Here is a 72089-nt window from a genome sequence, read left to right on the forward strand (position 1 = left end):
ATTGACAGGCGTTACTCCTCATTGACAAGGGCACAGCTCATTGAGAGTGGGCATTCCTCATTGACAGGGGGTTCTCCTCATTGACAGGGGCCACTCCTCATTGACAGGGGGATCTCCTCATTGACAGGGGGTACTCCTCATTGGCGAGGGCACTCTTCATTGACAGAGGGCACTGCTCATTGACCGGGGGCTTTCGTCATTGACGGGGGGCACTCCTCATTGACAGCGGGCAAACGTCATTGACATGGGTCACTCATCTATGACAAGGGTCACTCCTCATTTACAGGGTGACGCCTCATTTCCAGGGTTACTCCTCATTGACGGGGGGCACTTCTCATTGACGGGGCACTCCTCATTGACATAGGGCCCTCCCCATTGACAGGGGGCAAATCCCATTGACAGGGTGCACTCCTCATTGACAGGGGGCAGTCCACATTGACAGCGGGCACTCATAGTTGATAGCGGTCACTCCACATTGACAGGGGGCCCTCCGCAGAGACAGAGGGCAATACCCATTGACACGGGGCACTCCACATTGACAGGGGGCACTCCACATTGACAGGGGGCACTCCTTATTGATAGGGGGCACTCCTCATTGAAAGCGGGCACTCCTCATTGAAAGGGGGCACTCCTCATCGACAGGGGGCACTCCTCATTGACAGGGGGTACTCCTCATTGACGGGGCACTGTTCATTGACAGCGGGCACTCCACATTGACAGCGGGCACGTCTCATTGACAGGGGGCACTCCACATTGACGGGAGTGTGTGCATTCCTTATTGACCGGTTGCATTTCTCATTGACAGGGGGCACTCCTCATTGACAGGGGGTACTCCTCATTGACAGGGGCCACTCCTCATTGACAGGGGGATCTCCTCATTGACAGGGGGCACTCCTCATTGACAGGGGGTACTCCTCATTGGCGTTGGCACTCTGCATTGACAGGGTGCACACCTCATTAACAGGGGGCACTCCTCATTGACAGCAGGCACTCCTCATGGACAGGGCAAACTCACTGAAAAGGGGCACTTCCTATTGACAGGGGGTACTCTTCATAGAAGGGGGGGGGTCACTTCTCATTGACAGAGGGCACTACCCATTGACGGGGGGGCATTCCTTATTGACGGGGGGGGCACTCCTCATTGACAGGGGGCACTCCTCATTGACAGTGGGCACTCCTAGTTGTCAGCGGGCGCTCCTCATTGACAGGGGGCACTCCTCATTGACGGGGGTACCCCTCATTGACAGGGAGCACTCCTCATTGACAGGGGTCACTCCTCATTGACCGGGGGCACTCCTCATTGACAGAGGGCACTCCTCATTGACAGCGGCACTCCTCATTGACGGAGTGCGCTCCTCATTGACAGCGGGCAAACGTCATTGACATGGGTCACTCATCTTTGACAAGGGTCACTCCTCATTTACAGGGTGACGCCTCATTTCCAGGGTTACTCCTCATTGACGGGGGGCACTTCTCATTGACGGGGTACTCCTCATTGACATAGGGCCCTCCCCATTGACAGGGGCAAATCCCATTGACAGGGTGCACTCCTCATTGACAGGGGCCACTCCTCATTGATAGGGGGGTCTCCTCATTGACAGGGGGCACTCCTCATTGACAGCAGGCACTCCTCATGGACAGGGCAAACTCACTGAAAAGGGGCACTTCTCATTGACAGGGGGTACTCTTCATAGAAGGCGGGGTCACTTCTCATTGACAGAGGGCACTACTCATTGACGGGTGGGGCACTCCTCATTGACGGGGGGCACTCCTCATTGACAGGGGGTACACTTTATAGACGGGGGGGCGCTCATCATTGACAGGGGACAGTCCTCATTGACAGGGGTCATTCGTCATTGAAGGGGGGACTGCTCAATGATGGGGGGGACACTAATTTACAGCGGTCACTCCTCATTGACTGTGGGGCACTCCTCATTTACACGGTTACTCCTCATTGACAGGGGGCTCTCATCATTGACGGGGGCACTCCTCACTGACGGAGGCACTCCTCATTGACAGGGGGCAATCCTCATTGACAGGGGGTGCTCCTCATTGACAGGGGGCTCTCCTTATTGACAGGGGGCACTCCTCATTGACAGGGGGCAATCCTGATTGACGGGGGGGACTCCTCATTGACAGCGGGCACATCTCATTGACAGAGGGCACTCCTCATTGAAAGGGGGTTCTCCTCATTGACACGGGGTACTCCTTATTGACAGGGCCACTCCCCATTGACAGGGGGGTCTCCTCATTGACAGAGGGCACTCCTCATTGACAGGGGGTACACCTCATTGGCGTGGGCACTCTGCATTGACAGGGTGCACTCCTCATTGACAGGGGGCAGTCCACATTTACATGGGGCACTCATAGTTGAAAGCGGTCACTCCACATTGATAGGGGGCTCTCCGCATTGACAGCGGGCAATGCCAATTGACACGGGGCACTCCTCATTGACAGGGGGCACTCATTGAGAGGGGGCACTCCTCATAGACAGCGGGCACTCCTCATTGGCGTGGGCACTCTGCATTGACAGCGGGCACTGCTCATTGACCGGGGGCTTTCGTCATTGACAGGGGGCACTCCTCATTGACAGGGGGGTCTCCTCATTGACAGAGGGCACTCCTAATTGACAGGGGGTACTCCTCATTGACAGGGTGACTCCTCATTGACAGGGGGCACTCCTCATTGACAGAGGGCACTCCTCATTGACAGGGGGTATTCCCCATTGACAGGGGGCACTCCTCATTGACAGGGGGCACTCCTCATTGACAGGGGCACTCCCCATTGACAGGGGGCAAAACCCATTGACAGCGGGCACTCCTCATTGACAGGGGGCACTCCTCATTGACTGGGGGCATTCCTCATTGAAAGGGTGCACTCCTCATTGACGGAGGGGGCACTCCTTTGTGACGGGGGGCACTCCTCATTGACAGGGGGCACTCCTCATTGACAGTGGGCACTCCTAGTTGTCAGCGGGCGCCCCTCATTGACAAGGAGCACTCCACATTGACAGGGGGTACCCCTCATTGAAAGGGAGCACTCCTCATTGACAGGGGGCACCCCTCATTGACCGGGGGGACTCCTCATTGACACCGGGCACTTCTCATTGACAGGGCGCACTCCTCATTGAGGGGGGGATGTGCATTCCTTATTGACCGGGGGCACATCTGATTTACAGGGGGCACTCCTCATTGACAAGGGGTACTCCTCATTGACAGGGCCACTCCTCATTGACAGGGGGTCTCCTCATTTACAGGGGGCACTCCTCATTGACACGGGGTACTCCTCATTGACAGGGCCACTCCTCATTGACAGGGGGGTCTCCTCAGTGACAGAGGGCACTTCTCATTGACTGAGGGCACTCCTCATTGACGGGTGGGGGCACTCCTCATTGACGGGGGGAACTCCTCATTGACAGGGGGTACACTTTATAGACGGGGGGCGCTCGTCATTGACAGGGGACAGTCCTCATTGACAGGGGTCATTCGTTATTGACGGGGGGGACTGCTAAATGATAGGGGGACTCCTAATTTACAGCGGTCACTCCTCATTGCCTGTGGGGCACTCCTCATTTACAGGGTTAATCCTCTTTGACAGGGGTCGCTCATCATTGACAGGGGGCACTCCTCACTGACGGAGGCACTCCTCATTGACAGAGGGCACTCCTCGTTGACAGCGGTTACTCCTCATTGACAGGGGGCAATCCTCATTGAGAGGGGTACTCCTCATTGACAGGGCGCTCTCCTTATTGACAGGGGGCCCTCCTCATTGACAGGGGGCACTCCTCATTGACGGGTGGGGGCACTCCTCATTGACGGGTGGGGGCACTGCTCATTGACAGGGGATACACTTTATAGACGGGGGGCACTGCGTATTGACAGGGGGCCCTCCTCATTGACAGCGGGCACTTCTCATTAACAGCGGGCACTCCTCATTGAGGGGGGGATGTGCATTCCTTATTGACCGGGGGCACATCTCATTTACAGGGGGCACTCCTCATTGACACGGGGTACTCCTCATTGACAGGGCCACTCCTCATTGACAGGGGGGTCTCCTCATTGACAGAGGGCACTCCTCATTGACAGGGGGTACTCCTCATTGGCCTGGGCACTCTGCATTGACAGGGTGCAATCCTCATTGACAGGGGGCAGTCCACATTTACAGGGGGCACTCATTGTTGAAAGCGGTCACTCCCCATTGACAGGGGGCCCTCCGCACTGACAGAGGGCAATACCCATTGACACGGGGCACTCCTCATTGACAGGCGGCACTCCTCATTGACAGGGGGCACTCCTCATTGACAGCGCGCCCTCCTCATTGACAGGGGGTACTCCTCATTTACAGGGGGCACTCCTCATTGACAGAGGGCACTCCTCATTGACAGGGGGTACTCCTCATTGACAGGGGGCTCTCCGCATTGACAGGGGGCACTCCTCATTGACAGGGGGCACTCCCCGTTGGCAGGGGGCAAAACCCATTGACAGGGGGAACTCCTCATTGACAGGGGACACTCCTCATTGACAGGGGGCACTCCTCATTGACAGGTGGCACTGCTCATTGACGGGGGGGGGCACTCCTTATTTACGGGGGTGCACTCCTCATTGACAGGGGGCACTCCTCATTTACAGTGGGCACTCCTAGTTGTCAGCGGGCGCTCCTCATTGACAGGGGGCACTCCTCATTGACGGGGTTACCACTCATTGACAGGGAGCACTCCTCATTGACAGCGGCACTCCTCATTGACAGCGGGCAAACGTCATTAACAGGGGACACTCATCTTTGGCAAGTGGCACTCCTCGTTTACAGGGTGACGCCTCATTTCCAGGGTTACTCCTCATTGACGGGTGGCACTTCTCATTGACGGGGCACTCCTCATTGACATCGGGCCCTCCCCATTGACAGGGGGCAAAACCAGTTGACATGGTGAACTCCTCATTGACAGGGGGCACTCCACATTGACAGGGGGCACTCATAGTTGATAGCGGTCACTCCACATTGACAGTCGGCCCTCCGCAGAGACAGAGGGCAATACCCATTGACACGGGGCACTCCACATTGACAGGGCGCACTCCACATTGACTGGGGGCACTCCTCATTGGCAGGGGGCACTCCTCATTGACAGCGGGCACTCCTCATTGAAAGGGGGCACTCCTCATTGACAGGGTGCACTCCTCATTGACAGGGGGTACTCCTCATTGACGGGGCACTGTTCATTGACAGCGGGCACGTCACATTGACAGGGGGCACTCCTCATTGACGGGAGGGTTTGCATTCCTTATTGACCGGGGGCACTTCTCATTGACAGGGGGCACTCCACATTGACAGGGCCCACTCCTCATTGACAGGGTGCACTCCTCATTGACAGGGAGTACTCCTCATTGACGGGGCACTGTTCATTGACAGAGCGCACTCTACATTGACAGCGGGCACGTCACATTGACAGTGGGCACTCCTCATTGACGGGTGGGGGCACTACTGATTGACGGGGGGCACGCCTCATTGACAGGGGGTACACTTTATAGACGGGGGGCGCTCGTCATTGACAGGGGACAGTCCTCATTGACAGGGGTCATTCGTCATTGACCGGGGGGACTGCTAAATGATGGGGGGGACTCCTAATTTACAGCGGTCACTCCTCATTGACTGTGGGGCACTCCTCATTTACAGGGTTAATCCTAATTGACAGGGGGCTCTCATCATTGATAGGGGGCACTCCTCACTGACGGAGGCACTCCTCATTGACAGAGGGCACTCCTAGTTGACAGCGGTTACTGCTCATTGACAGGGGGCAATCATCATTGACAGGGGGTACTCCTCATTGACAGGGGGCTCTCCTTATTGTCAGGGGGCCCTCCTCATTGAGAGCGGGTACTCCTCATTGACGGGTGGGGGCACTCCTCATTGACGGGGGGCACTCCTCATTGACAGGGGGTACACTTTATAGACGGGGGGCGCTCGTCATTGACAGGGGAGAGTCCTCATTGACAAGGGCCATTCGTCATTGACGGGGGGGGACTGCTAAATAATGGGGGGGGGACTCCTAATTTACAGCGGTCACTCCTCATTGACTGTGGGGCACTCCTCATTTACAGGGTTAATCCTCATTGACAGGGAGCTCTCATCATTGACAGGGGGCACTCCTCACTGACGGAGGCACTCCTCATTGACAGAGGGCACTCCAAGTTGACAGCGGGCAATCCTCATTGACAGGGGGCAATCCTCATTGACAGGGGGTACTCCTCATTGACAGGGGATTCTCCGTATTGACAGGGGGACCTCCTCATTGACAGGGGGCACTCCTCATTGACGGGGGGGACTCCTCATTGACAGCGGGCACTTCGCATTGACAGGGGGCACTCCTCATTGAGGGGGGATGTGCATTCCTTATTGACGGGGGCACATCTCATTTACAGGGGGCACTCCTCATTGACACGGGGTACTCCTCATTGACAGGGCCACTCCTCATTGACAGGGGGGTCTCCTCATTGGCAGAGGGCACTCCACATTGACAGGGTGCACTCGTCATTGACAGTGGGCAGTCCACATTTAGAGGGGGTACTCATAGTTGATAGCGGTCTCTCCACATTGACAGGAGGCCCTCCGCATTGACAGAGGGCAATACCCATTGACACGGGGCACGCCTCATTGACAGGGGGCACTCCTCATTGACAGCGGGCACTCCTCATTGACAGAGGGTGCTCCTCATTGACAGGGTGTACTCCTCATTTACAGGGGGCTCTCCTCATTGACAGAGGGCACTCCTCATTGACAGGGGGTACTCGCATTGACAGGGGGCACTCCTCATTGACAGGGGGCACTCCTCATTGACAGGGGGAATCCCCGTTGACAGGGGGCAAAACCCATTGACAGGGGGCACTCCTCATTGACAGGGGGCACTCCTCATTGACAGGGGGGACTCCTCATTGACAGGTGACACTCCTCAATGACGGGGGGGGCACTCCTTATTGACGGGGGGGCACTCCCCATTGACAGGGGGCTCTCCTCATTGACCGGGGGCCCTCATCATTGACAGGGGGCACTCCCCGTTGACAGGGGGCAAAACCCATTGACAGGGGGAACTCCTCATTGACAGGGGCACTCCTCATTGACAGGTGGCACTCCGCATTGACGGGGGGCACTCCTTATTTACGGGGGTGCACTCCTCATTGACAGGGGGCACTCCTCATTTACAGTGGGCACTCCTAGTTGCCAGCGGGCGCTCCCCATTGACAGGGGGAACTCCTCATTGACGGGGTTACCACTCATTGACAGGGAGCACTCCTCATTGACAGCGGCACTCCTCAATGACAGAGTGCACTCCTCATTGACAGCGGGCAAACGTCATTGACAGGGGACACTCATCTTTGACAAGTGGCACTCGTCATTTACAGGGTGACGCCTCATTTCCAGGGTTACTCCTCATTGACGGGGGGCACTTCTCATGGACGGGGCACTCCTCATTGACATAGGGCCCTCCCCATTGACTGGGGGCAAAACCCATTGACATGGTGAACTCCACATTGACAGGGGGCAGTCCACATTGACAGGGGGCACTCAGTGTTGATAGCGGTCACTCCACAATGACAGGGGGCCCTCCGCAGAGACAGAGGGCAATACCCATTGACACGGGGCACTCCACATTGACAGGGCGCACTCCTCATTGACTGGGGGCTCTCCTCATTGGCAGGGGGTACTCCTCATTGACAGCGGGCACTCCTCATTGAAAGGGGCACTCCTCATTGACAGGGTGCACTCCTCATTGACAGGGGGTACTCCTCATTGACGGGGCACTGTTCATTGACAGAGGGCACTCCACATTGACAGCGGGCATGTCACATTGACAGGGGGCACTCCTCATTGACGGGAGGGTTTGCATTCCTTATTGACCGGGGGCACTTCTCATTGACGGGGGGCACGCCTCATTGACAGGGGGTACACTTTATAGACGGGGGGCGCTCGTCATTGACAGGGGACAGTCCTCATTGACAGGGGTCATTCGTCATTGACGGGGGGGACTGCTAAATGATGGGGGGGACTCCTAATTTACAGCGGGCACTCCTCATTGACTGTGGGGCACTCCTCAATTACAGGGTTAATCCTCATTGACAGGGGGCTCTCATCATTGACAGGGGGCACTCCTCACTGACGGAGGCACTCCTAATTGACAGAGGGCACTCCAAGTTGACAGCGGTTACTGGTCATTGACAGGGGCAATCCTCATTGACAGGGGGTACTCCTCATTGACAGGGGGCTCTCCTTCTTGACAGGGGGCCCACCTCATTGACAGGGGGCACTCCTCATTGACGGGTGGGGGCACTCCTCATTGACGGGGGGCACTCCTCATTGACAGGGGGTACACTTTATAGACGGGGGGCGCTCGTCATTGACAGGGGGCAGTCCTCAATGACAAGGGTCATTCGTCATTGACGGGGGGGACTGCTAAATAATGGGGGGGACTCCTAATTTACAGCGGTCACTCCTCATTGACTGTGGGGCACTCCTCAATTACAGGGTTATTCCTCATTGACAGGGGGCTCTCATCATTGACAGGGGGCACTCATCACTGACGGAGGCACTCCTCATTGACAGAGGGCACTCCTAGTTCACAGCGGGCACTCCTCATTGACAGGGGGACCTCCTCATTGACAGGGGGCACTCCTCATTGACGGGGTGGTCTCCTCATTGACAGCGGGCACTTCTCATTGATAGGGGGCACTCCTCATTGAGGGGGGATGTGCATTCCTTATGATCCGGGGGCACATCTCATTTACAGGAGGCACTCCTCATTGACACGGGGTACTCCTCATTGACAGGGCCACTTCTCATTGACAGGGGGGTCTCCTCATTGGCAGAGGGCACTCCACATTGACAGGGGGTACTCCTCATTGGCGTGGGCACTCTGCATTGACAGGGTGCACTCCTAATTGACAGGGGGCAGTCCACATTTACAGGGGGCACTCATAGTTGATAGCGGCCACGCCACATTGACAGGTGGCCCTCCGCATTGACAGAGGGCAATACCCATTGACACGGGGCACTCCTCATTGACAGGTGGCACTCCTCATTGACGGGGGGGCACTCATTATTTACGGGGGTGCACTCCTCATTGACAGGGGGCACTCCTCATTTACAGTGGGCACTCCTAGTTGTCAGCGGGCGCTCCCCATTGACAGGGGGCACTCCTCATTGACGGGGTTACCACTCATTGACAGGGAGCACTCCTCATTGACAGCGGTACTCCTCATTGACAGAGTGCACTCCTCATTGACAGGGGGCACTCCTCATTGACAGCGGGTACTCCTCATTAACAGGGGGTACTCTTCATTGACAGGGTGTACTCCTCATTTACAGGGGGCACTCCTCATTGACAGAGGGCACTCCTCATTGACAGGGGGTACTCGGCATTGACAGGGGGCACTCCTCATTGACAGGGGGGACTTCTCATTAACAGGGGGCACTCCGCGTTGACAGGGGGCAAAACCCATTGACAGGGGGCACTCCTCATTGACGGGGGCACTCCTCATTGACAGGGGGCACTCCTCATTGACAGGTGGCACTCCTCATTGACGGGGGGGGCACTCCTTATTGACGGGGGGGGGCACTCCTCATTGACAGGGGGCACTCCTCATTGACAGTGGACACTCCTAGTTGTCAGCGGGCGCTCCTCATTGACAGGGGGCACTCCTCATTGACGGGGGTACGCCTCACTGACAGGGAGCACTCCTCATTGACAGGGGGCACCCCTCATTGACAGGGGGGACTCCTCATTGACAGCGGGCACATCTCATTGACAGGGGGCACTCCTCATTGAGGGGGGGATGTGCATTCCTTATTAACCGGGGGCACATCTCATTTACAGTGGGCACTCCTCATTGACACGGGGTACTCCTCATTGACAGGGCCACTCCTCATTGACAGGGGGGTCTCCTCATTGACAGAGGGCACTCCTCATTGACAGGGGGCACTACTCATTGAGGGGAGGATGTGCATTCCTTATTGACCGGGGGCACATCTCATTTCCAGGGGGCACTCCTCATTGACACGGGGTACTCCTCATTGACAGGGCCACTCCTCATTGACAGGGGAGTCTCCTCATTGACAGAGGGCACTTCTCATTGACTGAGGGCACTCCTCATTGACGGGTGGGGGCACTCCTCATTGACGGGGGGCACTCCTCATTGACAGGGGGTACACCTTATAGACGGGGGGCGCTCGTCATTGACAGGGGACATTCCTCATTGACAGGGGCCATTCGTCATTGACGGGGGGGACTGCTCAATGATGGGGGGTACTCCTAATTTACAGCGGTCACTCCTCATTGACAGAGGGCACTCCCCATTGACAGGGGGCACTCCTCATTGACAGGGGGCACTCCCCATTGACAGGGGGCACTCCCCGTTGACAGCGGGCACTCCTCATTGACAGGGGGCACTCCTCATTGACGGGGGGACTCCTCCTTGACAGCGGGCACATCTCATTGACAGGGGGCACTCCTCAGTGACACGGGGTACTCCTCATTGACAGGGCCACTCCCCATTGACAGGCGGGTCTCCTCATTGACAGAGGGCACTCCTCATTGACAGGGGGTACACCTCATTGGCGTGGGCACTCTGCATTGACAGAGTGCACTCCTCATTGACAGGGGGCAGTCCACATTTACAGGGGGCACTCATAGTTGATAGCGGTCACTCCACATTGACAGGGGGCCCTCCGCATTGACAGAGGGCAATACCCTTTGACACAGGGCCCTCCCCAGAGACAGAGGGCAATACCCATTGACACGGGGCACTCCACATTGACAGGACGCACTACTCATTGACTGGGGGCACTCCTCATTGGCAGGGGGCACTCCTCATTGACAGCGGGCACTCCTCATTGAAAGGGGGTACTCCTCATTGACAGGGTGCACTCCTCATTGACAGTGGGTACTCCTCATTGACGGGGCACTGTTCATTGACAGAGGGCACACAACATTGACAGCGGGCACGTCACATTGACAGGGGGCACTCCTCATTGACGGGAGGGTTTGCATTCCTTATTGACAGGGGGTACTCCTCATTGACGGGGCACTGTTCATTGACAGAGGGCACTCCTCATTGACAGGGGGCTCTCCTTATTGACAGGGGGCCCTCCTCATTGACAGGGGGCACTCCTCATTGACGAGTGGGGGCACTCCTCATTGACGGGGGGCACTCCTCATTGACAGGGGGTACACTTTATAGACGGGGGGCGCTCGTCATTGACAGGGGACAGTCCTCATTGACAAGGGTCATTCGTCATTGACGGGGGGGACCGCTAAATAATGGGGGGGACTCCTAATTTACGGCGGTCACTCCTCATTGACTGTGGGGCACTCCTCATTTACAGGATTAATCCTCATTGACAGGGGGCTCTCATCATTGACAGGGGGCACTCCTCACTGACGGAGGCACTCATCATTGACAGAGTGCACTCCTCGTTGACAGCGGGCACTCCCCATTGACAGGGGGCAATCCTCATTGACAGGGGGTACTCCTCATTGACAGGGTGCTCTCCGTATTGACAGGGGGACCTCCTCATTGACAGGGGGCACTCCTCATTGACGGGGAGGACTCCTCGTGACAGCGGGCACTTCTCATTGACAGGGGGCACTCCTCATTGAGGGGGGGATGTGCATTCATTATTGACCGGGGGCACATCTCATTTACAGGGGGCACTCCTCAATGACACGGGGTACTCCTCATTGACAGGGCCACTCCTCATTGACAGGGGGGTCTCCTCATTGGCAGAGGGCAGTCCACATTTACAGGGGGAACTCATAGTTGATAGCGGTCACTCCACATTGACAGGTGGCCCTCCGCATTGACAGAGGGCAATACCCATTGACACTGGGCACTCCTCATTGACAGGGGGCACTCCTCATTGACAGGGGGCACTCCTCATTGATAGCGGGCACTCCTCATTGACGGGGGTACTCCTCATTGACAGGGTGTACTCCTCATTTACAGGGGGCACTCCTCATTGACAGAGGGCACTCCCCATTGACAGGGGGCACTCCTCATTGACAGGGGGCACTCCTCATTGACTGGGGGCACTCCCCGTTGACAGGGGGCAAAACCCATTGACAGGGGGCACTCCTCATTGACAGGGGGCACTCCTCATTGACAGGGGGCACTCCTCATTGATAGGTGGCACTCCTCATTGACGGGGGGGGCACTCCTTATTGACGGGGGGGGCACTCCTCATTGACAGGGGGCACTCCTCATTGTCAGTGGGCACTCCTAGTTGTCAGCGGGCGCTCCTCATTGACAGTGGGCACTCCTCTTTGACAGCGGCACTGCTCATTGACAGAGTGCACTCCTCATTGACAGCGGGCACTCCCCGTTGACAGGGGGCAAAACCCATTGAAAGGGGGCACTCCTCATTGACGGGGGTACCCCTCATTGACAGGGGGCACTCCTCTTTGACAGCGGCACTCCTCATTGACAGAGTGCACTCCTCATTGACAGCGGGCAAACGTCATTGACATGGGACATTCATCTTTGACAAGGGGCACTCCTCATTTACAGGGTGACGCCTCATTTCCAGGGTGACTCCTCATTGACGGGGGGCACTTCTCATTGACGGGGGGCACTTCTCATTGACGGGGCACTCCTCATTGACATAGGGCCCTCTCCATTGACAGGGGGCAAAGCCCATTGACCGGGTGCACTGCACATTGACAGGGGGCAGTCCACATTGAAAGGGGGCACTCATAGTTGATAGCGTTCACTCCACATTGACAGGGTGCCCTCCGCAGAGACAGAGGGCAATACCCATTGACACGGGGCACTCCACATTGACAGGGCGCACTCCTCATTGACAGCGGGCACTCTTCATTGAAAGGGGGCAATCCTCATTGACAGGGGGCACTCCTCATTGACAGGGGGTACTCCTTATTTACACGGTTACTCCTCATTGACAGGGGGCTCTCATCATTGACAGGGGGCACTCCTCACTGACGGAGGCACTCCTCATTGACAGAGGGCAATCCGAGTTGACAGCGGGCACTCCTCATTGACAGGGGGCACTCCTCATTGACGGGGGGACTCCTCCTTGACAGCGGGCACATCTCATTGACAGGGGGCACTCCTCATTGACACGGGGTACTCCTCATTGACAGGACCACTCCCCATTGACAGGCGGGTCTCCTCATTGACAGAGGGCACTCCTCATTGACAGGGGGTACACCTCATTGGCGTGGGCACTCTGCATTGACAGAGTGCACTCCTCATTGACAGGGGGCAGTCCACATTTACAGGGGGCACTCATAGTTGATAGCGGTCACTCCACATTGAAAGGGGGCCCTCCGCATTGACAGAGGGCAATACCCATTGACACAGGGCACTCCTCATTGACAGGGGGCACTCATTGACAGGGGGCACTCCTCATTGACAGCGGGCACTCCTCATTGGCGTGGGCACTCTGCATTGACAGCGGGCACTGCTCATTGACCGGGGGCTTTCGTCATTGACAGGGGGCACTCCTCTTTGACAGGGGGGTCTCCTCATTGACAGAGGGCACTCCTAATTGACAGGGTGTACTCCTCATTGGCAGGGGGTACTTCTCATTGACAGGGGGCAGTCCTCATTGACAGAGGGCACTCCTCATTGACAGGGGGTATTCCCCATTGACAGGGGGCACTCCTCATTGACAGGGGGCACTCGTCATTGACAGGGGGCACTCCTCATTGACGGGGAGGACTCCTCATTGACAGCGGGCACTTCTCATTGACAGGGGGCACTCCTCATTGAGGGGGGGATGTGCATTCCTTCTTGACCGGGGGCACAACTCATTTACAGGGGGCACTCCTCATTGACACGGGGTACTCCTCATTGACAGGGCCTCTCCTCATTGACAGGGGGGTCTCCTCATTGGCAGAGGGCACTCTACATTGACAGGGGGTACTCCTCATTGGCGTGGGCACTCTGCATTGACAGGGTGCACTCCTCATTGACTGGGGGCAGTCCACATTTACAGGAGGAACTCATAGTTGATAGCGGTCACTCCACATTGACAGATGGCCCTCCGCATTGACAGAGGGCAATACCCATTGACACGGGGCACTCCTAATTGACAGAGGGCACTCCCCATTGACAGGGGGCACTCCTCATTGACAGGGGGCACTCCTCATTGACAGGGGGCACTCCCCGTTGACAGGGGGCAAAACCCATTGAAAGGGGGCACTCCTCATTGACAGGGGGCACTCCTCATTGACAGGCGGCACTCCTCATTGACAGGTGGCACTCCTCATTGACGGGGGGGGCACTCCTTATTGACGGGGGGGCACTCCTCATTGACAGGGGGCACTCCTCATTGACAGTGGGCACTCCTAGTTGTCAGCGGGCGCTCCTCATTGACAGGGGGCACTCCTCATTGACGGGGGTACCCCACATTGACAGGGAGCAGTACTCTTTGACAGCGGCACTCCTCATTGACAGAGTGCACTCCTCAGTGACAGCGGGCAAACGTCATTGACATGGGACACTCATCTTTGACAAGGGGCACTCCTCATTTACAGGGTGACGCCTCATTTCCAGGGTGACTCCTCATTGACGGGGGGCACTTCTCATTGACGGGGCCCTCCTCATTGACAGCGGGCACTCTTCATTGAAAGGGGGCACTCCTCATTGACAGGGGGCACTCCTCATTGACAGGGGGTACTCCTCATTTACACGGTTACTCCTCATTGACAGGGGGCTCTCATCATTGACAGGGGGCACTCCTCACTGACGGAGGCACTCCTCATTGACAGAGGGCAATCCTATTCGACAGCGGGCACTCCTCATTGACAGGGTGCAATCCTCATTGACAGAGGGTACTCCTCATTGACAGGGGGCTCTCCTTATTGACAGGGGGCACTCCTCATTGACAGGGGCACTCCTCATTGACGGGGGGACACCTCCTTGACAGCGGGCACATCTCATTGACAGGGGGCACTCCTCATTGACACGGGGTACTCCTCATTGACAGGGCCACTCCCCATTGACAGGGGGTTCTCCTCATTGACAGAGGGCACTCCTCATTTACAGGGGGCACTCATAGTTGATAGCGGTCACTCCACATTGACAGGGGGCCTTCCGCATTGACAGAGGGCAATACCCATTGACACGGGGCACTCCTTATTGACAGGGGGCACTCATTGACAGGGGGCACTCCTCATTAACAGCGGGCACTCCTCATTGGCGTGGGCACTCTGCATTGACAGCGGGCACTGCTCATTGACCGGGGGCTTTCGTCATTGACAGGGGGCACTCCTCTTTGACGGGGGGGTCTCATCATTGACAGAGAGCACTCCTAATTGACAGGGTGTACTCCTCATTGGCAGGGGGTACTTCTCATTGACAGGGGGCACTCCTCATTGACAGAGGGCACTCCTCATTGACAGGGGGCACTCCTCATTGATAGCGGGCAATCCTCATTGACGGGGGTACTCCTCATTGACAGGGTGTACTCCTCATTTACAGGGGGCACTCCTCATTGACAGAGGGCACTCCCCATTGACAGGGGGCACTCCTCATTGACAGGGGGCACTCCTCATTGATAGGGGGCACTCCCCGTTGACAGCGTGCACTCCTCATTGACAGGGGGCACTCCTCATTGACGGGGGGACTCCTCCTTGACAGCGGGCACATCTCATTGACAGGGGGCACTCCTCATTGACACGGGGTACTCCTCATTGACAGGGCCACTCCCCATTGACAGGCGGGTCTCCTCATTGACAGAGGGCACTCCTCATTGACAGGGGGTACACCTCATTGGCGTGGGCACTCTGCATTGACAGAGTGCACTCCTCATTGACAGGGGGCAGTCCACATTTACAGGGGGCACTCATAGTTGATAGCGGTCACTCCACATTGACAGGGGGCCCTCCGCATTGACAGAGGGCAATACCCTTTGACACAGGGCACTCCTCATTGACAGGGGGCACTCATTGACAGGGGGCACTCCTCATTGACAGCGGGCACTCCTCATTGGCGTGGGCACTCTGCATTGACAGCGGGCACTGCTCATTGACCGGGGGCTTTCGTCATTGACAGGGGGCACTCCTCTTTGACAGGGGGTCTCCTCATTGACAGAGGGCACTCCTAATTGACAGGGTGTACTCCTCATTGGCAGGGGGTACTTCTCATTGACAGGGGGCAGTCCTCATTGACAGAGGGCACTCCTCATTGACAGGGGGTATTCCCCATTGACAGGGGGCACTCCTCATTGACAGGGGGCACTCCTCATTGACAGGGGGCACTCCTCATTGACAGGGGGCACTCCTCATTGACGGGGAGGACTCCGCATTGACAGCGGGCACTTCTCATTGACAGGGGGCACTCCTCATTGAGGGGGGGATGTGCATTCCTTCTTGACCGGGGGCACAACTCATTTACAGGGGGCACTCCTCATTGACACGGGGTACTCCTCATTGACAGGGCCTCTCCTCATTGACAGGGGGGTCTCCTCATTGGCAGAGGGCACTCTACATTGACAGGGGGTACTCCTCATTGGCGTGGGCACTCTGCATTGACAGGGTGCACTCCTCATTGACTGGGGGCAGTCCACATTTACAGGAGGAACTCATAGTTGATAGCGGTCACTCCACATTGACAGATGGCCCTCCGCATTGACAGAGGGCAATAACCATTGACACGGGGCACTCCTCATTGACAGAGGGCACTCCCCATTGACAGGGGGCACTCCTCATTGACAGGGGGCACTCCTCATTGACAGGGGGCACTCCCCGTTGACAGGGGGCACTCCTCATTGACAGGTGGCACTCCTCATTGACGGGGGGGGGCACTCCTTATTGACGGGGGTGCACTCCTCATTGACAGGGGGCACTCCTCATTGACAGTGGGCACTCCTAGTTGTCAGCGGGCGCTCCTCATTGACAGGGGGCACTCCTCATTGACGGGGGTACCCCACATTGACAGGGAGCAGTACTCTTTGACAGCGGCACTCCTCATTGACAGAGTGCACTCCTCAGTGACAGCGGGCAAACGTCATTGACATGGGACACTCATCTTTGACAAGGGGCACTCCTCATTTACAGGGTGACGCCTCATTTCCAGGGTGACTCCTCATTGACGGGGGGCACTTCTCATTGACGGGGCCCTCCTCATTGACAGCGGGCACTCTTCATTGAAAGGGGGCACTCCTCATTGACAGGGGGCACTCCTCATTGACAGGGGGTACTCCTCATTTACACGGTTACTCCTCATTGACAGGGGGCTCTCATCATTGACAGGGGGCACTCCTCACTGACGGAGGCACTCCTCATTGACAGAGGGCAATCCTATTCGACAGCGGGCACTCCTCATTGACAGGGTGCAATCCTCATTGACAGAGGGTACTCCTCATTGACAGGGGGCTCTCCTTATTGACAGGGGGCACTCCTCATTGACAGGGGCACTCCTCATTGACGGGGGGACACCTCCTTGACAGCGGGCACATCTCATTGACAGGGGGCACTCCTCATTGACACGGGGTACTCCTCATTGACAGGGCCACTCCCCATTGACAGGGGGTTCTCCTCATTGACAGAGGGCACTCCTCATTTACAGGGGGCACTCATAGTTGATAGCGGTCACTCCACATTGACAGGGGGCCTTCCGCATTGACAGAGGGCAATACCCATTGACACGGGGCACTCCTCATTGACAGGGGGCACTCATTGACAGGGGGCACTCCTCATTAACAGCGGGCACTCCTCATTGGCGTGGGCACTCTGCATTGACAGCGGGCACTGCTCATTGACCGGGGGCTTTCGTCATTGACAGGGGGCACTCCTCCATGACGGGGGGGTCTCATCATTGACAGAGAGCACTCCTAATTGACAGGGTGTACTCCTCATTGGCAGGGGGTACTTCTCATTGACAGGGGGCACTCCTCATTGACAGAGGGCACTCCTCATTGACAGGGGGCACTCCTCATTGATAGCGGGCAATCCTCATTGACGGGGGTACTCCTCATTGACAGGGTGTACTCCTCATTTACAGGGGGCACTCCTCATTGACAGAGGGCACTCCCCATTGACAGGGGGCACTCCTGATTGACAGGGGGCACTCCTCATTGACAGGGGGCACTCCCCGTTGACAGGGGGCAAAACCCATTGACAGGGGGCACTCCTCATTGACAGGGGGCACTCCTCATTGACAGGGGGCACTCCTCATTGACAGGTGGCACTCCACATTGACGGGGGGGCACTCCTTATTGACGGGGGGGCACTCCTCATTGACAGGGGGCACTCCTCATTGACAGTGGGCACTCCTAGTTGTCAGTGGGCGCTCCTCATTGACAGGGGGCACTCCTCATTGACGGGGGTACCCCTCATTGACAGGGAGCACTCCTCTTTGACAGCGGCACTCCTCATTGACAGAGGGCACTCCTCATTGACAGCGGGCAAACGTCATTGACATGGGACACTCATCTTTGACAAGGGGCACTCCTCATTTACAGGGTGACGCCTCATTTCCAGGGTGACTCCTCATTGACGGGGGGCACTTCTCATTGACGGGGCACTCCTCATTGACATAGAGCCCTCCCCATTGACAGGGGGCAAAACCCATTGACCGGGTGCACTGCACATTGACAGGGGGCAGTCCACATTGAAAGGGGGCACTCATAGTTGATAGCGGTCACTCCACATTGACAGGGTGCCCTCCGCAGAGACAGAGGGCAATACCCATAGACACGGGGCACTCCACATTGACAGGGCGCACTCCTCATTGACTGGGGGCACTCCTCATTGACAGGGGGCACTCCTCATTGACAGCGGGCACTCTTCATTGAAAGGGGGCACTCCTCATTGACAGGGGGCACTCCTCATTGACAGGGGGTACACCACATTGACAGGGGGTACACCTCATTGGCGTGGGCACTCTGCATTGACAGAGTGCACTCCTCATTGACAGGGTCAGTCCACATTTACAGGGGGCACTCATAGTTGATAGCGGTCACTCCACATTGACAGGGGGCCCTCCGCATTGACAGAGGGCAATAACCATTGACACGGGGCACTCCTCATTGACAGGGGGCACTCATTGACAGGGGGCACTCCTCATTAACAGCGGGCACTCCTCATTGGCGTGGGCACTCTGCATTGACAGCGGGCACTGCTCATTGACCGGGGGCTTTCGTCATTGACAGGGGGCACTCCTCTTTGACGGGGGGGTCTCATCATTGACAGAGGGCACTCCTAATTGACAGGGTGTACTCCTCATTGGCAGGGGGTACTTCTCATTGACAGGGGGCACTCCTCATTGACAGAGGGCACTCCTCATTGACAGGGGGTATTCCCCATTGACAGGGTGCTCTCCCTATTGACAGCGGGACCTCCTCATTGACAGGGCCACTCCTCATTGACAGAGGGGTCTCCTCATTGGCAGAGGGCACTCCACATTGACAGGGGGTACTCCTCATTGGCGTGGGCACTCTGCATTGACATGGTGCACTCCTCGTTGACAGGGGGCAGTCCACATTTACAGGGGGAACTCATAGTTGATAGCGGTCACTCCACATTGACAGGTGGCCCTCCGCATTGACAGAGGGCAATACCCATTGACACGGGGCACTCCTCATTGACAGGGGGCACTCCTCATTGACAGGGGGCACTCCTCATTGATAGCGGGCACTCCTCATTGACGGGGGTACTCCTCATTGACAGGGTGTACTCCTCATTTACAGGCGGCACTCCTCATTGACAGAGGGCACTCCCCATTGACAGGGGGCTCTCCTCATTGACAGGGGGCACTCCTCATTGACAGGGGGCACTCCCCGTTGACAGGGGGCAAAACCCATTGACAGGGGGCACTCCTCATTGACAGGGGGCACTCCTCATTGACAGGGGGCACTCCTCATTGACAGATGGCACTCCTCATTGACGGGGGGGCACTCCTTATTGACGGGGGGGGGCACTCCTCATTGACAGGGGGCACTCCTCATTGACAGTGGGCACTCCTAGTTGTCAGCGGGCGCTCCTCATTGACAGTGGGCACTCCTCATTGACGGGGGTACCCCTCATTGACAGGGAGCACTCCTCTTTGACAGCGGCACTCCTCATTGACAGAGGGCACTCCTCATTGACAGCGGGCAAACGTCATTGACATGGGACACTCATCTTTGACAAGGGGCACTCCTCATTTACAGGGTGACGCCTCATTTCCAGGGTGACCTCTCATTGACGGGGCACTCCTCATTGACGGGGGGCACTTCTCATTGACGGGGCACTCCTCATTGACATAGGGCCCTCTCCATTGACAGGGGGCAAAGCCCATTGACCGGGTGCACTGCACATTGACAGGGGGCAGTCCACATTGAAAGGGGGCACTCATAGTTGATAGCGTTCACTCCACATTGACAGGGTGCCCTCCGCAGAGACAGAGGGCAATACCCATTGACACGGGGCACTCCACATTGACAGGGCGCACTCCTCATTGACTGCGGGCACTCCTCATTGACAGGGGGCACTCCTCATTGACAGCGGGCACTCTTCATTGAAAGGGGGCAGTCCTCATTGACAGGGGGCACTCCTCATTGACAGGGGGTACTCCTTATTTACACGGTTACTCCTCATTGACAGGGGGCTCTCATCATTGACAGGGGGCACTCCTCACTGACGGAGGCACTCCTCATTGACAGAGGGCAATCCTAGTTGACAGCGGGCACTCCTCATTGACAGGGGGCACTCCTCATTGACGGGGGGACTCCTCCTTGACAGCGGGCACATCTCATTGACAGGGGGCACTCCTCATTGACACGGGGTACTCCTCATTGACAGGGCCACTCCCCATTGACAGGCGGGTCTCCTCATTGACAGAGGGCACTCCTCATTGACAGGGGGTGCACCTCATTGGCGTGGGCACTCTGCATTGACAGAGTGCACTCCTCATTGACAGGGGGCAGTCCACATTTACAGGGGGCACTCATAGTTGATAGCGGTCACTCCACATTGAAAGGGGGCCCTCCGCAATGACAGAGGGCAATACCCATTGACACAGGGCACTCCTCATTGACAGGGGGCACTCATTGACAGGGGGCACTCCTCATTGACAGCGGGCACTCGTCATTGGCGTGGGCACTCTGCATTGACAGCCGGCACTGCTCATTGACCGGGGGCTTTCGTCATTGACAGGGGGCACTCCTCTTTGACAGGGGGGTCTCCTCATTGACAGAGGGCACTCCTTATTGACAGGGTGTACTCCTCATTGGCAGGGGGTACTTCTCATTGACAGGGGGCAGTCCTCATTGACAGAGGGCACTCCTCATTGACAGGGGGTATTCCCCATTGACAGGGGGCACTCCTCATTGACAGGGGGCACTCCTCATTGACAGGGGGCACTCCTCATTGACGGGGAGGACTCCTCATTGACAGCGGGCACTTCTCATTGACAGGGGGCACTCCTCATTGAGGGGGGGATGTGCATTCCTTCTTGACCGGGGGCACAACTCATTTACAGGGGGCACTCCTCATTGACACGGTGTACTCCTCATTGACAGGGCCTCTCCTCATTGACAGGGGGGTCTCCTCATTGGCAGAGGGCACTCTACATTGACAGGGGGTACTCCTCATTGGCGTGGGCAATCTGCATTGACAGGGTGCACTCCTCATTGACTGGGGGCAGTCCACATTTACAGGAGGAACTCATAGTTGATAGCGGTCACTCCACATTGACAGATGGCCCTCCGCATTGACAGAGGGCAATACCCATTGACACGGGGCACTCCAAATTGACAGAGGGCACTCCCCAATGACAGGGGGCACTCCTCATTGACAGGGGGCACTCCTCATTGACAGGGGGCACTCCCCGTTGACAGGGGGCAAAACCCATTGAAAGGGGGCACTCCTCATTGACAGGGGGCACTCCTCATTGACAGGCGGCACTCCTCATTGACAGGTGGCACTCCTCATTGACGGGGGGGGGGCACTCCTTATTGACGGGGGGGCACTCCTCATTGACAGGGGGCACTCCTCATTGACAGTGGGCACTCCTAGTTGTCAGCGGGCGCTCCTCATTGACAGGGGGCACTCCTCATTGACGGGGGTACCCCACATTGACAGGGAGCACTCCTCTTTGACAGCGGCACTCCTCATTGACAGAGTGCACTCCTCAGTGACAGCGGGCAAACGTCATTGACATGGGACACTCATCTTTGACAAGGGGCACTCCTCATTTACAGGGTGACGCCTCATTTCCAGGGTGACTCCTCATTGACGGGGGGCACTTCTCATTGACGGGGCCCTCCTCATTGACAGCGGGCACTCTTCATTGAAAGGGGGCACTCCTCATTGACAGGGGGCACTCCTCATTGACAGGGGGTACTCCTCATTTACACGGTTACTCCTCATTGACAGGGGGCTCTCATCATTGACAGGGGGCACTCCTCACTGACGGAGGCACTCCTCATTGACAGAGGGCAATCCTATTCGACAGCGGGCACTCCTCATTGACAGGGTGCAATCCTCATTGACAGAGGGTACTCCTCATTGACAGGGGGCTCTCCTTATTGACAGGGGGCACTCCTCATTGACAGGGGCACTCCTCATTGACGGGGGGACACCTCCTTGACAGCGGGCACATCTCATTGACAGGGGGCACTCCTCATTGACACGGGGTACTCCTCATTGACAGGGCCACTCCCCATTGACAGGGGGTTCTCCTCATTGACAGAGGGCACTCCTCATTTACAGGGGGCACTCATAGTTGATAGCGGTCACTCCACATTGACAGGGGGCCTTCCGCATTGACAGAGGGCAATACCCATTGACACGGGGCACTCCTCATTGACAGGGGGCACTCATTGACAGGGGGCACTACTCATTAACAGCGGGCACTCCTCATTGGCGTGGGCACTCTGCATTGACAGCGGGCACTGCTCATTGACCGGGGGCTTTCGTCATTGACAGGGGGCACTCCTCTTTGACGGGGGGGTCTCATCATTGACAGAGAGCACTCCTAATTGACAGGGTGTACTCCTCATTGGCAGGGGGTACTTCTCATTGACAGGGGGCACTCCTCATTGACAGAGGGCACTCCTCATTGACAGGGGGCACTCCTCATTGATAGCGGGCAATCCTCATTGACGGGGGTACTCCTCATTGACAGGGTGTACTCCTCATTTACAGGGGGCACTCCTCATTGACAGAGGGCACTCCCCATTGACAGGGGGCACTCCTCATTGACAGGGGGCACTCCTCATTGATAGGGGGCACTCCCCGTTGACAGCGGGCACTCCTCATTGACAGGGGGCACTCCTCATTGACGGGGGGACTCCTCCTTGACAGCGGGCACATCTCATTGACAGGGGGCACTCCTCATTGACACGGGGTACTCCTCATTGACAGGGCCACTCCCCATTGACAGGCGGGTCTCCTCATTGACAGTGGGCACTCCTCATTGACAGGGGGTACACCTCATTGGCGTGGGCACTCTGCATTGACAGAGTGCACTCCTCATTGACAGGGGGCAGTCCACATTTACAGGGGGCACTCATAGTTGATAGCGGTCACTCCACATTGACAGGGGGCCCTCCGCATTGACAGAGGGCAATACCCATTGACACAGGGCACTCCTCATTGACAGGGGGCACTCATTGACAGGGGGCACTCCTCATTGACAGCGGGCACTCCTCATTGGCGTGGGCACTCTGCATTGACAGCGGGCACTGCTCATTGACCGGGGGCTTTCGTCATTGACAGGGGGCACTCCTCTTTGACAGGGGGTCTCCTCATTGACAGAGGGCACTCCTAATTGACAGGGTGTACTCCTCATTGGCAGGGGGTACTTCTCATTGACAGGGGGCAGTCCTCATTGACAGAGGGCACTCCTCATTGACAGGGGGTATTCCCCATTGACAGGGGGCACTCCTCATTGACAGGGGGCACTCCTCATTGACAGGGGGCACTCCTCATTGACAGCGGGCACTCCTCATTGACGGGGAGGACTCCGCATTGACAGCGGGCACTTCTCATTGACAGGGGGCACTCCTCATTGAGGGGGGGATGTGCATTCCTTCTTGACCGGGGGCACAACTCATTTACAGGGGGCACTCCTCATTGACACGGGGTACTCCTCATTGACAGGGCCTCTCCTCATTGACAGGGGGGTCTCCTCATTGGCAGAGGGCACTCTAAATTGACAGGGGGTACTCCTCATTGGCGTGGGCACTCTGCATTGACAGGGTGCACTCCTCATTGACTGGGGGCAGTCCACATTTACAGGAGGAACTCATAGTTGATAGCGGTCACTCCACATTGACAGATGGCCCTCCGCATTGACAGAGGGCAATACCCATTGACACGGGGCACTCCTCATTGACAGAGGGCACTCCCCATTGACAGGGGGCACTCCTCATTGACAGGGGGCACTCCTCATTGACAGGGGGCACTCCCCGTTGACAGGGGGCACTCCTCATTGACAGGTGGCACTCCTCATTGACGGGGGGGGCACTCCTTATTGACGGGGGTGCACTCCTCATTGACAGGGGGCACTCCTCATTGACAGTGGGCACTCCTAGTTGTCAGCGGGCGCTCCTCATTGACAGGGGGCACTCCTCATTGACGGGGGTACCCCACATTGACAGGGAGCAGTCCTCTTTGACAGCGGCACTCCTCATTGACAGAGTGCACTCCTCAGTGACAGCGGGCAAACGTCATTGACATGGGACACTCATCTTTGACAAGGGGCACTCCTCATTTACAGGGTGACGCCTCATTTCCAGGGTGACTCCTCATTGACGGGGGGCACTTCTCATTGACGGGGCCCTCCTCATTGACAGCGGGCACTCTTCATTGAAAGGGGGCACTCCTCATTGACAGGGGGCACTCCTCATTGACAGGGGGTACTCCTCATTTACACGGTTACTCCTCATTGACAGGGGGCTCTCATCATTGACAGGGGGCACTCCTCACTGACGGAGGCACTCCTCATTGACAGAGGGCAATCCTATTCGACAGCGGGCACTCCTCATTGACAAGGTGCAATCCTCATTGACAGAGGGTACTCCTCATTGACAGGGGGCTCTCCTTATTGACAGGGGGCACTCCTCATTGACAGGGGCACTCCTCATTGACGGGGGGACACCTCCTTGACAGCGGGCACATCTCATTGACAGGGGGCACTCCTCATTGACACGGGGTACCCCTCATTGACAGGGCCACTCCCCATTGACAGGGGGTTCTCCTCATTGACAGAGGGCACTCCTCATTTACAGGGGGCACTCATAGTTGATAGCGGTCAATCCACATTGACAGGGGGCCTTCCGCATTGACAGAGGGCAATACCCATTGACACGGGGCACTCCTCATTGACAGGGGGCACTCATTGACAGGGGGCACTCCTCATTAACAGCGGGCACTCCTCATTGGCGTGGGCACTCTGCATTGACAGCGGGCACTGCTCATTGACCGGGGGCTTTCGTCATTGACAGGGGGCACTCCTCTTTGACGGGGGGGTCTCATCATTGACAGAGAGCACTCCTAATTGACAGGGTGTACTCATCATTGGCAGGGGGTACTTCTCATTGACAGGGGGCACTCCTCATTGACAGAGGGCACTCCTCATTGACAGGGGGCACTCCTCATTGATAGCGGGCAATCCTCATTGACGGGGGTACTCCTCATTGACAGGGTGTACTCCTCATTTACAGGGGGCACTCCTCATTGACAGAGGGCACTCCCCATTGACAGGGGGCACTCCTGATTGACAGGGGGCACTCCTCATTGACAGGGGGCACTCCCCGTTGACAGGGGGCAAAACCCATTGACAGGGGGCACTCCTCATTGACAGGGGGCACTCCTCATTGACAGGGGGCACTCCTCATTGACAGGTGGCACTCCACATTGACGGGGGGGCACTCCTCATTGACAGGGGGCACTCCCCGTTGACAGGGGGCACTCCTCATTGACAGGTGGCACTCCTCATTGACGGGGGGGGGCACTCCTTATTGACGGGGGTGCACTCCTCATTGACAGGGGGCACTCCTCATTGACAGTGGGCACTCCTAGTTGTCAGCGGGCACTCCTCATTGACAGGGGGCACTCCTCATTGACGGGGGGACTCCTCCTTGACAGCGGGCACATCTCATTGACAGGGGGCATTCCTCATTGACACGGGGTACTCCTCATTGACAGGGCCACTCCCCATTGACAGGCGGGTCTCCTCATTGACAGAGGGCACTCCTCATTGACAGGGGGTGCACCTCATTGGCGTGGGCACTCTGCATTGACAGAGTGCACTCCTCATTGACAGGGGGCAGTCCACATTTACAGGGGGCACTCATAGTTGATAGCGGTCACTCCACATTGAAAGGGGGCCCTCCGCATTGACAGAGGGCAATACCCATTGACACAGGGCACTCCTCATTGACAGGGGGCACTCATTGACAGGGGGCACTCCTCATTGACAGCGGGCACTCCTCATTGGCGTGGGCACTCTGCATTGACAGCCGGCACTGCTCATTGACCGGGGGCTTTCGTCATTGACAGGGGGCACTCCTCTTTGACAGGGGGGTCTCCTCATTGACAGAGGGCACTCCTAATTGACAGGGTGTACTCCTCATTGGCAGGGGGTACTTCTCATTGACAGGGGGCAGTCCTCATTGACAGAGGGCACTCCTCATTGACAGGGGGTATTCCCCATTGACAGGGGGCACTCCTCATTGACAGGGGGCACTCCTCATTGACAGGGGGCACTCCTCATTGACGGGGAGGACTCCTCATTGACAGCGGGCACTTCTCATTGACAGGGGGCACTCCTCATTGAGGGGGGGATGTGCATTCCTTCTTGACCGGGGGCACAACTCATTTACAGGGGGCACTCCTCATTGACACGGTGTACTCCTCATTGACAGGGCCTCTCCTCATTGACAGGGGGGTCTCCTCATTGGCAGAGGGCACTCTACATTGACAGGGGGTACTCCTCATTGGCGTGGGCAATCTGCATTGACAGGGTGCACTCCTCATTGACTGGGGGCAGTCCACATTTACAGGAGGAACTCATAGTTGATAGCGGTCACTCCACATTGACAGATGGCCCTCCGCATTGACAGAGGGCAATACCCATTGACACGGGGCACTCCTAATTGACAGAGGGCACTCCCCATTGACAGGGGGCACTCCTCATTGACAGGGGGCACTCCTCATTGACAGGGGGCACTCCCCGTTGACAGGGGGCAAAACCCATTTAAAGGGGGCACTCCTCATTGACAGGGGGCACTCCTCATTGGCAGGCGGCACTCCTCATTGACAGGTGGCACTCCTCATTGACGGGGGGGGGGCACTCCTTATTGACGGGGGGGCACTCCTCATTGACAGGGGGCACTCCTCATTGACAGTGGGCACTCCTAGTTGTCAGCGGGCGCTCCTCATTGACAGGGGGCACTCCTCATTGACGGGGGTACCCCACATTGACAGGGAGCACTCCTCTTTGACAGCGGCACTCCTCATTGACAGAGTGCACTCCTCAGTGACAGCGGGCAAACGTCATTGACATGGGACACTCATCTTTGACAAGGGGCACTCCTCATTTACAGGGTGACTCCTCATTGACGGGGGGCACTTCTCATTGACGGGGCCCTCCTCATTGACAGCGGGCACTCTTCATTGAAAGGGGGCACTCCTCATTGACAGGGGGCACTCCTCATTGACAGGGGGTACTCCTCATTTACACGGTTACTCCTCATTGACAGGGGGCTCTCATCATTGACAGGGGGCACTCCTCACTGACGGAGGCACTCCTCATTGACAGAGGGCAATCCTATTCGACAGCGGGCACTCCTCATTGACAGGGTGCAATCCTCATTGACAGAGGGTACTCCTCATTGACAGGGGGCTCTCCTTATTGACAGGGGGCACTCCTCATTGACAGGGGCACTCCTCATTGACGGGGGGACACCTCCTTGACAGCGGGCACATCTCATTGACAGGGGGCACTCCTCATTGACACGGGGTACTCCTCATTGACAGGGCCACTCCCCATTGACAGGGGGTTCTCCTCATTGACAGAGGGCACTCCTCATTTACAGGGGGCACTCATAGTTGATAGCGGTCACTCCACATTGACAGGGGGCCTTCCGCATTGACAGAGGGCAATACCCATTGAGACGGGGCACTCCTCATTGACAGGGGGCACTCATTGACAGGGGGCACTCCTCATGAACAGCGGGCACTCCTCATTGGCGTGGGCACTCTGCATTGACAGCGGGCACTGCTCATTGACCGGGGGCTTTCGTCATTGACAGGGGGCACTCCTCTTTGACGGGGGGGGTCTCATCATTGACAGAGAGCACTCCTAATTGACAGGGTGTACTCCTCATTGGCAGGGGGTACTTCTCATTGACAGGGGGCACTCCTCATTGACAGAGGGCACTCCTCATTGACAGGGGGCACTCCTCATTGATAGCGGGCAATCCTCATTGACGGGGGTACTCCTCATTGACAGGGTGTACTCCTCATTTACAGGGGGCACTCCTCATTGACAGAGGGCACTCCCCATTGACAGGGGGCACTCCTCATTGACAGGGGGCACTCCTCATTGATAGGGGGCACTCCCCGTTGACAGCGGGCACTCCTCATTGACAGGGGGCACTCCTCATTGACGGGGGGACTCCTCCTTGACAGCGGGCACATCTCATTGACAGGGGGCACTCCTCATTGACACGGGGTACTCCTCATTGACAGGGCCACTCCCCATTGACAGGCGGGTCTCCTCATTGACAGTGGGCACTCCTCATTGACAGGGGGTACACCTCATTGGCGTGGGCACTCTGCATTGACAGAGTGCACTCCTCATTGACAGGGGGCAGTCCACATTTACAGGGGGCACTCATAGTTGATAGCGGTCACTCCACATTGACAGGGGGCCCTCCGCATTGACAGAGGGCAATACCCATTGACACAGGGCACTCCTCATTGACAGGGGGCACTCATTGACAGGGGGCACTCCTCATTGACAGCGGGCACTCCTCATTGGCGTGGGCACTCTGCATTGACAGCGGGCACTGCTCATTGACCGGGGGCTTTCGTCATTGACAGGGGGCACTCCTCTTTGACAGGGGGTCTCCTCATTGACAGAGGGCACTCCTAATTGACAGGGTGTACTCCTCATTGGCAGGGGGTACTTCTCATTGACAGGGGGCAGTCCTCATTGACAGAGGGCACTCCTCATTGACAGGGGGTATTCCCCATTGACAGGGGGCACTCCTCATTGACAGGGGGCACTCCTCATTGACAGGGGGCACTCCTCATTGACAGGGGGCACTCCTCATTGACGGGGAGGACTCCGCATTGACAGCGGGCACTTCTCATTGACAGGGGGCACTCCTCATTGAGGGGGGGATGTGCATTCCTTCTTGACCGGGGGCACAACTCATTTACAGGGGGCACTCCTCATTGACACGGGGTACTCCTCATTGACAGGGCCTCTCCTCATTGACAGGGGGGTCTCCTCATTGGCAGAGGGCACTCTACATTGACAGGGGGTACTCCTCATTGGCGTGGGCACTCTGCATTGACAGGGTGCACTCCTCATTGACTGGGGGCAGTCCACATTTACAGGAGGAACTCATAGTTGATAGCGGTCACTCCACATTGACAGATGGCCCTCCGCATTGACAGAGGGCAATACCCATTGACACGGGGCACTCCTCATTGACAGAGGGCACTCCCCATTGACAGGGGGCACTCCTCATTGACAGGGGGCACTCCTCATTGACAGGGGGCACTCCCCGTTGACAGGGGGCACTCCTCATTGACAGGTGGCACTCCTCATTGACGGGGGGGGCACTCCTTATTGACGGGGGTGCACTCCTCATTGACAGGGGGCACTCCTCATTGACAGTGGGCACTCCTAGTTGTCAGCGGGCGCTCCTCATTGACAGGGGGCACTCCTCATTGACGGGGGTACCCCACATTGACAGGGAGCAGTCCTCTTTGACAGCGGCACTCCTCATTGACAGAGTGCACTCCTCAGTGACAGCGGGCAAACGTCATTGACATGGGACACTCATCTTTGACAAGGGGCACTCCTCATTTACAGGGTGACGCCTCATTTCCAGGGTGACTCCTCATTGACGGGGGGCACTTCTCATTGACGGGGCCCTCCTCATTGACAGCGGGCACTCTTCATTGAAAGGGGGCACTCCTCATTGACAGGGGGCACTCCTCATTGACAGGGGGTACTCCTCATTTACACGGTTACTCCTCATTGACAGGGGGCTCTCATCATTGACAGGGGGCACTCCTCACTGACGGAGGCACTCCTCATTGACAGAGGGCAATCCTATTCGACAGCGGGCACTCCTCATTGACAGGGTGCAATCCTCATTGACAGAGGGTACTCCTCATTGACAGGGGGCTCTCCTTATTGACAGGGGGCACTCCTCATTGACAGGGGCACTCCTCATTGACGGGGGGACACCTCCTTGACAGCGGGCACATCTCATTGACAGGGGGCACTCCTCATTGACACGGGGTACCCCTCATTGACAGGGCCACTCCCCATTGACAGGGGGTTCTCCTCATTGACAGAGGGCACTCCTCATTTACAGGGGGCACTCATAGTTGATAGCGGTCAATCCACATTGACAGGGGGCCTTCCGCATTGACAGAGGGCAATACCCATTGACACGGGGCACTCCTCATTGACAGGGGGCACTCATTGACAGGGGGCACTCCTCATTAACAGCGGGCACGCCTCATTGGCGTGGGCACTCTGCATTGACAGCGGGCACTGCTCATTGACCGGGGGCTTTCGTCATTGACAGGGGGCACTCCTCTTTGACGGGGGGGTCTCATCATTGACAGAGGGCACTCCCCATTGACAGGGGGCACTCCTCATTGACAGGGGGCACTCCTCATTGACAGGGGGCACTCCCCGTTGACAGGGGGCAAAACCCATTGACAGGGGGCACTCCTCATTGACAGGGGGCACTCCTCATTGACAGGGGGCACTCCTCATTGACAGATGGCACTCCTCATTGACGGGGGGGCACTCCTTATTGACGGGGGGCACTCCTCATTGAGAGGGGGCACTCCTCATTGACAGTGGGCACTCCTAGTTGTCAGCGGGCGCTCCTCATTGACAGTGGGCACTCCTCATTGACGGGGGTACCCCTCATTGACAGGGAGCACTCCTCTTTGACAGCGGCACTCCTCATTGACAGAGGGCACTCCTCATTGACAGCGGGCAAACGTCATTGACATGGGACACTCATCTTTGACAAGGGGCACTCCTCATTTACAGGGTGACGCCTCATTTCCAGGGTGACCTCTCATTGACGGGGCACTCCTCATTGACATAGGGCCCTCCCCATTGACAGGGGGCAAAACCCATTGACCGGGTGCACTGCACATTGACAGGGGGCAGTCCACGTTGAAAGGGGGCACTCATAGTTGATAGCGGTCACTCCACATTGACAGGGTGCCCTCCGCAGAGACAGAGGGCAATACCCATTGACACGGGGCACTCCACATTGACAGGGCGCACTCCTCATTGACTGGGGGCACTCCGCATTGACAGGGGGCACTCCTCATTGACAGCGGGCACTCTTCATTGAAAGGGGGCACTCCTCATTGACAGGGGGCACTCCTCATTGACAGGGGGTACTCCTCATTTACCCGGTTACTCCTCATTGACAGGGGGCTCTCATCATTGATAGGGGGCACTCCTCACTGACGGAGGCACTCCTCATTGACAGAGGGCAATCCTAGTTGACAGCGGGCACTCCTCATTGACAGGGGGCACTCCTCATTGACGGGGGGACTCCTCCTTGACAGCGGGCACATCTCATTGACAGGGGGCACTCCTCTTTGACACGGGGTACTCCTCATTGACAGGGCCACTCCCCATTGACAGGGGGGTCTCCTCATTGACAGAGGGCACTCCTCATTGACAGGGGGTACACCTCATTGGCGTGGGCACTCTGCATTGACAGAGTGCACTCCTCATTGACAGGGGGCAGTCCATATTTACAGGGGGCACTCATAGTTGATAGCGGTCACTCCACATTGACAGGGGGCCCTCCGCATTGACAGAGGGCAATACCCATTGACACAGGGCACTCCTCATTGACAGGGAGCACTCATTGACAGGGGGCACTCCTCATTGACAGCGGGCACTCCTCATTGGCGTGGGCACTCTGCATTGACAGCGGGCACTGCTCATTGACCGGGGGCTTTCGTCATTGACAGGGGGCACTCCTCTTTGACGGGGGGGTCTCCTCATTGACAGAGGGCACTCCTAATTGACAGGGTGTACTCCTCATTGGCAGGAGGTACTTCTCATTGACAGGGGGCACTCCTCATTGACAGAGGGCACTCCTCATTGACAGGGGGTATTCCCCATTGACAGTGGGCACTCCTCATTGAAAGGGAGCACTCCTCATTGACAGGGGGGAACTCCTCATTGACGGGGAGGACTCCTCATTGACAGCGGGCACTTCTCATTGACAGGGGGCACTCCTCATTGAGGGGGGGATGTGCATTCCTTATTGACCGGGGGCACAACTCATTTACAGGGGGCACTCCTCATTGACACGGGGTACTCCTCATTGACAGGGCCACTCCTCATTGACAGGGGGGTCTCCTCATTGGCAGAGGGCACTCCACATTGACAGGGGGTACTCCTCATTGGCGTGGGCACTCTGCATTGACAGGGTGCACTCCTCATTGACTGGGGGCAGTCCACATTTACAGGAGGAACTCATAGTTGATAGCGGTCACTCCACATTGACAGGTGGCCCTCCGCATTGACAGAGGGCAATACCCATTGACACGGGGTACTCCTCATTGACAGGGTGTACTCCTCATTTACAGGGGGCACTCCTCATTGACAGAGGGCACTCCCCATTGACAGGGGGCACTCCTCATTGACAGGGGGCAAAACCCATTGACAGGGGGCACTCCTCATTGACAGGGGGCACTCCTCATTGACAGGGGGCACTCCTCATTGACAGGTGGCACTCCTCATTGACGGGGGGGGCACTCCTTATTGACGGGGGGGCACTCCTCATTGACAGGGGGCACTCCTCATTGACAGTGGGCACTCCTAGTTGTCAGCGGGCCCTCCTCATTGACAGGGGGCACTCCTCATTGACGGGGGTACCCCACATTGACAGGGAGCACTCCTCTTTGACAGCGGCACTCCTCATTGACAGAGTGCACTCCTCATTGACAGTGGGCAAACGTCATTGACATGGGACACTCATCTTTGACAAGGGGCACTCCTCATTTACAGGGTGACGCCTCATTTCCAGGGTGACTCCTCATTGACGGGGGGCACTTCTCATTGACGGGGCACTCCTCATTGACATAGGGCCCTCCCCATTGACAGGGGCAAAACCCATTGACCGGGTGCACTGCACATTGACAGGGGGGAGTCCACATTGAAAGGGGGCACTCATAGTTGATAGCGGTCACTCCACATTGACAGGGGGCCCTCCGCAGAGACAGAGGGCAATACCCATTGACACGGGGCACTCCACATTGACAGGGCGCACTCCTCATTGACTGGGGGCACTCCTCATTGACAGGGGGCACTCCTCATTGACAGCGGGAACTCTTCATTGAAAGGGGGCACTCCTCATTGACAGGGGGCACTCCTCATTGACAGGGGGTACTCCTCATTTACACGGTTACTCCTCATTGACAGGGGGCTCTCATCATTGACAGGGGGCACTCCTCACTGACGGAGGCACTCCTCATTGACAGAGGGCAATCCTATTCGACAGCGGGCACTCCTCATTGACAGGGTGCAATCCTCATTGACAGGGGGTACTCCTCATTGACAGGGGGCTCTCCTTATTGACAGGGGGCACTCCTCATTACAGGGGGCACTCCTCATTGACGGGGGTCTCCTCCTTGACAGCGGGCACATCTCATTGACAGGGGGCACTCCTCATTGACACGGGGTACTCCTCATTGACAGGGCCACTCCCCATTGACAGGGGGTTCTCCTCATTGACAGAGGGCACTCCTCATTGACAGGGGGTACACCTCATTGGCGTGGGCACTCTGCATTGACAGAGTGCACTCCTCATTGACAGGGGGCAGTCCACATTTACAGGGGGCACTCATAGTTGATAGCGGTCACTCCACATTGACAGGGGGCCCTCCGCATTGACAGAGGGCAATACCCATTGACACGGGGCACTCCTCATTGACAGGGGGCACTCATTGACAGGGGGCACTCCTCATTGACAGCGGGCACTCCTCATTGGCGTGGGCACTCTGCATTGACAGTGGGCACTGCTCATTGACAGGGGGCACTCCTCTTTGACGGGGGGGTCTCATCATTGACAGAGGGCACTCCTAATTGACAGGGTGTACTCCTCATTGGCAGGGGGTACTTCTCATTGACACGGGGCACTCCCCATTGACAGAGGGCACTCCTCATTGACAGGGGGTATTCCCCATTGACAGGGGGCACTCCTCATTGACAGGGGTCACTCCTCATTGACAGGGGGCACTCCCCATTGACAGGGGGCAAAACCCATTGACAGGGGGCACTCCTCATTTAAAGGGGGCACTCCTCATTGACTGGGGGCACTCCTCATTGACAGGGGCACTCCTCATTGACGGAGGGGGCACTCCTTATTGACGGGGGGGGGCGCTCCTCATTGACAGGGGGGACTCCTCATTGACAGTGGGCACTCCGAGTTGTCAGCGGGCGCTCCTCATTGACAAGGGGCACTCCACATTGACAGAGGGTACCCCTCATTGAAAGGGAGCACTCCTCATTGACAGGGGTACTCGGCATTGACAGGGGGCACTCCTCATTGACAGGGGGCACTCCTCATTGACATGGGGCACTCCCCGTTGACAGGGGGCAAAACCCATTGACAGGGGGCACTCCTCATTGACAGGGGGCACTCCTCATTGACAGGTGGCACTCCTCATTGACGGGGGGGCACTCCTTATTGACGGGGGGGCACTACTCATTGACAGGGGGCACTCGTCATTGACAGTGGGCACTCCTAGTTGTCAGCGGGCGCTCCTCATTGACAGGGGGCACTCCTCATTGACGGGGGTACCCCTCATTGACAGGGAGCACTCCTCATTGACAGCGGCACTCCTTATTGACAGAGTGCACTCCTCATTGACAGCGGGCAAACGACATTGACAGGGGCACTCATCTTTGACAAGGGGCACTCCTCATTAACAGGGTGACGCCTCATTTCCAGGGTTACTCCTCATTGACGGGGGGCACGTCTCATTGACGGGGCACTCCTCATTGACAGAGGGCCCTCCCCATTGACAGGGGGCAAAACCCATTGTCAGGGTGCACTCCACATTGACAGGGGGCAGTCCACATTGAAAGGGAACACTCCTCATTGACAGGGGGCACGCCTCATTGACAGGGGGTCTCCTCATTGAGGGGGGGATGTGCATTCCTTATTGACCGGGAGCAGATCTCATTGACAGCGGGCACTCCACATTGACACGGGGGACTCCTCATTGACAGGGCCACTCCTCATTGACAGGGGGGGCCTCCTCATTGACAGAGGGCACTCCTCATTGACAGGGGGCACTCCTCATTGACACGGGGTAATCCTCATTGACAGGGCCACTCCTCATTGACAGGGGGGTCTCCTCATTGACAGAGGGCACTTCTCATTGACTGAGTGCACTGCTCATTGACGGGTGGGGGCACTCCTCATTGACGTGGGGCACTCCTCATTGACAGGGGGTACACTTTATAGACGGGGGGCGCTCGTCATTGATAGGGGACAGTCCTCATTGACAGGGGTCATTCGTCATTGACGGGGGGGACTGCTAAATGATGGGGGGGACTCCAAATTTACAGCGGTCACTCCTCATTGCCTGTGGGGCACTCCTCATTTTCAGGGTTAATCCTCTTTGACAGGGGGCGCTCATCATTGACAGGGGGCACTCCTCAATGACGGAGGCACTCCTCATTGACAGAGGGCACTCCTCGTTGACAGCGGATACTCCTCATTGACAGGGGGCAATCCTCATTGACAGGGGTACTCCTCATTTACAGGGCGCTCTCCTTATTGACAGGGGGCCCTCCTCATAGACAGGGGGCACTCCTCATTGACGGGTGGGGGCACTCCTCATTGACGGATGGGGGCACTGCTCATTGACAGGGGGTACACTTTATAGACGGGGGGCACTCCGTATTGACAGGGGGCCCTCCTCATTGACAGGGGGTACTCCTTATTTACACGGTTACTCCTCATTGACAGGGGGCTCTCATCATTGACAGGGGGCACTCCTCACTGACGGAGGCACTCCTCATTGACAGAGGGCAATCCTAGTTGACAGCGGGCACTCCTCATTGACAGGGGGCACTCCTCATTGACGGGGGGACTCCTCCTTGACAGCGGGCACATCTCATTGACAGGGGGCACTCCTCATTGACACGGGGTACTCCTCATTGACAGGGCCACTCCCCATTGACAGGCGGGTCTCCTCATTGACAGAGGGCACTCCTCATTGACAGGGGGTACACCTCATTGGCGTGGGCACTCTGCATTGACAGAGTGCACTCCTCATTGACAGGGGGCAGTCCACATTTACAGGGGGCACTCATAGTTGATAGCGGTCACTCCACATTGACAGGGGGCCCTCCGCATTGACAGAGGGCAATACCCATTGACACGGGGCACTCCTCATTGACAGGGAGCACTCATTGACAGGGGGCACTCCTCATTGACAGCGGGCACTCCTCATTGGCGTGGGCACTCTGCATTGACAGCGGGCACTGCTCATTGACCGGGGGCTTTCGTCATTGACAGGGGGCACTCCTCTTTGACGGGGGGGTCTCCTCATTGACAGAGGGCACTCCTAATTGACAGGGTGTACTCCTCATTGGCAGGAGGTACTTCTCATTGACAGGGGGCAGTCCTCATTGACAGAGGGCACTCCTCATTGACAGGGGGTATTCCCCATTGACAGGGGGCACTCCTCATTGACAGGGGGCACTCCTCATTGACAGGGGGCAAACCTCATTGACGGGGAGGACTCCTCATTGACAGCGGGCACTTCTCATTGACAGGGGGCACTCCTCATTGAGGGGGGGATGTGCATTCCTTATTGACCGGGGGCACAACTCATTTACAGGGGGCACTCCTCATTGACACGGGGTACTCCTCATTGACAGGGCCACTCCTCATTGACAGGGGGGTCTCCTCATTGGCAGAGGGCACTCCACATTGACAGGGGGTACTCCTCATTGGCGTGGGCACTCTGCATTGACAGGGTGCACTCCTCATTGACTGGGGGCAGTCCACATTTACAGGAGGAACTCATAGTTGATAGCGGTCACTCCACATTGACAGGTGGCCCTCCGCATTGACAGAGGGCAATACCCATTGACACGGGGCACTCCTCATTGACAGGGGGCACTCCTCATTGACAGGGGGCACTCCTCATTGATAGCGGGCACTCCTCATTGACAGGGGGTACTCCTCATTGACAGGGTGTACTCCTCATTTACAGGGGGCACTCCTCATTGACAGAGGGCACTCCCCATTGACAGGGGGCACTCCTCATTGACAGGGGGCAAAACCCATTGACAGGGGGCACTCCTCATTGACAGTGGGCACTCCTCATTGACAGGGGGCACTCCTCATTGACAGGTGGCACTGCTCATTGACGGGGGGGGCACTCCTTATTGACGGGGGGGCACTCCTCATTGACAGGGGGCACTCCTCATTGACAGTGGGCACACCTAGTTGTCAGCGGGCCCTCCTCATTGACAGGGGGCACTCCTCATTGAGGGGGGAATGTGCATTCCTTATTGACCGGGGGCACATCTCATTTACAGGGGGCACTCCTCATTGACACGGGGTAATCCTCATTGACAGGGCCACTCCTCATTGACAGGGGGGTCTCCTCATTGACAGAGGGCACTTCTCATTGACTGAGTGCACTGCTCATTGACGGGTGGGGGCACTCCTCATTGACGTGGGGCACTCCTCATTGACAGGGGGTACACTTTATAGACGGGGGGCCCTCGTCATTGATAGGGGACAGTCCTCATTGACAGGGGTCATTCGTCATTGACGGGGGGGACTGCTAAATGATGGGGGGGACTCCAAATTTACAGCGGTCACTCCTCATTGCCTGTGGGGCACTCCTCATTTTCAGGGTTAATCCTCTTTGAAAGGGGGCGCTCATCATTGACAGGGGGCACTCCTCACTGACGGAGGCACTCCTCATTGACAGAGGGCACTCCTCGTTGACAGCGGATACTCCTCATTGACAGGGGGCAATCCTCATTGACAGGGGTACTCCTCATTTACAGGGCGCTCTCCTTATTGACAGGGGGCCCTCCTCATAGACAGGGGGCACTCCTCATTGACGGGTGGGGGCACTCCTCATTGACGGATGGGGGCACTGCTCATTGACAGGGGGTACACTTTATAGACGGGGGGCACTCCGTATTGACAGGGGGCCCTCCTCATTGACAGGGGGTACTCCTTATTTACACGGTTACTCCTCATTGACAGGGGGCTCTCATCATTGACAGGGGGCACTCCTCACTGACGGAGGCACTCCTCATTGACAGAGGGCAATCCTCGTTGACAGCGGGCACTCCTCATTGACAGGGGGCACTGCTCATTGACGGGGGGACTCCTCCTTGACAGCGGGCACATCTCATTGACAGGGGGCACTCCTCATTGACACGGGGTACTCCTCATTGACAGGGCCACTCCCCATTGACAGGCGGGTCTCCTCATTGACAGAGGGCACTCCTCATTGACAGGGGGTACACCTCATTGGCGTGGGCACTCTGCATTGACAGAGTGCACTCCTCATTGACAGGGGGCAGTCCACATTTACAGGGGGCACTCATAGTTGATAGCGGTCACTCCACATTGACAGGGGGCCCTCCGCATTGACAGAGGGCAATACCCATTGACACGGGGCACTCCTCATTGACAGGGAGCACTCATTGACAGGGGGCACTCCTCATTGACAGCGGGCACTCCTCATTGGCGTGGGCACTCTGCATTGACAGCGGGCACTGCTCATTGACCGGGGGCTTTCGTCATTGACAGGGGGCACTCCTCTTTGACGGGGGGGTCTCCTCATTGACAGAGGGCACTCCTAATTGACAGGGTGTACTCCTCATTGGCAGGAGGTACTTCTCATTGACGGGGGCAGTCCTCATTGACAGAGGGCACTCCTCATTGACAGGGGGTATTCCCCATTGACAGGGGGCACTCCTCATTGACAGGGGGCACTCCTCATTGACAGGGGGCAAACCTCATTGACGGGGAGGACTCCTCATTGACAGCGGGCACTTCTCATTGACAGGGGGCACTCCTCATTGAGGGGGGGATGTGCATTCCTTATTGACCGGGGGCACAACTCATTTACAGGGGGCACTCCTCATTGACACGGGGTACTCCTCATTGACAGGGCCACTCCACATTGACAGGGGGTACTCCTCATTGGCGTGGGCACTCTGCATTGACAGGGTGCACTCCTCATTGACTGGGGGCAGTCCACATTTACAGGAGGAACTCATAGTTGATAGCGGTCACTCCACATTGACAGGTGGCCCTCCGCATTGACAGAGGGCAATACCCATTGACACGGGGCACTCCTCATTGACAGGGGGCACTCCTCATTGACAGGGGGCACTCCTCATTGATAGCGGGCACTCCTCATTGACAGGGGGTACTCCTCATTGACAGGGTGTACTCCTCATTTACAGGGGGCACTCCTCATTGACAGAGGGCACTCCCCATTGACAGAGGGCACTCCTCATTGACAGGGGGCAAAACCCATTGACAGGGGGCACTCCTCATTGACAGTGGGCACTCCTCATTGACAGGGGGCACTCCTCATTGACAGGTGGCACTCCTCATTGACGGGGGGGGGCACTCCTTATTGACGGGGGGGCACTCCTCATTGACACGGGGCACTCCTCATTGACAGTGGGCACACCTAGTTGTCAGCGGGCCCTCCTCATTGACAGGGGGCACACCTCATTGACGGGGGTACCCCACATTGACAGGGAGCACTCCTCTTTGACAGCGGCACTCCTCATTGACAGAGTGCACTCCTCATTGACAGCGGGCAAACGTCATTGACATGGGACACTCATCTTTGACAAGGGGCACTCCTCATTTACAGGGTGACGCCTCATTTCCAGGGTGACTCCTCATTGACGGGGGGCACTTCTCATTGACGGGGCACTCCTCATTGACATAGGGCCCTCCCCATTGACAGGGGCAAAACCCATTGACCGGGTGCACTGCACATTGACAGGGGGCAGTCCACATTGAAAGGGGGCACTCATAGTTGATAGCGGTCACTCCACATTGACAGGGGGCCCTCCGCAGAGACAGAGGGGAATACCCATTGACACGGGCCACTCCACATTGACAGGGCGCACTCCTCATTGACTGGGGGCACTCCTCATTGACAGGGGGCACTCCTCATTGACAGCGGGAACTCTTCATTGAAACGGGGCACTCCTCATTGACAGGGGGCACTCCTCATTGACAGGGGGTACTCCTCATTTACACGGTTACTCCTCATTGACAGGGGGCTCTCATCATTGACAGGGGGCACTCCTCACTGACGGAGGCACTCCTCATTGACAGAGGGCAATCCTATTCGACAGCGGGCACTCCTCATTGACCGGGTGCAATCCTCATTGACAGGGGGTACTCCACATGGACAGGGGCTCTCCTTATTGACAGGGGGCACTCCTCATTGACAGGGGGCACTCCTCATTGACGGGGGGACTCCTCCTTGACAGCGGGCACATCTCATTGACAGGGGGCACTCCTCATTGACACGGGGTACTCCTCATTGACAGGGCCACTCCCCATTGACAGGGGGTTCTCCTCATTGACAGAGGGCACTCCTCATTGACAGGGGGTACACCTCATTGGCGTGGGCACTCTGCATTGACAGAGTGCACTCCTCATTGACAGGGGGCAGTCCACATTTACAGGGGGCACTCATAGTTGATAGCGGTCACTCCACATTGACAGGGGGCCCTCCGCATTGACAGAGGGCAATACCCATTGACACGGGGCACTCCTCATTGACAGGGGGCACTCATTGACAGGGGGCACTCCTCATTGACAGCGGGCACTCCTCATTGGCGTGGGCACTCTGCATTGACAGCGGGCACTGCTCATTGACCGGGGGCTTTCGTCATTGACAGGGGGCACTCCTCTTTGACGGCGGGGGGTCTCATCATTGACAGAGGGCACTCCTAATTGACAGTCTGTACTCCTCATTGGCAGGGGGTACTTCTCATTGACAGGGGGCACTCCTCATTGACAGAGGGCACTCCTCATTGACAGGGGGTATTGCCCATTGACAGGGGGCACTCCTCATTGACAAGGGGCACTCCTCATTGACAGGGGGCACTCCCCATTGACAGGGGGCAAAACCCATTGACAGGGGGCACTCCTCATTTAAAGGGGGCACTCCTCATTGACTGGGGGCACTCCTCATTGACAGGGGCACTCCTCATTGACGGAGGGGGCACTCCTTATTGACGGGGGGGGCTCTCCTCATTGACAGGGGGGACTCCTCATTGACAGTGGGCAATCCAAGTTGTCAGCGGGCGCTCCTCATTGACAAGGGGCACTCCACATTGACAGAGGGTACCCCTCATTGAAAGGGGGCACTCCTCATTGACAGGGGTACTCGGCATTGACAGGGGGCACTCCTCATTGACAGGGGGCACTCCTCATTGACATGGGGCACTCCCCGTTGACAGGGGTCAAAACCCATTGACAGGGGGCACTCCTCATTGACAGGGGGCACTCCTCATTGACAGGTGGCACTCCTCATTGACGGGGGGGCACTCCTTATTGACGGGGGGGCACTCCTCATTGACAGGGGGCACTCGTCATTGACAGTGGGCACTCCTTGTTGTCAGCGGGCGCTCCTCATTGACAGGGGGCACTCCTCATTGACGGGGGTACCCCTCATTGACAGGGAGCACTCCTTATTGACAGAGTGCACTCCTCATTGACAGCGGGCAAACGTCATTGACAGGGGAAACTCATCTTTGACAAGTGGCACTCCTCATTTACAGGGTGACGCCTCATTTCCAGGGTTACTCCTCATTGACATAGGGCCCTCCCCATTGACAGGGGGCAAAACCCATTGACATGGTGAAATCCACATTGACAGGGGGCAGTCCACATTGACAGGGGGCACTCATAGTTGATAGCGGTCACTCCACATTGACAGGGGACCCTCCGCAGAGACAGAGGGCAATACCCATTGACACGGGGCACTCCACATTGACAGGACGCACTACTCATTGACTGGGGGCACTCCTCATTGGCAGGGGGCACTCCTCATTGACAGCGGGCACTCCTCATTGAAAGGGGGTACTCCTCATTGACAGGGTGCACTCCTCATTGACAGTGGGTACTCCTCATTGACGGGGCACTGTTCATTGACAGAGGGCACACAACATTGACAGCGGGCACGTCACATTGACAGGGGGCACTCCTCATTGACGGGAGGGTTTGCATTCCTTATTGACAGGGGGTACTCCTCATTGACAGCGGGCACTCCTCATTGGCGTGGGCACTCTGCATTGACAGCGGGCACTGCTCATTGACCGGGGGCTTTCGTCATTGACAGGGGGCACTCCTCTTTGACGGGGGGGGGTCTCATCATTGACAGAGGGCACTCCTAATTGACAGTCTGTACTCCTCATTGGCAGGGGGTACTTCTCATTGACAGGGGGCACTCCTCATTGACAGAGGGCACTCCTCATTGACAGGGGGTATTGCCCATTGACAGGGGGCACTCCTCATTGACAAGGGGCACTCCTCATTGACAGGGGGCACTCCCCATTGACAGGGGGCAAAACCCATTGACAGGGGGCACTCCTCATTTAAAGGGGGCACTCCTCATTGACTGGGGGCACTCCTCATTGACAGGGGCACTCCTCATTGACGGAGGGGGCACTCCTTATTGACGGGGGGGGCTCTCCTCATTGACAGGGGGGACTCCTCATTGACAGTGGGCAATCCAAGTTGTCAGCGGGCGCTCCTCATTGACAAGGGGCACTCCACATTGACAGAGGGTACCCCTCATTGAAAGGGGGCACTCCTCATTGACAGGGGTACTCGGCATTGACAGGGGGCACTCCTCATTGACAGGGGGCACTCCTCATTGACATGGGGCACTCCCCGTTGACAGGGGGCAAAACCCATTGACAGGGGGCACTCCTCATTGACAGGGGGCACTCCTCATTGACAGGTGGCACTCCTCATTGACGGGGGGGCACTCCTTATTGACGGGGGGGCACTCCTCATTGACAGGGGGCACTCGTCATTGACAGTGGGCACTCCGAGTTGTCAGCGGGCGCTCCTCATTGACAGGGGGCACTCCTCATTGACGGGGGTACCCCTCATTGACAGGGAGCACTCCTTATTGACAGAGTGCACTCCTCATTGACAGCGGGCAAACGTCATTGACAGGGGAAACTCATCTTTGACAAGTGGCACTCCTCATTTACAGGGTGACGCCTCATTTCCAGGGTTACTCCTCATTGACATAGGGCCCTCCCCATTGACAGGGGGCAAAACCCATTGACATGGTGAAATCCACATTGACAGGGGGCAGTCCACATTGACAGGGGGCACTCATAGTTGATAGCGGTCACTCCACATTGACAGGGGACCCTCCGCAGAGACAGAGGGCAATACCCATTGACACGGGGCACTCCACATTGACAGGACGCACTACTCATTGACTGGGGGCACTCCTCATTGGCAGGGGGCACTCCTCATTGACAGCGGGCACTCCTCATTGAAAGGGGGTACTCCTCATTGACAGGGTGCACTCCTCATTGACAGTGGGTACTCCTCATTGACGGGGCACTGTTCATTGACAGAGGGCACACAACATTGACAGCGGGCACGTCACATTGACAGGGGGCACTCCTCATTGACGGGAGGGTTTGCATTCCTTATTGACAGGGGGTACTCCTCATTGACGGGGCACTGTTCATTGACAGAGGACACTCCTCATTGACAGGGGGCTCTCCTTATTGACAGGGGGCCCTCCTCATTGACAGAGGGCACTCCTCATTGACGGGTGGGGGCACTCCTCATTGACGGGGGGCACTCCTCATTGACAGGGGGTACACTTTATAGACGGGGGGCGCTCGTCATTGACAGGGGACAGTCCTCATTGACAAGGGTCATTCGTCATTGACGGGGGGGACCGCTAAATAATGGGGGGGACTCCTAATTTACGGCGGTCACTCCTCATTGACTGTGGGGCACTCCTCATTTACAGGATTAATCCTCATTGACAGGGGGCTCTCATCATTGACAGGGGGCACTCCTCACTGACGGAGGCACTCATCATTGACAGAGGGCACTCCTCGTTGACAGCGGGCACTCCCCATTGACAGGGGGCAATCCTCATTGACAGGGGGTACTCCTCATTGACAGGGTGCTCTCCGTATTGACAGGGGGACCTCCCCATTGACAGGGGGCACTCCTCATTGACGGGGAGGACTCCTCGTGACAGCGGGCACTTCTCATTGACAGGGGGCACTCCTCATTGAGGGGGGGATGTGCATTCATTATTGACCGGGGGCACATCTCATTTACAGGGGGCACTCCTCATTGACACGGGGTACTCCTCATTGACAGGGCCACTCCTCATTGACAGGGGGGTCTCCTCATTGGCAGAGGGCACTCCACATTGACAGGGGGTACTCCTCATTGGCGTGGGCACTCTGCATTGACAGGGTGCACTCCTCATGGACAGGGGGCAGTCCACATTTACAGGGGGAACTCATAGTTGATAGCGGTCACTCCACATTGACAGGTGGCCCTCCGCATTGACAGAGGGCAATACCCATTGACACGGGGCACTCCTCATTGACAGGGGGCACTCCTCATTGACAGGGTGCACTCCTCATTGATAGCGGGCACTCCTCATTGACGGGGGTACTCATTGACAGGGTGTACTCCTCATTTACAGGGGGCACTCCTCATTGACAGAGGGCACTCCCCATTGACAGGGGGCACTCCTCATTGACAGGGGGCACTCCTCATTGACTGGGGGCACTCCCCGTTGACAGGGGGCAAAACCCATTGACAGGGGGCACTCCTCATTGACAGGGGGCACTCCTCATTGACAGGGGGCACTCCTCATTGACAGGTGGCACTCCTCATTGACGGGGGGGGGCACTCCTTATTGACGGGGGGGGGCACTCCTCATTGACAGGGGGCACTCCTCATTGTCAGTGGGCACTCCTAGTTGTCAGCGGGCGCTCCTCATTGACAGGGGGCACTCCTCATTGACGGGGGTACCCCTCATTGACAGGGGGCACTCCTCTTTGACAGCGGCACTCCTCATTGACAGAGTGCACTCCTCATTGACAGCGGGCAAACGTCATTGACATGGGACACTCATCTTTGACAAGGGGCACTCCTCATTTCAGGGTGACGCCTCATTTCCAGGGTGACTCCTCATTGACGGGGGGCACTTCTCATTGACGGGGGGCACTTCTCATTGACGGGGCACTCCTCATTGACATAGGGCCCTCTCCATTGACAGGGGGCAAAGCCCATTGACCGGGTGCACTGCACATTGACAGGGGGCAGTCCATATTGAAAGGGGGCAATCATAGTTGATAGCGTTCACTCCACATTGACAGGGTGCCCTCCGCAGAGACAGAGGGCAATACCCATTGACACGGGGCACTCCACATTGACAGGGCGCACTCCTCATTGACTGGGGGCACTCCTCATTGACAGGGGGCACTCCTCATTGACAGCGGGCACTCTTCATTGAAAGGGGGCAATCCTCATTGACAGGGGGCACTCCTCATTGACAGGGGGTACTCCTTATTTACACGGTTACTCCTCAAGAACAGGGGGCTCTCATCATTGACAGGGGGCACTCCTCACTGACGGAGGCACTCCTCATTGACAGAGGGCAATCCTAGTTGACAGCGGGCACTCCTCATTGACAGGGGGCACTCCTCATTGACGGGGGGACTCCTCCTTGACAGCGGGCACATCTCATTGACAGGGGGCACTCCTCATTGACACGGGGTACTCCTCATTGACAGGGCCACTCCCCATTGACAGGCGGGTCTCCTCATTGACAGAGGGCACTCCTCATTGACAGGGGGTACACCTCATTGGCGTGGGCACTCTGCATTGACAGAGTGCACTCCTCATTGACAGGGGGCAGTCCACATTTACAGGGGGCACTCATAGTTGATAGCGGTCACTCCACATTGAAAGGGGGCCCTCCGCATTGACAGAGGGCAATACCCATTGACACAGGGCACTCCTCATTGACAGGGGGCACTCATTGACAGGGGGCACTCCTCATTGACAGCGGGCACTCCTTATTGGCGTGGGCACGCTGCATTGACAGCGGGCACTGCTCATTGACCGGGGGCTTTCGTCATTGACAGGGGGCACTCCTCTTTGACAGGGGGGTCTCCTCATTGACAGAGGGCACTCCTAATTGACAGGGTGTACTCCTCATTGGCAGGGGGTACTTCTCATTGACAGGGGGCAGTCCTCATTGACAGAGGGCACTCCTCATTGACAGGGGGTATTCCCCATTGACAGGGGGCACTCCTCATTGACAGGGGGCACTGCTCATTGACAGGGGGCACTCCTCATTGACGGGGAGGACTCCTCATTGACAGCGGGCACTTCTCATTGACAGGGGGCACTCCTCATTGAGGGGGGGATGTGCATTCCTTCTTGACCGGGGGCACAACTCATTTACAGGGGGCACTCCTCATTGACACGGGGTACTCCTCATTGACAGGGCCTCTCCTCATTGACAGGGGGGTCTCCTCATTGGCAGAGGGCACTCTACATTGACAGGGGGTACTCCTCATTGGCGTGGGCACTCTGCATTGACAGGGTGCACTCCTCATTGACTGGGGGCAGTCCACATTTACAGGAGGAACTCATAGTTGATAGCGATCACTCCATAAGACCATAAGACCATAAGACATAGGAGCGGAAGTAAGGCCATTCGGCCCATCGAGTCCACTCCACCATTCAATCATGGTTGATTTCAACTCCATTTACCCGCTCTCTCCCCATAGCCCTTAATTCCTCGAGAAATCAAGAATTTATCAATTTCTGTCTTGAAGACGCTCAACGTCTCGGCCTCCACAGCCCTCTGTGGCAATGAATTCCACAGACCCACCACTCTCTGGCTGAAGAAATTTCTCCTCATCTCTTTTCTAAAGTGACTCCCTTTTATTCTAAGGCTGTGCCCCCGCGTCCTAGTCTCCCCTGTTAATGGAAACAACTTCCCTACGTCCATCCTATCTAAGCCGTTCATTATCTTGTAAGTTTCTATCAGATCTCCCCTCAACCTCCTAAACTCCAATGAATATAATCCCACGATCCTCAGACGTTCATCGTATGTCAGGCCTACCATTCCTGGGATCATCCGTGTGAATCTCCGCTGGACCCGCTCCAGTGCCAGTATGTCCTTCCTGAGGTGTGGGGCCCAAAATTGCTCACAGTACTCCAAATGGGGCCTAACCAGTGCTTTATAAAGCCTCAGAAGTACATCCCTGCTTTTGTATTCCAAGCCTCTTGAGATAAATGACAACATTACATTTGCTTTCTTAATTACGGACTCAACCTGCAAGTTTACCTTTAGAGAATCCTGGACTAGGACTCCCAAGTCCCTTTGCACTTTAGCATTATGAATTTTGTCACCGTTTGGAAAATAGTCCATGCATCTATTCTTTTTTCCAAAGTGTACGACCTCGCACTTGCCCACGTTGAATTTCATCAGCCACTTCTTGGACCACTCTCCTAAACTGTCTAAATCTTTCTGCAGCCTCCCCACCTCCTCAATACTACCTGCCCCTCCACCTATCTTTGTATCATCGGCAAACTTGGCCAGAATGCTCCCAGTCCCGTCATCTAGATCGTTAATATATAAAGAGAACAGCTGTGGCCCCAACACTGAACCCTGCGGGACACCACTTGTCACCGGTTGCCATTCTGAGAAGTAACCTTTTATCCAACTCTCTGCCTTCTGTCTGACAGCCAATCGTCAATCCATGTTAGTACCTTGCCTCGAATACCATGGGCCCTTATTTTACTCAGCAGTCTCCCGCGAGGCACCTTGTCAAAGGCCTTTTGGAAGTCAAGATAGATAACATCCATTGGCTCTCCACATTGACAGATGGCCCTCCGCATTGACAGAGGGCAATACCCATTGACACGGGGCACTCCTAATTGACAGAGGGCACTCCCCATTGACAGGGGGCACTCCTCATTGACAGGGGGCACTCCTCATTGACAGGGGGCACTCCCCGTTGACAGGGGGCAAAACCCATTGAAAGGGGGCACTCCTCATTGACAGGGGGCACTCCTCATTGACAGGCGGCACTCCTCATTGACAGGTGGCACTCCTCATTGACAGTGGGCACTCCTAGTTGTCAGCGGGCGCACCTCATTGACAGGGGGCACTCCTCATTGACAGTGGGCACTCCTAGTTGTCAGCGGGCGCTCCTCATTGACAGGGGGCACTCCTCATTGACGGGGGTACCCCACATTGACAGGGAGCACTCCTCTTTGACAGCGGCACTCCTCATTGACAGAGTGCACTCCTCAGTGACAGCGGGCAAACGTCATTGACATGGGACACTCATCTTTGACAAGGGGCACTCCTCATTTACAGGGTGACGCCTCATTTCCAGGGTGACTCCTCATTGACGGGGGGCACTTCTCATTGACGGGGCCCTCCTCATTGACAGCGGGCACTCTTCATTGAAAGGGGGCACTCCTCATTGACAGGGGGCACTCCTCATTGACAGGGGGTACTCCTCATTTACACGGTTACTCCTCATTGACAGGGGGCTCTCATCATTGACAGGGGGCACTCCTCACTGACGGAGGCACTCCTCATTGACAGAGGGCAATCCTATTCGACAGCGGGCACTCCTCATTGACAGGGTGCAATCCTCATTGACAGAGGGTACTCCTCATTGACAGGGGGCTCTCCTTATTGACAGGGGGCACTCCTCATTGACAGGGGCACTCCTCATTGACGGGGGGACACCTCCTTGACAGCGGGCACATCTCATTGACAGGGGGCACTCCTCATTGACACGGGGTACTCCTCATTGACAGGGCCACTCCCCATTGACAGGGGGTTCTCCTCATTGACAGAGGGCACTCCTCATTTACAGGGGGCACTCATAGTTGATAGCGGTCACTCCACATTGACAGGGGGCCTTCCGCATTGACAGAGGGCAATACCCATTGACACGGGGCACTCCTCATTGACAGGGGGCACTCATTGACACGGGGCACTCCTCATTAACAGCGGGCAGTCCTCATTGGCGTGGGCACTCTGCATTGACAGCGGGCACTGCTCATTGACCGGGGGCTTTCGTCATTGACAGGGGGCACTCCTCTTTGACGGGGGGGTCTCATCATTGACAGAGAGCACTCCGAATTGACAGGGTGTACTCCTCATTGGCAGGGGGTACTTCTCATTGACAGGGGGCACTCCTCATTGACAGAGGGCACTCCTCATTGACAGGGGGCACTCCTCATTGATAGCGGGCAATCCTCATTGACGGGGGTACTCCTCATTGACAGGGTGTACTCCTCATTTACAGGGGGCACTCCTCATTGACAGAGGGCACTCCCCATTGACAGGGGGCACTCCTCATTGACAGGGGGCACTCCTCATTGACAGGGGGCACTCCCCGTTGACAGCGGGCACTCCTCATTGACAGGGGGCACTCCTCATTGACGGGGGGACTCCTCCTTGACAGCGTGCACATCTCATTGACAGGGGGCACTCCTCATTGACACGGGGTACTCCTCATTGACAGGGCCACTCCCCATTGACAGGCGGGTCTCCTCATTGACAGAGGGCACTCCTCATTGACAGGGGGTACACCTCATTGGCGTGGGCACTCTGCATTGACAGAGTGCACTCCTCATTGACAGGGCGCAGTCCACATTTACAGGGGGCACTCATAGTTGATAGCGGTCACTCCACATTGACAGGGGGCCCTCCGCATTGACAGAGGGCAATACCCTTTGACACAGGGCACTCCTCATTGACAGGGGGCACTCATTGACAGGGGGCACTCCTCATTGACAGCGGGCACTCCTCATTGGCGTGGGCACTCTGCATTGACAGCGGGCACTGCTCATTGACCGGGGGCTTTCGTCATTGACAGGGGGCACTCCTCTTTGACAGGGGGGTCTCCTCATTGACAGAGGGCACTCCTAATTGACAGGGTGTACTCCTCATTGGCAGGGGGTACTTCTCATTGACAGGGGGCAGTCCTCATTGACAGAGGGCACTCCTCATTGACAGGGGGTATTCCCCATTGACAGGGGGCACTCCTCATTGACAGGGGGCACTCCTCATTGACAGGGGGCACTCCTCATTGACAGGGGCACTCCTCATTGACGGGGAGGACTCCTCATTGACAGCGGGCACTTCTCATTGACAGGGGGCACTCCTCATTGAGGGGGGGATGTGCATTCCTTCTTGACCGGGGGCACAACTCATTTACAGGGGGCACTCCTCATTGACACGGGGTACTCCTCATTGACAGGGCCTCTCCTCATTGACAGGGGGGTCTCCTCATTGGCAGAGGGCACTCTACATTGACAGGGGGTACTCCTCATTGGCGTGGGCACTCTGCATTGACAGGGTGCACTCCTCATTGACTGGGGGCAGTCCACATTTACAGGAGGAACTCATATTTGATAGCGGTCACTCCACATTGACAGATGGCCCTCCGCATTGACAGAGGGCAATACCCATTGACACGGGGCACTCATCATTGACAGGGGGCACTCCCCGTTGACAGGGGGCAAAACCCATTGAAAGGGGGCACTCCTCATTGACAGGGGGCACTCCTCATTGACAGGCGGCACTCCTCATTGACAGGTGGCACTCCTCATTGACGGGGGGGGGGGGCACTCCTTATTGACGGGGGGGCACTCCTCATTGACAGGGGGCACTCCTCATTGACAGTGGGCACTCCTAGTTGTCAGCGGGCGCTCCTCATTGACAGGGGGCACTCCTCATTGACGGGGGTACCCCACATTGACAGGGAGCACTCCTCTTTGACAGCGGCACTCCTCATTGACAGAGTGCACTCCTCAGTGACAGCGGGCAAACGTCATTGACATGGGACACTCATCTTTGACAAGGGGCACTCCTCATTTACAGGGTGACGCCTCATTTCCAGGGTGACTCCTCATTGACGGGGGGCACTTCTCATTGACGGGGCCCTCCTCATTGACAGCGGGCACTCTTCATTGAAAGGGGGCACTCCTCATTGACAGGGGGCACTCCTCATTGACAGGGGGTACTCCTCATTTACACGGTTACTCCTCATTGACAGGGGGCTCTCATCATTGACAGGGGGCATTCCTCACTGACGGAGGCACTCCTCATTGACAGAGGGCAATCCTATTCGACAGCGGGCACTCCTCATTGACAGGGTGCAATCCTCATTGACAGAGGGTACTCCTCATTGACAGGGGGCTCTCCTTATTGACAGGGGGCACTCCTCATTGACAGGGGCACTCCTCATTGACGGGGGGACACCTCCTTGACAGCGGGCACATCTCATTGACAGGGGGCACTCCTCATTGACACGGGGTACTCCTCATTGACAGGGCCACTCCCCATTGACAGGGGGTTCTCCTCATTGACAGAGGGCACTCCTCATTTACAGGGGGCACTCATAGTTGATAGCGGTCACTCCACATTGACAGGGGGCCTTTCGCATTGACAGAGGGCAATACCCATTGACACGGGGCACTCCTCATTGACAGGGGGCACTCATTGACAGGGGGCACTCCTCATTAACAGCGGGCACTCCTCATTGGCGTGGGCACTCTGCATTGACAGCGGGCACTGCTCATTGACCGAGGGCTTTCGTCATTGACAGGGGGCACTCCTCTTTGACGGGGGGGTCTCATCATTGACAGAGAGCACTCGTAATTGACAGGGTGTACTCCTCATTGGCAGGGGGTACTTCTCATTGACAGGGGGCACTCCTCATTGACAGAGGGCACTCCTCATTGACAGGGGGCACTCCCCATTGATAGCGGGCAATCCTCATTGACGGGGGTACTCCTCATTGACAGGGTGTACTCCTCATTTACAGGGGGCACTCCTCATTGACAGAGGGCACTCCCCATTGACAGGGGGCACTCCTCATTGACAGGGGGCACTCCTCATTGACAGGGGGCACTACCCGTTGACAGGGGGCAAAACCCATTGACAGGGGGCACTCCTCATTGACAGGGGGCACTCCTCATTGACAGGGGGCACTCCTCATTGACAGGTGGCACTCCTCATTGACGGGGGGCACTCCTTATTGACGGGGGGGCACTCCTCATTGACAGGGGGCACTCCTCATTGACAGTGGGCACTCCTAGTTGTCAGTGGGCGCTCCTCATTGACAGGGGGCACTCCTCATTGACGGGGGTACCCCACATTGACAGGGAGCACTCCTCTTTGACAGCGGCACTCCTCATTGACAGAGGGCACTCCTCATTGACAGCGGGCAAACGTCATTGACATGGGACACTCATCTTTGACAAGGGGCACTCCTCATTTACAGGGTGACGCCTCATTTCCAGGGTGACTCCTCATTGACGGGGGGCACTTCTCATTGACGGGGCACTCCTCATTGACATAGGGCCCTCCCCATTGACAGGGGGCAAAACCCATTGACCGGGTGCACTGCACATTGACAGGGGGCAGTCCACATTGAAAGGGGGCACTCATAGTTGATAGCGGTCACTCCACATTGACAGGGTGCCCTCCGCAGAGACAGAGGGCAGTACCCATTGACACGGGGCACTCCACATTGACAGGGCGCACTCCTCATTGACTGGGGGCACTCCTCATTGACAGGGGGCACTCCTCATTGACAGCGGGCACTCTTCATTGAAAGGGGGCACTCCTCATTGACAGGGGGCACTCCTCATTGACAGGGGGTACACCACATTGACAGGGGGTACACCTCATTGGCGTGGGCACTCTGCATTGACAGAGTGCACTCCTCATTGACAGGGGCAGTCCACATTTACAGGGGGCACTCATAGTTGATAGCGGTCACTCCACATTGACAGGGGGCCCTCCGCATTGACAGAGGGCAATACCCATTGACACGGGGCACTCCTCATTGACAGGGGGCACTCATTGACAGGGGGCACTCCTCATTAACAGCGGGCACTCCTCATTGGCGTGGGCACTCTGCATTGACAGCGGGCACTGCTCATTGACCGGGGGCTTTCGTCATTGACAGGGGGCACTCCTCTTTGACGGGGGGGTCTCATCATTGACAGAGGGCACTCCTAATTGACAGGGTGTACTCCTCATTGGCAGGGGGTACTTCTCATTGACAGGGGGCACTCCTCATTGACAGAGGGCACTCCTCATTGACAGGGGGTATTCCCCATTGACAGGGTGCTCTCCCTATTGACAGCGGGACCTCCTCATTGACAGGGGGCACTCCTCATTGACAGGGAGGACTCCTCATTGACAGCGGGCACTTCTCATTGACAGGGGGCACTCCTCATTGAGGGGGGGATGTGCATTCCTTATTGACCGTGGGCACATCTCATTTACAGGGGGCACTCCTCATTGACACGGGGTACTCCTCATTGACAGGGCCACTCCTCATTGACAGAGGGGTCTCCTCATTGGCAGAGGGCACTCCACATTGACAGGGGGTACTCCTCATTGGCGTGGGCACTCTGCATTGACATGGTGCACTCCTCATTGACAGGGGGCAGTCCACATTTACAGGGGGAACTCATAGTTGATAGCGGTCACTCCACATTGACAGGTGGCCCTCCGCATTGACAGAGGGCAATACCCATTGACACGGGGCACTCCTCATTGACAGGGGGCACTCCTCATTGACAGGGGGCACTCCTCATTGATAGCGGGCACTCCTCATTGACGGGGGTACTCCTCATTGACAGGGTGTACTCCTCATTTACAGGCGGCACTCCTCATTGACAGAGGGCACTCCCCATTGACAGGGGGCACTCCTCATTGACAGGGGGCACTCCTCATTGACAGGGGGCACTCCCCGTTGACAGGGGGCAAAACCCATTGACAGGGGGCACTCCTCATTGACAGGGGGCACTCCTCATTGACAGGGGGCACTCCTCATTGACAGGTGGCACTCCTCATTGACGGGGGGGCACTCCTTATTGACGGGGGGCACTCCTCATTGACAGGGGGCACTCCTCATTGACAGTGGGCACTCCTAGTTGTCAGCGGGCGCTCCTCATTGACAGTGGGCACTCCTCATTGACGGGGGTACCCCTCATTGACAGGGAGCACTCCTCTTTGACAGCGGCACTCCTCATTGACAGAGGGCACTCCTCATTGACAGCGGGCAAACGTCATTGACATGGGACACTCATCTTTGACAAGGGGCACTCCTCATTTACAGGGTGACGCCTCATTTCCAGGGTGACTCCTCATTGACGGGGGGGCACTTCTCATTGACGGGGCCCTCCTCATTGACAGCGGGCACTCTTCATTGAAAGGGGGCACTCCTCATTGACAGGGGGCACTCCTCATTGACAGGGGGTACTCCTCATTTACACGGTTACTCCTCATTGACAGGGGGCTCTCATCATTGACAGGGGGCACTCCTCACTGACGGAGGCACTCCTCATTGACAGAGGGCAATCCTATTCGACAGCGGGCACTCCTCATTGACAGGGTGCAATCCTCATTGACAGAGGGTACTCCTCATTGACAGGGGGCTCTCCTTATTGACAGGGGGCACTCCTCATTGACAGGGGCACTCCTCATTGACGGGGGGACACCTCCTTGACAGCGGGCACATCTCATTGACAGGGGGCACTCCTCATTGACACGGGGTACTCCTCATTGACAGGGCCACTCCCCATTGACAGGGGGTTCTCCTCATTGACAGAGGGCACTCCTCATTTACAGGGGGCACTCATAGTTGATAGCGGTCACTCCACATTGACAGGGGGCCTTCCGCATTGACAGAGGGCAATACCCATTGACACGGGGCACTCCTCATTGACAGGGGGCACTCATTGACACGGGGCACTCCTCATTAACAGCGGGCAGTCCTCATTGGCGTGGGCACTCTGCATTGACAGCGGGCACTGCTCATTGACCGGGGGCTTTCGTCATTGACAGGGGGCACTCCTCTTTGACGGGGGGGTCTCATCATTGACAGAGAGCACTCCTAATTGACAGGGTGTACTCCTCATTGGCAGGGGGTACTTCTCATTGACAGGGGGCACTCCTCATTGACAGAGGGCACTCCTCATTGACAGGGGGCAGTCCTCATTGATAGCGGGCAATCCTCATTGACGGGGGTACTCCTCATTGACAGGGTGTACTCCTCATTTACAGGGGGCACTCCTCATTGACAGAGGGCACTCCCCATTGACAGGGGGCACTCCTCATTGACAGGGGGCACTCCTCATTGACAGGGGGCACTCCCCGTTGACAGCGGGCACTCCTCATTGACAGGGGGCACTCCCCGTTGACAGGGGGCAAAACCCATTGACAGGGGGCACTCCTCATTGACAGGGGGCACTCCTCATTGACAGGGGGCACTCCTCATTGACAGGTGGCACTCCTCATTGACGGGGGGGCACTCCTTATTGACGGGGGGCACTCCTCATTGACAGGGGGCACTCCTCATTGACAGTGGGCACTCCTAGTTGTCAGCGGGCGCTCCTCATTGACAGTGGGCACTCCTCATTGACGGGGGTACCCCTCATTGACAGGGAGCACTCCTCTTTGACAGCGGCACTCCTCATTGACAGAGGGCACTCCTCATTGACAGCGGGCAAACGTCATTGACATGGGACACTCATCTTTGACAAGGGGCACTCCTCATTTACAGGGTGACGCCTCATTTCCAGGGTGACTCCTCATTGACGGGGGGGCACTTCTCATTGACGGGGCCCTCCTCATTGACAGCGGGCACTCTTCATTGAAAGGGGGCACTCCTCATTGACAGGGGGCACTCCTCATTGACAGGGGGTACTCCTCATTTACACGGTTACTCCTCATTGACAGGGGGCTCTCATCATTGACAGGGGGCACTCCTCACTGACGGAGGCACTCCTCATTGACAGAGGGCAATCCTATTCGACAGCGGGCACTCCTCATTGACAGGGTGCAATCCTCATTGACAGAGGGTACTCCTCATTGACAGGGGGCTCTCCTTATTGACAGGGGGCACTCCTCATTGACAGGGGCACTCCTCATTGACGGGGGGACACCTCCTTGACAGCGGGCACATCTCATTGACAGGGGGCACTCCTCATTGACACGGGGTACTCCTCATTGACAGGGCCACTCCCCATTGACAGGGGGTTCTCCTCATTGACAGAGGGCACTCCTCATTTACAGGGGGCACTCATAGTTGATAGCGGTCACTCCACATTGACAGGGGGCCTTCCGCATTGACAGAGGGCAATACCCATTGACACGGGGCACTCCTCATTGACAGGGGGCACTCATTGACACGGGGCACTCCTCATTAACAGCGGGCAGTCCTCATTGGCGTGGGCACTCTGCATTGACAGCGGGCACTGCTCATTGACCGGGGGCTTTCGTCATTGACAGGGGGCACTCCTCTTTGACGGGGGGGTCTCATCATTGACAGAGAGCACTCCTAATTGACAGGGTGTACTCCTCATTGGCAGGGGGTACTTCTCATTGACAGGGGGCACTCCTCATTGACAGAGGGCACTCCTCATTGACAGGGGGCACTCCTCATTGATAGCGGGCAATCCTCATTGACGGGGGTACTCCTCATTGACAGGGTGTACTCCTCATTTACAGGGGGCACTCCTCATTGACAGAGGGCACTCCCCATTGACAGGGGGCACTCCTCATTGACAGGGGGCACTCCTCATTGACAGGGGGCACTCCCCGTTGACAGCGGGCACTCCTCATTGACAGGGGGCACTCCTCATTGACGGGGGGACTCCTCCTTGACAGCGTGCACATCTCATTGACAGGGGGCACTCCTCATTGACACGGGGTACTCCCCATTGACAGGGCCACTCCCCATTGACAGGCGGGTCTCCTCATTGACAGAGGGCACTCCTCATTGACAGGGGGTACACCTCATTGGCGTGGGCACTCTGCATTGACAGAGTGCACTCCTCATTGACAGGGCGCAGTCCACATTTACAGGGGGCACTCATAGTTGATAGCGGTCACTCCACATTGACAGGGGGCCCTCCGCATTGACAGAGGGTAATACCCTTTGACACAGGGCACTCCTCATTGACAGGGGGCACTCATTGACAGGGGGCACTCCTCATTGACAGCGGGCACTCCTCATTGGCGTGGGCACTCTGCATTGACAGCGGGCACTGCTCATTGACCGGGGGCTTTCGTCATTGACAGGGGGCACTCCTCTTTGACAGGGGGGTCTCCTCATTGACAGAGGGCACTCCTAATTGACAGGGTGTACTCCTCATTGGCAGGGGGTACTTCTCATTGACAGGGGGCAGTCCTCATTGACAGAGGGCACTCCTCATTGACAGGGGGTATTCCCCATTGACAGGGGGCACTCCTCATTGACAGGGGGCACTCCTCATTGACAGGGGGCACTCCTCATTGACAGGGGGCACTCCTCATTGACGGGGAGGACTCCTCATTGACAGCGGGCACTTCTCATTGACAGGGGGCACTCCTCATTGAGGGGGGGATGTGCATTCCTTCTTGACCGGGGGCACAACTCATTTACAGGGGGCACTCCTCATTGACACGGGGTACTCCTCATTGACAGGGCCTCTCCTCATTGACAGGGGGGTCTCCTCATTGGCAGAGGGCACTCTACATTGACAGGGGGTACTCCTCATTGGCGTGGGCACTCTGCATTGACAGGGTGCACTCCTCATTGACTGGGGGCAGTCCACATTTACAGGAGGAACTCATAGTTGATAGCGGTCACTCCACATTGACAGATGGCCCTCCGCATTGACAGAGGGCAATACCCATTGACACGGGGCACTCATCATTGACAGGGGGCACTCCCCGTTGACAGGGGGCAAAACCCATTGAAAGGGGGCACTCCTCATTGACAGGGGGCACTCCTCATTGACAGGCGGCACTCCTCATTGACAGGTGGCACTCCTCATTGACGGGGGGGGGGCACTCCTTATTGACGGGGGGGCACTCCTCATTGACAGGGGGCACTCCTCATTGACAGTGGGCACTCCTAGTTGTCAGCGGGCGCTCCTCATTGACAGGGGGCACTCCTCATTGACGGGGGTACCCCACATTGAGAGGGAGCACTCCTCTTTGACAGCGGCACTCCTCATTGACAGAGTGCACTCCTCAGTGACAGCGGGCAAACGTCATTGACATGGGACACTCATCTTTGACAAGGGGCACTCCTCATTTACAGGGTGACGCCTCATTTCCAGGGTGACTCCTCATTGACGGGGGGCACTTCTCATTGACGGGGCCCTCCTCATTGACAGCGGGCACTCTTCATTGAAAGGGGGCACTCCTCATTGACAGGGGGCACTCCTCATTGACAGGGGGTACTCCTCATTTACACGGTTACTCCTCATTGACAGGGGGCTCTCATCATTGACAGGGGGCATTCCTCACTGACGGAGGCACTCCTCATTGACAGAGGGCAATCCTATTCGACAGCGGGCACTCCTCATTGACAGGGTGCAATCCTCATTGACAGAGGGTACTCCTCATTGACAGGGGGCTCTCCTTATTGACAGGGGGCACTCCTCATTGACAGGGGCACTCCTCATTGACGGGGGGACACCTCCTTGACAGCGGGCACATCTCATTGACAGGGGGCACTCCTCATTGACACGGGGTACTCCTCATTGACAGGGCCACTCCCCATTGACAGGGGGTTCTCCTCATTGACAGAGGGCACTCCTCATTTACAGGGGGCACTCATAGTTGATAGCGGTCACTCCACATTGACAGGGGGCCTTCCGCATTGACAGAGGGCAATACCCATTGACACGGGGCACTCCTCATTGACAGGGGGCACTCATTGACAGGGGGCACTCCTCATTAACAGCGGGCACTCCTCATTGGCGTGGGCACTCTGCATTGACAGCGGGCACTGCTCATTGACCGAGGGCTTTCGTCATTGACAGGGGGCACTCCTCTTTGACGGGGGGGTCTCATCATTGACAGAGAGCACTCCTAATTGACAGGGTGTACTCCTCATTGGCAGGGGGTACTTCTCATTGACAGGGGGCACTCCTCATTGACAGAGGGCACTCCTCATTGACAGGGGGCACTCCCCATTGATAGCGGGCAATCCTCATTGACGGGGGTACTCCTCATTGACAGGGTGTACTCCTCATTTACAGGGGGCACTCCTCATTGACAGAGGGCACTCCCCATTGACAGGGGGCACTCCTCATTGACAGGGGGCACTCCTCATTGACAGGGGGCACTACCCGTTGACAGGGGGCAAAACCCATTGACAGGGGGCACTCCTCATTGACAGGGGGCACTCCTCATTGACAGGGGGCACTCCTCATTGACAGGTGGCACTCCTCATTGACGGGGGGCACTCCTTATTGACGGGGGGGCACTCCTCATTGACAGGGGGCACTCCTCATTGACAGTGGGCACTCCTAGTTGTCAGTGGGCGCTCCTCATTGACAGGGGGCACTCCTCATTGACGGGGGTACCCCACATTGACAGGGAGCACTCCTCTTTGACAGCGGCACTCCTCATTGACAGAGGGCACTCCTCATTGACAGCGGGCAAACGTCATTGACATGGGACACTCATCTTTGACAAGGGGCACTCCTCATTTACAGGGTGACGCCTCATTTCCAGGGTGACTCCTCATTGACGGGGGGCACTTCTCATTGACGGGGCACTCCTCATTGACATAGGGCCCTCCCCATTGACAGGGGGCAAAACCCATTGACCGGGTGCACTGCACATTGACAGGGGGCAGTCCACATTGAAAGGGGGCACTCATAGTTGATAGCGGTCACTCCACATTGACAGGGTGCCCTCCGCAGAGACAGAGGGCAGTACCCATTGACACGGGGCACTCCACATTGACAGGGCGCACTCCTCATTGACTGGGGGCACTCCTCATTGACAGGGGGCACTCCTCATTGACAGCGGGCACTCTTCATTGAAAGGGGGCACTCCTCATTGACAGGGGGCACTCCTCATTGACAGGGGGTACACCACATTGACAGGGGGTACACCTCATTGGCGTGGGCACTCTGCATTGACAGAGTGCACTCCTCATTGACAGGGGCAGTCCACATTTACAGGGGGCACTCATAGTTGATAGCGGTCACTCCACATTGACAGGGGGCCCTCCGCATTGACAGAGGGCAATACCCATTGACACGGGGCACTCCTCATTGACAGGGGGCACTCATTGACAGGGGGCACTCCTCATTAACAGCGGGCACTCCTCATTGGCGTGGGCACTCTGCATTGACAGCGGGCACTGCTCATTGACCGGGGGCTTTCGTCATTGACAGGGGGCACTCCTCTTTGACGGGGGGGTCTCATCATTGACAGAGGGCACTCCTAATTGACAGGGTGTACTCCTCATTGGCAGGGGGTACTTCTCATTGACAGGGGGCACTCCTCATTGACAGAGGGCACTCCTCATTGACAGGGGGTATTCCCCATTGACAGGGTGCTCTCCCTATTGACAGCGGGACCTCCTCATTGACAGGGGGCACTCCTCATTGACAGGGAGGACTCCTCATTGACAGCGGGCACTTCTCATTGACAGGGGGCACTCCTCATTGAGGGGGGGATGTGCATTCCTTATTGACCGTGGGCACATCTCATTTACAGGGGGCACTCCTCATTGACACGGGGTACTCCTCATTGACAGGGCCACTCCTCATTGACAGAGGGGTCTCCTCATTGGCAGAGGGCACTCCACATTGACAGGGGGTACTCCTCATTGGCGTGGGCACTCTGCATTGACATGGTGCACTCCTCATTGACAGGGGCAGTCCACATTTACAGGGGGAACTCATAGTTGATAGCGGTCACTCCACATTGACAGGTGGCCCTCCGCATTGACAGAGGGCAATACCCATTGACACGGGGCACTCCTCATTGACAGGGGGCACTCCTCATTGACAGGGGGCACTCCTCATTGATAGCGGGCACTCCTCATTGACGGGGGTACTCCTCATTGACAGGGTGTACTCCTCATTTACAGGCGGCACTCCTCATTGACAGAGGGCACTCCCCATTGACAGGGGGCACTCCTCATTGACAGGGGGCACTCCTCATTGACAGGGGGCACTCCCCGTTGACAGAGGGCAAAACCCATTGACAGGGGGCACTCCTCATTGACAGGGGGCACTCCTCATTGACAGGGGGCACTCCTCATTGACAGGTGGCACTCCTCATTGACGGGGGGGCACTCCTTATTGACGGGGGGGCACTCCTCATTGACAGGGGGCACTCCTCATTGACAGTGGGCACTCCTAGTTGTCAGCGGGCGCTCCTCATTGACAGTGGGCACTCCTCATTGACGGGGGTACCCCTCATTGACAGGGAGCACTCCTCTTTGACAGCGGCACTCCTCATTGACAGAGGGCACTCCTCATTGACAGCGGGCAAACGTCATTGACATGGGACACTCATCTTTGACAAGGGGCACTCCTCATTTACAGGGTGACGCCTCATTTCCAGGGTGACCTCTCATTGACGGGGCACTCCTCATTGACATAGGGCCCTCCCCATTGACAGGGGGCAAAACCCATTGACCGGGTGCACTGCACATTGACAGGGGGCAGTCCACGTTGAAAGGGGGCACTCATAGTTGATAGCGGTCACTCCACATTGACAGGGTGCCCTCCGCAGAGACAGAGGGCAATACCCATTGACACGGGGCACTCCACATTGACAGGGCGCACTCCTCATTATCTGGGGGCACTCCGCATTGACAGGGGGCACTCCTCATTGACAGCGGGCACTCTTCATTGAAAGGGGGCACTCCTCATTGACAGGGGGCACTCCTCATTGACAGGGGGTACTCCTCATTTACACGGTTACTCCTCATTGACAGGGGGCTCTCATCATTGACAGGGGGCACTCCTCACTGACGGAGGCACTCCTCATTGACAGAGGGCAATCCTAGTTGACAGCGGGCACTCCTCATTGACAGGGGGCACTCCTCATTGACGGGGGGACTCCTCCTTGACAGCGGGCACATCTCATTGACAGGGGGCACTCCTCTTTGACACGGGGTACTCCTCATTGACAGGGCCACTGCCCATTGACAGGGGGGTCTCCTCATTGACAGAGGGCACTCCTCATTGACAGGGGGTACACCTCATTGGCGTGGGCACTCTGCATTGACAGAGTGCACTCCTCATTGACAGGGGGCAGTCCACATTTACAGGGGGCACTCATAGTTGATAGCGGTCACTCCACATTGACAGGGGGCCCTCCGCATTGACAGAGGGCAATACCCATTGACACGGGGCACTCCTCATTGACAGGGAGCACTCATTGACAGGGGGCACTCCTCATTGACAGCGGGCACTCCTCATTGGCGTGGGCACTCTGCATTGACAGCGGGCACTGCTCATTGACCGGGGGCTTTCGTCATTGACAGGGGGCACTCCTCTTTGACGGGGGGGTCTCCTCATTGACAGAGGGCACTCCTAATTGACAGGGTGTACTCCTCATTGGCAGGAGGTACTTCTCATTGACAGGGGGCACTCCTCATTGACAGAGGGCACTCCTCATTGACAGGGGGTATTCCCCATTGACAGTGGGCACTCCCCATTGACAGGGAGCACTCCTCATTGACAGGGGGGAACTCCTCATTGACGGGGAGGACTCCTCATTGACAGCGGGCACTTCTCATTGACAGGGGGCACTCCTCATTGAGGGGGGGATGTGCATTCCTTATTGACCGGGGGCACAACTCATTTACAGGGGGCACTCCTCATTGACACGGGGTACTCCTCATTGACAGGGCCACTCCTCATTGACAGGGGGGTCTCCTCATTGGCAGAGGGCACTCCACATTGACAGGGGGTACTCCTCATTGGCGTGGGCACTCTGCATTGACAGGGTGCACTCCTCATTGACTGGGGGCAGTCCACATTTACAGGAGGAACTCATAGTTGATAGCGGTCACTCCACATTGACAGGTGGCCCTCCGCATTGACAGAGGGCAATACCCATTGACACGGGGTACTCCTCATTGACAGGGTCTACTCCTCATTTACAGGGGGCACTCCTCATTGACAGAGGGCACTCCCCATTGACAGGGGGCACTCCTCATTGACAGGGGGCAAAACCCATTGACAGGGGGCACTCCTCATTGACAGGGGGCACTCCTCATTGACGGGGGGGGGCACTCCTTATTGACGGGGGGCACTCCTCATTGACAGGGGGCACTCCTCATTGACAGTGGGCACTCCTAGTTGTCAGCGGGCCCTCCTCATTGACAGGGGGCACTCCTCATTGACGGGGGTACCCCACATTGACAGGGAGCACTCCTCTTTGACAGCGGCACTCCTCATTGACAGAGTGCACTCCTCATTGACAGCGGGCAAACGTCATTGACATGGGACACTCATCTTTGACAAGGGGCACTCCTCATTTACAGGGTGACGCCTCATTTCCAGGGTGACTCCTCATTGACGGGGGGCACTTCTCATTGACGGGGCACTCCTCATTGACATAGGGCCCTCCCCATTGACAGGGGCAAAACCCATTGACCGGGTGCACTGCACATTGACAGGGGGCAGTCCACATTGAAAGGGGGCACTCATAGTTGATAGCGGTCACTCCACATTGACAGGGGGCCCTCCGCAGAGACAGAGGGCAATACCCATTGACACGGGGCACTCCACATTGACAGGGCGCACTCCTCATTGACTGGGGGCACTCCTCATTGACAGGGGGCACTCCTCATTGACAGCGGGAACTCTTCATTGAAAGGGGGCACTCCTCATTGACAGGGGGCACTCCTCATTGACAGGGGGTACTCCTCATTTACACGGTTACTCCTCATTGACAGGGGGCTCTCATCATTGACAGGGGGCACTCCTCACTGACGGAGGCACTCCTCATTGACAGAGGGCAATCCTATTCGACAGCGGGCACTCCTCATTGACAGGGTGCAATCGTCATTGACAGGGGGTACTCCTCATTGACAGGGGGCTCTCCTTATTGACAGGGGGCACTCCTCATTGACAGGGGGCTCTCCTCATTGACGGGGGGACTCCTCCTTGACAGCGGGCACATCTCATTGACAGGGGGCACTCCTCATTGACAGTGGGCACTCCTAGTTGTCAGTGGGCGCTCCTCATTGACAGGGGGCACTCCTCATTGACGGGGGTACCCCACATTGACAGGGAGCACTCCTCTTTGACAGCGGCACTCCTCATTGACAGAGGGCACTCCTCATTGACAGCGGGCAAACGTCATTGACATGGGACACTCATCTTTGACAAGGGGCACTCCTCATTTACAGGGTGACGCCTCATTTCCAGGGTGACTCCTCATTGACGGGGGGCACTTCTCATTGACGGGGCACTCCTCATTGACATAGGGCCCTCCCCATTGACAGGGGGCAAAACCCATTGACCGGGTGCACTGCACATTGACAGGGGGCAGTCCACATTGAAAGGGGGCACTCATAGTTGATAGCGGTCACTCCACATTGACAGGGTGCCCTCCGCAGAGACAGAGGGCAGTACCCATTGACACGGGGCACTCCACATTGACAGGGCGCACTCCTCATTGACTGGGGGCACTCCTCATTGACAGGGGGCACTCCTCATTGACAGCGGGCACTCTTCATTGAAAGGGGGCACTCCTCATTGACAGGGGGCACTCCTCATTGACAGGGGGTACACCACATTGACAGGGGGTACACCTCATTGGCGTGGGCACTCTGCATTGACAGAGTGCACTCCTCATTGACAGGGGCAGTCCACATTTACAGGGGGCACTCATAGTTGATAGCGGTCACTCCACATTGACAGGGGGCCCTCCGCATTGACAGAGGGCAATACCCATTGACACGGGGCACTCCTCATTGACAGGGGGCACTCATTGACAGGGGGCACTCCTCATTAACAGCGGGCACTCCTCATTGACGTGGGCACTCTGCATTGACAGCGGGCACTGCTCATTGACCGGGGGCTTTCGTCATTGACAGGGGGCACTCCTCTTTGACGGGGGGGTCTCATCATTGACAGAGGGCACTCCTAATTGACAGGGTGTACTCCTCATTGGCAGGGGGTACTTCTCATTGACAGGGGGCACTCCTCATTGACAGAGGGCACTCCTCATTGACAGGGGGTATTCCCCATTGACAGGGTGCTCTCCCTATTGACAGCGGGACCTCCTCATTGACAGGGGGCACTCCTCATTGACAGGGAGGACTCCTCATTGACAGCGGGCACTTCTCATTGACAGGGGGCACTCCTCATTGAGGGGGGGATGTGCATTCCTTATTGACCGTGGGCACATCTCATTTACAGGGGGCACTCCTCATTGACACGGGGTACTCCTCATTGACAGGGCCACTCCTCATTGACAGAGGGGTCTCCTCATTGGCAGAGGGCACTCCACATTGACAGGGGGTACTCCTCATTGGCGTGGGCACTCTGCATTGACATGGTGCACTCCTCATTGACAGGGGGCAGTCCACATTTACAGGGGGAACTCATAGTTGATAGCGGTCACTCCACATTGACAGGTGGCCCTCCGCATTGACAGAGGGCAATACCCATTGACACGGGGCACTCCTCATTGACAGGGGGCACTCCTCATTGACAGGGGGCACTCCTCATTGATAGCGGGCACTCCTCATTGACGGGGGTACTCCTCATTGACAGGGTGTACTCCTCATTTACAGGCGGCACTCCTCATTGACAGAGGGCACTCCCCATTGACAGGGGGCACTCCTCATTGACAGGGGGCACTCCTCATTGACAGGGGGCACTCCCCGTTGACAGAGGGCAAAACCCATTGACAGGGGGCACTCCTCATTGACAGGGGGCACTCCTCATTGACACGGGGCACTCCTCATTGACAGGTGGCACTCCTCATTGACGGGGGGGCACTCCTTATTGACGGGGGGGCACTCCTCATTGACAGGGGGCACTCCTCATTGACAGTGGGCACTCCTAGTTGTCAGCGGGCGCTCCTCATTGACAGTGGGCACTCCTCATTGACGGGGGTACCCCTCATTGACAGGGAGCACTCCTCTTTGACAGCGGCACTCCTCATTGACAGAGGGCACTCCTCATTGACAGCGGGCAAACGTCATTGACATGGGACACTCATCTTTGACAAGGGGCACTCCTCATTTACAGGGTGACGCCTCATTTCCAGGGTGACCTCTCATTGACGGGGCACTCCTCATTGACATAGGGCCCTCCCCATTGACAGGGGGCAAAACCCATTGACCGGGTGCACTGCACATTGACAGGGGGCAGTCCACGTTGAAAGGGGGCACTCATAGTTGATAGCGGTCACTCCACATTGACAGGGTGCCCTCCGCAGAGACAGAGGGCAATACCCATTGACACGGGGCACTCCACATTGACAGGGCGCACTCCTCATTATCTGGGGGCACTCCGCATTGACAGGGGGCACTCCTCATTGACAGCGGGCACTCTTCATTGAAAGGGGGCACTCCTCATTGACAGGGGGCTCTCATCATTGACAGGGGGCACTCCTCACTGACGGAGGCACTCCTCATTGACAGAGGGCAATCCTAGTTGACAGCGGGCACTCCTCATTGACAGGGGGCACTCCTCATTGACGGGGGGACTCCTCCTTGACAGCGGGCACATCTCATTGACAGGGGGCACTCCTCTTTGACACGGGGTACTCCTCATTGACAGGGCCACTGCCCATTGACAGGGGGGTCTCCTCATTGACAGAGGGCACTCCTCATTGACAGGGGGTACACCTCATTGGCGTGGGCACTCTGCATTGACAGAGTGCACTCCTCATTGACAGGGGGCAGTCCACATTTACAGGGGGCACTCATAGTTGATAGCGGTCACTCCACATTGACAGGGGGCCCTCCGCATTGACAGAGGGCAATACCCATTGACACGGGGCACTCCTCATTGACAGGGAGCACTCATTGACAGGGGGCACTCCTCATTGACAGCGGGCACTCCTCATTGGCGTGGGCACTCTGCATTGACAGCGGGCACTGCTCATTGACCGGGGGCTTTCGTCATTGACAGGGGGCACTCCTCTTTGACGGAGGGGTCTCCTCATTGACAGAGGGCACTCCTAATTGACAGGGTGTACTCCTCATTGGCAGGAGGTACTTCTCATTGACAGGGGGCACTCCTCATTGACAGAGGGCACTCCTCATTGACAGGGGGTATTCCCCATTGACAGTGGGCACTCCCCATTGACAGGGAGCACTCCTCATTGACAGGGGGGAACTCCTCATTGACGGGGAGGACTCCTCATTGACAGCGGGCACTTCTCATTGACAGGGGGCACTCCTCATTGAGGGGGGGATGTGCATTCCTTATTGACCGGGGGCACAACTCATTTACAGGGGGCACTCCTCATTGACACGGGGTACTCCTCATTGACAGGGCCACTCCTCATTGACAGGGGGGTCTCCTCATTGGCAGAGGGCACTCCACATTGACAGGGGGTACTCCTCATTGGCGTGGGCACTCTGCATTGACAGGGTGCACTCCTCATTGACTGGGGGCAGTCCACATTTACAGGAGGAACTCATAGTTGATAGCGGTCACTCCACATTGACAGGTGGCCCTCCGCATTGACAGAGGGCAATACCCATTGACACGGGGTACTCCTCATTGACAGGGTGTACTCCTCATTTACAGGGGGCACTCCTCATTGACAGAGGGCACTCCCCATTGACAGGGGGCACTCCTCATTGACAGGGGGCAAAACCCATTGACAGGGGGCACTCCTCATTGACAGGGGGCACTCCTCATTGACGGGGGGGGGCACTCCTTATTGACGGGGGGCACTCCTCATTGACAGGGGGCACTCCTCATTGACAGTGGGCACTCCTAGTTGTCAGCGGGCCCTCCTCATTGACAGGGGGCACTCCTCATTGACGGGGGTACCCCACATTGACAGGGAGCACTCCTCTTTGACAGCGGCACTCCTCATTGACAGAGTGCACTCCTCATTGACAGCGGGCAAACGTCATTGACATGGGACACTCATCTTTGACAAGGGGCACTCCTCATTTACAGGGTGACGCCTCATTTCCAGGGTGACTCCTCATTGACGGGGGGCACTTCTCATTGACGGGGCACTCCTCATTGACATAGGGCCCTCCCCATTGACAGGGGCAAAACCCATTGACCGGGTGCACTGCACATTGACAGGGGGCAGTCCACATTGAAAGGGGGCACTCATAGTTGATAGCGGTCACTCCACATTGACAGGGGGCCCTCCGCAGAGACAGAGGGCAATACCCATTGACACGGGGCACTCCACATTGACAGGGCGCACTCCTCATTGACTGGGGGCACTCCTCATTGACAGGGGGCACTCCTCATTGACAGCGGGAACTCTTCATTGAAAGGGGGCACTCCTCATTGACAGGGGGCACTCCTCATTGACAGGGGGTACTCCTCATTTACACGGTTACTCCTCATTGACAGGGGGCTCTCATCATTGACAGGGGGCACTCCTCACTGACGGAGGCACTCCTCATTGACAGAGGGCAATCCTATTCGACAGCGGGCACTCCTCATTGACAGGGTGCAATCGTCATTGACAGGGGGTACTCCTCATTGACAGGGGGCTCTCCTTATTGACAGGGGGCACTCCTCATTGACAGGGGGCTCTCTTCATTGACGGGGGGACTCCTCCTTGACAGCGGGCACATCTCATTGACAGGGGGCACTCCTCATTGACACGGGGTACTCCTCATTGACAGGGCCACTCCCCATTGACAGGGGGTTCTCCTCATTGACAGAGGGCACTCCTCATTGACAGGGGGTACACCTCATTGGCGTGGGCACTCTGCATTGACAGAGTGCACTCCTCATTGACAGGGGGCAGTCCACATTTACAGGGGGCACTCATAGTTGATAGCGGTCACTCCACATTGACAGGGGGCCCTCCGCATTGACAGAGGGCAATACCCATTGACACGGGGCACTCCTCATTGACAGGGGGCACTCATTGACAGGGGGCACTCCTCATTGACAGCGGGCACTCCTCATTGGCGTGGGCACTCTGCATTGACAGCGGGCACTGCTCATTGACCGGGGGCTTTCGTCATTGACAGGGGGCACTCCTCTTTGACGGGGGGGTCTCATCATTGACAGAGGGCACTCCTAATTGACAGGGTGTACTCCTCATTGGCAGGGGGTACTTCTCATTGACACGGGGCACTCCTCATTGACAGAGGGCACTCCTCATTGACAGGGTGTATTCCCCATTGACAGGGGGCACTCCTCATTGACAGGGGTCACTCCTCATTGACAGGGGGCACTCCCCATTGACAGGGGGCACTCCTCATTTAAAGGGGGCACTCCTCATTGACTGGGGGCACTCCTCATTGACAGGGGCACTCCTCATTGACGGAGGGGGCACTCCTTATTGACGGGGGGGGCGCTCCTCATTGACAGGGGGGACTCCTCATTGACAGTGGGCACTCCTAGTTGTCAGCGGGCGCTCCTCATTGACAAGGGGCACTCCACATTGACAGAGGGTACCCCTCATTGAAAGGGAGCACTCCTCATTGACAGGGGTACTCGGCATTGACAGGGGGCACTACTCATTGACAGGGGGCACTCCTCATTGACATGGGGCACTCCCCGTTGACAGGGGGCAAAACCCATTGACAGGGGGCACTCCTCATTGACAGGGGGCACTCCTCATTGACAGGTGGCACTCCTCATTGACGGGGGGGCACTCCGTATTGACGGGGGGGGCACTACTCATTGACAGGGGGCACTCGTCATTGACAGTGGGCACTCCTAGTTGTCAGCGGGCGCTCCTCATTGACAGGGGGCACTCCTCATTGACGGGGGTACCCCTCATTGACAGGGAGCACTCCTCATTGACAGCGGCACTCCTTATTGACAGAGTGCACTCCTCATTGACAGCGGGCAAACGTCATTGACAGGGGCACTCATCTTTGACAAGGGGCACTCCTCATTAACAGGGTGACGCCTCATTTCCAGGGTTACTCCTCATTGACGGGGGGCACGTCTCATTGACGGGGCACTCCTCATTGACAGAGGGCCCTCCCCATTGACAGGGGGCAAAACCCATTGTCAGGGTGCACTCCACATTGACAGGGGGCAGTCCACATTGAAAGGGAACACTCCTCATTGACAGGGGGCACGCCTCATTGACCGGGGGTCTCCTCATTGAGGGGGGGATGTGCATTCCTTATTGACCGGGGGCACATCTCATTTACAGGGGGCACTCCACATTGACACGGGGGACTCCTCATTGACAGGGCCACTCCTCATTGACAGGGGGGGCCTCCTCATTGACAGAGGGCACTCCTCATTGACAGGGGGCACTCCTCATTGAGGGGGGAATGTGCATTCCTTATTGACCGGGGGCACATCTCATTTACAGGGGGCACTCCTCATTGACACGGGGTAATCCTCATTGACAGGGCCACTCCTCATTGACAGGGGGGTCTCCTCAGTGACAGAGGGCACTTCTCATTGACTGAGTGCACTGCTCATTGACGGGTGGGGGCACTCCTCATTGACGTGGGGCACTCCTCATTGACAGGGGGTACACTTTATAGACGGGGGGCGCTCGTCATTGATAGGGGACAGTCCTCATTGACAGGGGTCATTCGTCATTGACGGGGGGGACTGCTAAATGATGGGGGGGACTCCAAATTTACAGCGGTCACTCCTCATTGCCTGTGGGGCACTCCTCATTTTCAGGGTTAATCCTCTTTGACAGGGGGCGCTCATCATTGACAGGGGGCACTCCTCACTGACGGAGGCACTCCTCATTGACAGAGGGCACTCCTCGTTGACAGCGGATACTCCTCATTGACAGGGGGCAATCCTCATTGACAGGGGTACTCCTCATTTACAGGGCGCTCTCCTTATTGACAGGGGGCCCTCCTCATAGACAGGGGGCACTCCTCATTGACGGGTGGGGGCACTCCTCATTGACGGATGGGGGCACTGCTCATTGACAGGGGGTACACTTTATAGACGGGGGGCACTCCGTATTGACAGGGGGACCTCCTCATTGACAGGGGGCACTCCTCATTGACGGGGGGGACTCCTCATTGACAGCGGGCACTTCTCATTGACAGGGGGCACTCCTCATTGAGGGGGGGTAGTGCATTCCTTATTGACCGGGGGCACATCTCATTTACAGGGGGCACTCCTCATTGACACGGGGTACTCCTCATTGACAGGGCCACTCCTCATTGACAGGGGGGTCTCCTCATTGACAGAGGGCACTCCTCATTGACAGGGGGTACTCCTCATTGGCGTGGGCACTCTGCATTGACAGGGTGCACTCCTCATTGACAGGGGACAGTCCACATTTACAGGGGGCTCTCATAGTTGTTAGCGGTCACTCCACATTGACAGCGGGCCCTCGGCTTTGACAGACGGCAAAACCCATTGACACGGGGCACTCCTCATTGACAGGGGGCACTCCTCATTGACAGGGGGCACTCCTCATTGACAGCGGGCCCTCCTCATTGACAGGGGGTACTCCTCATTGACAGGGGGTACTCCTCATTTACAGGGGGCACGCCTCATTGACAGAGGGCACTCCTCATTGACAGGGGGTACTCCTCATTGACAGGGGGCTCTCCTCATTGACAGGGGGCACTCCTCATTGACAGGGGGCACTCCACGTTGACAGGGGGCAAAACCCATTGACAGGGGGCACTCCTCATTGACAGGGGGCACTCCTCATTGACAGGGTGCACTCCTCATTGACAGGGGGCAGTCCACATTGACAGCGGGCGCTCATAGTTGATAGCGGTCACTCCACATTGACAGGGGCCCCTCCGCATTGACAGAGGGCAATACCCATTGACCCGGGGCACTCCTCATTGACAGGGGGCACTCCTCATTGA

The sequence above is a fragment of the Mustelus asterias genome, unplaced genomic scaffold (genome assembly GCF_964213995.1).
Source record: "Mustelus asterias unplaced genomic scaffold, sMusAst1.hap1.1 HAP1_SCAFFOLD_56, whole genome shotgun sequence".
NCBI lineage: Eukaryota > Metazoa > Chordata > Chondrichthyes > Carcharhiniformes > Triakidae > Mustelus > Mustelus asterias.